Source organism: Podarcis pityusensis (assembly GCF_964106645.2).
Source record: "Podarcis pityusensis genome assembly, chromosome: 8".
Lineage (NCBI taxonomy): Eukaryota > Metazoa > Chordata > Lepidosauria > Squamata > Lacertidae > Podarcis > Podarcis pityusensis.
The window spans coordinates 80,457,625-80,518,572 of NC_138033.1; the positions used below are offsets into that span (position 1 = coordinate 80,457,625).

A 60,948-nucleotide genomic window follows, 5' to 3' on the forward strand; every position below is an offset into this window, starting at 1 on the left:
GGGTTCTAACAATTCTGTTTCTAATTTTGACTTTTCCACTTGGAAGCCTATTTTCTTATCCAAATTATATGCCTCCATTATCTGATAGTAGTGGAGCCAATCTCTCACTTTATTTTTTAATTTTTCAAAACTCTGCAATCTCAATTTATCTCCTTCTTGCTCCAAAATTTCCCAATATGTCGGCCATTTGGCCTCCATGATGTTGATGTAATTAGGCAGTTGAATGCGCATGCATACTCCATCCATTTCCGTCCTTCCCTTCCATCCTCTCTGCGCTGCCCCGGGCTCTGACAACCCACGCTAAGCCACTGCACATACTGCAGCTGGCAGTCCCCCTTTTTGACCCCAAGTGTGGGACAAAGGATTGGATAACATAAATCCTTTAACGGTAAAGGGACCCCTAACCATTAGGTCCAGTCGTGTCCGACTCTGGGGTTGCAGCGCTCATCTCGCTTTATTGGCCGAGGGAGCCGGCATACAGCTTCCGGGTCATGTGGCCAGCATGACTAAGCCGCTTCTGGCGAACCAGAGCAGTGCACGGAAACGCCGTTTACCTTACCACCAGAGTGGTACCTATTTATCTACTTGCATTTTGACGTGCTTTCGAACTGCTAGGTTGGCAGGAGCAGGGACTGAGCAATGGGAACTTACCCCGTTGCGGGGATACGAACTGCCGACCTTCTGATCAGCAAGCCCTAGGCTCTGTGGTTTAACCCACAGCGCCACCTGCGTCCCTTAGGATGCTTTTAAAAGGGGGGAACTGGAAACTCTGTAAAGGCACCTGGAGTCACACATCCCCAGAAGCTCCCCAACTTCTGATCCCATTTCTGGAGCTGGGGTGCTTACTGCTAACTTCCAACCTCGAAACCAGTGACAGCCAGACGCGGCAGGCAGAAGAGGCAGAGTCCCACCTCACAGGAGCCTCCTGAGGCCTCTCTGGGTTCCCAGCACCCCGACTCTTCACCAGCACGTGCAGGAGTTGGTCAGGATGCTCTGCATGTGATGGAGAGCCCTTCCCGCTGACTCATCAAGCCCTGTCTGGCTCCCTCACCCCACAACCCACCAGGAGTTTCCCTTCCATAGCAACCGGCTGCCTGTGGCAAACAAAACCGGGGAAGAAGCAGCAGGCGGGAGAGTCCACCTCACTGAGCCCTCTGTACCTGACACGCCTCAGAAAGGAATGTGCGCCGCATTCTTGGCCTGTGTGTACGGGAGGAGGAGGAAGTCAAGCAGGGAGAGAATAACAGCCTCCGCCTTGCCACTTCAGGGTTCTCGCTCCCCCCAGTGCTGGTTTTCTCCACATCAGACACCGGCATAATTTCACAGGGCAATGCAATAATTATCGAAAAGCAAACAGCATTCTTTTTCCTCCTTTTTAGGAAGGAAAAGGGAAAGCTGAAAATACACCAGGGAGGGCAAAAAGGCCAATTTTTTGAGTTTGGAATAGCTTGCAAAAAAATTAAAATTTGCAGCTTTTTTAAGAAACAATAAAAACCTGACCCTAACCTCCAATAGGGTTGCTAACTCTTCCAGTCATGTCTTTAAGAGCCGAAATGCTTTTCACTTTTTATCTCCATGTTCCAGGAGGATAACTTTATTTCAGAGCTTGGAACATCCAAATTGCAAAGCGGGTTAAGGATTGCCTTCCTTGAAAATGGAAAGGAAACTTCAGCCACATTATTATTATTATTATTATTATTATTATTATTATTATTATTATTATTATTATTATTTTATTATTATTATTATTATTATTATTATTATTATTATTATTATTCCACCACTTACCCAAAGGTCACAGGGTGGTTTACAATACAAAACAAAAAATATATACCATAATAACAAGCAAAAATGATAAACTCTCCTTGCTTCCCTGCTCCCACAGAGTTTAAAAGGCCATACAGTGGTACCTCAGGATGCAAACGGGATCCGTTCCGAAGGCCTGTTCGCATCCTGAAGCGAACGTAACAAGCGACAACGCATCTGTGCGTGCGCGTGTTTTGCCGCTTCTGCGCATGCGTGTGACGTCATTTTGAGCGTCTGTGTGTGGGTGAGCGGCGAAACCCGGAAGTAATGCGCTCTGTTACTTCCGGGTTGCCGCAGAGCACAACTCGAACGCGCTCAACCCGAAGCACATTCAACCCGAGGTATGACTGTAGATTGTTTACTTAGCCAAAGGCCTGGGAGAAGAGGAACGTTTTCACTTGGCGCTTAAAGATATGCAATGAAGGCTCCAGGAGAGCCTTCCTGGGGAGAGCATTCCACAAGCAGGGAGCCACCACAGAAAAGGCCCCGTTCTTGTGTTGCCACCCTCTGGACCTCTCGTGGAAGAGACACCCGAAGAAAGACCTCAGATGGTGATTACAGAGTCTGGGTTGGTTTATGGAGAGAGGCAGTCCTTGAGGTATTGTGGTCCCTAGTTGTTTTAGGACTTTGTAGGGCAAAACCAGCACTTTGAATTTGGCCTGGAAACTAATTGGCAGCCCATGCAGTTGGACCACAATTGGTCTGGCAGTTGTGGGAGGTGCAGGGGCAGCCAGACTGGGGGAAGAGAAAGTGGCCAAGCCTTTGCCAGACACCTGCTTCTACTGGTGAAGCTTTCCTGCCAGCCCGTGTGATTTCCCACATTGGCGACACAGGAGCGCCCCTTGGAAGATCAAATGGCAACCCTAAAAGCCCAGCTTGAGTTAGCAACTGCCAGGGACTCTGTTACTGCACTGGGGCTGCCTTCCCAAACCTGTTGTCCTCCCAATGCATTGGCCTCCAAGTTCTACCAGCTAGTTTCCTGCTAGCTCTGCGGGCCTCACCCTGCCCAGCTTGCATTCTTCTCTCTTGAGGTGTTTTGGGGCCACCTCTGGCAAGTCCGCAAGATGTTTTCTGTAGAGCCACGAAACAGAGTCTAGAAAGCAGAACCAGCCATGCCAGTTAAAATATCTATATTTCAATGCAAAAGTGTTCGATGTTTGTCCCCAGCAAGAAGAAGAAGAAGAAGAAGTTGCAAACACTTTATTTTTGTTTGGTTTAAACGTTCACAAGTGCACTCAGTTGTTGCAGTTGCCAACAAAAGCATGACACTCTTGAGCTAAGGTGAAGCCACATGGTCTCTTTTGCTGGTTTAGCAAAAGCAGAATGAACAACAATTAGGTGTCTTGCCGCACCCAGCCCTGGCAAGAGCTTCTTCCTCCATCGTTCACAGAGCTCACTCTTGGGCAATAAAACCAGCTGCAGACTAGGAAGGCGATGAGACTAGGCAGCCGGTTCTTGCAGGAGCACAACCTCCCCGGCACTGATTTTAGTGCTGAGGCCCAGCTCTGGAATAATAATGCACAGAGACCACTTGGCTGAATGTACAAGGACCAGCCCCATCGCTGGGCAGGCAGGGGCAGCTGCCTCAGGCCGCGGCTGCTATCAGATGGGCAGAAGCCTGCTCAGATATTCCTTCTGAATGGCAGAGTTGTGTGTGCCTTTGCTGCCCTCCCAAGCCAGGTTTAAGGTTCTTGCATTGCTATAGGTAATATACTGACCATTAGGTCCAGTCGTGGCCGACTCTGGGGTTGCGGTGCTCATCTCGCTTTACTGGCCGAGGGAGCCGGCGTACAGCTTCCGGGTCATGTGGCCAGCAGGACTAAGCCGCTTCTGGCAAACCAGAGCAGTGCACGGAAACGCTGTTTACCTTCCTGCCGGAGCGGTTCCTATTTATCTACTTGCACTTTGACGTGCTTTTGAACTGCTAGGTTGGCAGGAGCAGGGACTGAGCAACGGGAGCTCACCCCGTCGCGGGGATTCGAACCGCCGACCTTCTGATCGGCAAGTCCTAGGCTCTCTGGTTTAACCCACAGTGCCACCCGCGTCCAATTTGGGCCCTCCAGGATACCTTAAGGACCCAAACTGAACCCTCAGAACTCAGCCTGACCACTGAGAACATCCAGAGGAACGCTGCTAATTGCACACGCATCCCCTCTACCCCAGCTTTGTTCTTGGGGTCGGGTGCTGACGTCTGCCAGCCGGTCTCAGGCCGTAGAGCCCCCTCCCAGGAGATTCAGCATACCTTCTCCCAACCGACTTCTGGGAGTCTCTGTAGGACTCTGACAAGGCTTTGTAGCTGCTTAATTTTCTAATTTTCTGATCAGTCACACTCGTGATTTTTGCATGTTTCGATGCTGCATGTTGCCCTGATACCTTATAATATAGATGGGGGGGGCGGTACAGAAATACTTCTATAAACAAATAAATGTCTTGCCCAGTCATCTTCTGAGAATGCAGCAGGCCGGGAGCGCCGCCTGGTCCTTCAGACTGCAAAATATCCTGGGTTGACCTTGCCTGGGCTGCACTGTCCACGGAAGTAAACAAAGGCACAGCACACACTCCAGGGACTGGAGTCAAAGGTTCCGACTCCAGTCTGGCTACTCCTATTCCGAGGGAGCAATAGAGGCTGAAGGGAGCCCTTCCCCACCCACTCACTCGACCTTACCTCTTAAATTCATTCCTGGCTGAATTCCGGAGTGACTCCTGATTTAAAGACCAGGAGGCCAGTTCGGCTAGAAATCCCTCCAAAGTCGAAATCTGCGGGACCAGAGATTTATAGAAGATTATATATATATATATATATATATATATATATATAAGAAATCCCTCCAAAGTCCCTATTCTCATAAGCCCCTTATTTACATAAGCCGTCCCAGGTTCTGATTCGATCCTGGAATGTCCCGTTTTTTCCTTAGGATGTCCCTATTTTCATCAAATAAATGTTGGAGGCTTTGGAGTTATGCGACCCCCGAGCCAAGGAGATATGTAACTAGACAACCTTTAGAAGACATCTGAAGGCAGCCCTGTATAGGGAAGTGTTTTTTTTAATGTTTTTATATATGTTAGAAGCTGCCCAGAGTGGTTGGGGAAACCCAGTCAGATGGATGGGGTATTATTATTATTATTATTAGATAATAATATCCCTATTTTCATCACTGAGATGTTGGAGGATATGGAATTGTGGCTCTAAGGAGCCAGCTACGGTTCTGGGGGACGCCACGCATTCTTCTTTAAATGTACGGAGCCCATCTCCGAAGCCTGAGGATCCAGACCTGGGTTTAGAGGCCTTTCGCATGCCGTCCAGGGGCTCGCGCTAGGGGCTCCGGCTGCGAGGCTGATCTCCAACGCCTCCCGTCACCACCGATTAAGCCAGCCGGGCAAGACGCGGGCAAGCAGAGGCCTCCGCACCTGCCCCAGCCAGCCAGCTGCTCTCTTCCCCTTGCCCAAAGCTCTGGCTGAGCAGCCCTTAAAGAAGCAGAGCAGCTCTAGTCCACAGCAGGCTTCCCACCACCACCACCACCCCGCCCTGCTTTCTATCCCTTTTGTCGGGGAAGGAAACTAAGGCAGCCAGAGCAGGAAGGGCTGGCGGGAGCCCACAGGCAGAGCGCAGGCATCTCCCAGTTAGTCGCCACCCAACTGCTCCAACCTTGAGGATGTTTCTACTGCCCTAATAATAATAATATTTTATTTATACCCTGCCCCGCCCCCTGGCCAGAGCCGGGCTCAGGGCGGCTAACACCAGTAAAATTACAATAAAAACATAATTGGGGGGGGGGGAGAAAAGAAAAAAAAAAACAATTTAAAATACGGGTTAAAGTACAATTTAAAATGCAGCCTCATTTTAATAGTAGCCCATTCTGTGTGTGGAGGGCAGTGCCGGATTTACATATAAAATAAACAAGCTATAGCTTAGGGCCCCACTCTCTTGGGGGGGGGGCCCCAAAAAAAATTAAAGGAGGAAAAAACTTTATGCACATTTCCAAAATATAAGATAAACAACAAATCAAATAAAACCTACATACAGCAACAGTGTTTTGTGTTGTGTAGGCTCCTATGATGTAAGTAATGGGCCCCGCCTGCTGGCCTACTCCCTAAAACAGGGGTGACCAAACTTTTTTCAAAGAGGGCCAGATTTGATGAAGTGAACATGCATGAGGGCCAACCAGAGTTGTTAACCTTTTATTTGGAATGAAAGCCTTTTTTTACAATTTTACCCCAAAGTTGTTGAGCTTTTTTTTTACGATTGAAGGAGATAAACTGCCACAGGAGCCAGATTAAACCGACCGGCAGACCAGATTAGGCCCCCTAATCGGACATTAGACATGCCTGCCCTAAAATATCACTGGTCTGTTCATTTCTATATACAGTGGTACATCAGGTTAAGAACTTAATTCACTCTGGAGGTCCGTTCTTAACATGAAACTGTTCTTAACCTGAGGAAACACTTTAGCTAATGGGGCCTCCCGCTGCCGCCATGCAATTTCTGTTCTCATCCTGAAGCAAAGTTCTTAACCCGAGGTACTATTTCTGAGTTAGCGGAGTCTGTAACCTGAAGCGTCTGTGACCTGAAGAGTCTGTAGCCCGAGGTACCACTGTATAGGGTGCCTACATTCTGCATGGACTGGCTGCATGGCAACATGTGCAAATGGCTTTACAGTGGTACCTCTGGATACGAACGGGATCCGTTCCGGAGCCCCGTTCGCATCTAGAAGCAAACATAACCAGTGACAGCATGTCTGGGCACACACGCGTCGCTTTTCGCCGCTTCTGCGCATGCGCGTGACGTCGTTTTGAGCGTCTGCGCATGCGCATGCGGCAAAACCCGGAAATAACACGCTCCGTTACTTCCAGGTTGCCGCGGAGCACAACCCGAAAGCACTCAACCTGAAGCGTATTCAACCCGAGGTATGACTGTAGATACCTATTAGGTCCATAAATTACCACATAGCATATAGTCAACACAAAAACAGCGACCATTTGTTGTTGAGAAAGGACAGCTGGACATATAAAGGGCCCCTTTACCTTCAGTAGCTTAGGGCCACATCAGACCTAAATCCGGCCCTGGAGCGGGGTGTCCATATAAGTCCCCAAAGTGACCGCCCGGCTATAGCATTAGCATCAATTAAAACACACACACACACACACACGTGTGTGTGTAAAGACAGAAGCCGCTGGAACAGTTGTAGACTTGGAAGGGACCCAAGGGTCATCTAGTCCAACCCCCTGCAATGCAGGAATCTCAACTACAGCATCCACAACAGATGGCCATCCAACCCTCTGCTTAAAAACCTCCAAGGAAGGAGAGTCCACTGTTCCCCTGCAAAACAGTTCCACTGCAAAACAAAACTCTTCCTCTCTAAAAGTTCTTCCTGATGTTTAGCTGGCTCCAAAGGAACCCAGGGAACGCTCCCCTCCCGGTGGGGCCTTCTCTTTCAGCATTTCATCTCTGCCCCCCAGCCCACCCCCTCCCTCCTGGCACGCCAAGGCTCTTCCTTGGGATGGGGGGTGGCCTCGGCAGTAAAAAGCTGAGCTTTGAAATTCCTCTGCAGGATGGCGAGCCTGGGTGGTGAAGAGTTTTACAAGCCCAACATCTTTCAAAAAAAGAAGACGGCCGCGCCCCCCGCCCCCTTGTATAACCATTAAGGGCCCCCCTTTGACGGGAGGGAGGCCAGGAAGCAGCCTTGCTAATGGCTGGGGGAACAAACAGGCCTTGGTTGGGGAGGTGGGCTGGCGTGTTGCAAACTGAGGGCTATTTCCTTGCTCATTAAACAACCACAAAGACGCAGCTCAGCTGGTGGGGGGGGAGGTGTGATGGGGAGGGGGGCAGGGGGCTGGGGGAGGTGGTGTTCCCCCCCCCCCCGCTTTTCACATGCAGAAAGCCCCCTCCCACTGCTCCCTCCCCTGGCCAAAGAGATGGTGCTTGAATTGACATCTGGCTGCTACACCCCCCCCCATATGATATTTAGCATTTTCAGGTTAACTGGCCGCCCAATTTTTCCCCTGTGTTAATCTTTGTGCTTATAAAGCCAGGGCTGATGCAAATGTGTTACTTCCAACTTGAAAGGGTTCAGGTGGGTGTCCCCCAGCTTACTGAAGGCTGTATGTATAACAGGGACTCCTTTTGGGCATGTGAAGAGCTGCTCTTCCATGTCTCCCTATTATTGTATAGAGCTCTTTTTATCATAAGGGGAAACTGCTGGGACCCAGGCACAAGTGGAAGTCTGCCCATGCTTTCTTTTGCTTAGTTGTGGGCTCATTGCAGAAGGAATTTGGCACCTCTTAGAGCAATGTTTAAGTGAGCTCCTTTTCACACAAGAAGTACCCCCAAACTGCAGGAGGTGGGAATGTGTTAAAAATTCCTTGTGAAATGACAGACAGGATGGTGAGGGCCTTATGTTTTCCCTTCTATATGCCTTTCTCACCAATCTACTCCAGTCCACCTGCATTTTGGTAAACATTGCTTGGCCAGGGAAACTGCATGGCCAACTTTGAAGGATGGCTGCATTTCAGATTGTGATAAGAATTTTAAAGTCTTGTTCTTGTCGTTTAGTCGTGTTCGACTCTTCGTGACCCCCTGGACCAGAGCACGCCAGGCACTCCTGTCTTCCACTGCCTCCCGCAGCTTGGTCAGACTCATGTTTGTAGCTTCGAGAACACTGTCCAACCATCTCGTCCTCTTTCATCCCCTTCTCCTTGTGCCCTCCATCTTTCCCAACATCAGGGTCTTTTCCAGGGAGTCTTCTCTTCTCATGAGGTGGCCAAAGTATTGGAGCCTCAGCTTCAGGATTTAAAGTCTTAGATATATAATAAATGTTCATAAATGTACCAACCAAGCACATACATAGATCAGCACAGGAAGACCGACCTGAAACCATTTTTGATTCCCAAACTGACCAAATGTTTTCTCTGCAACGTAAAAGGAAAATGGAAAAGCCTCCCCATTGTCTTTTCGCACAAACCGGACAAGTACTCCATTAAACGTGGATCTGAGTTCTGCCGCCTCCTTTCTTGGGAAAGCTCACCAGCTCTGGCCCCAAACTGATGCAAGCTCCCAGCAGCTCACGGCATCTACCCAGCACCCTTCCTGCTGGAGAGGGGAAAGGGGTGTAAAGGTTAACAAGCCCCTTAATTGCTAATTGCTGTGAAATGGGCAGGCCGGGATGGCGGCTGCCTCTCCTGCTCTACACTGCCAGCCGTGAGCCCAGAGGGGAGCTTGCTGGCCTGCCAGGGCCTTGAGGGAGTGGTGGTCTCTAGCGTGTTGCCAGGTCTCTTGTTGGCACCTCGTTTTGGAAGCTGGCCCTGGGGTTTGAGGGATGCCAACTGTTGCACAGGCTACAACAGCTGGATCTGGGAATTCATCCCCTCAGGGCTGCTTTCCACAGGAGTATGCTTTTATTGTTTGTTTGTTTGTTTGTTTGTTTGTTTGTTTGTTTGTTTGTTTCTATTTATTATTACATTTATATTCCATCTTCCTTCCAAGGAGCTCAAGGTGGCAGTCACTATTCTCCCCTCCCCCATTTTATGCCCACAACAGCCCTGCAAGGTAGGTCAGGCGCCAGCGCTGCAGTTCCCAGCACCACCATTGTCCACTCTCCAGCTAGAGCTCCTCTGCCTCTAACAATAATTTTAGTAGTAACAAGTGGTGCTTTCCCCAACGTGAAAATGTAGAGCAGGTGCTTCTCTCCCTTGTCCCAGGCACAGAGTGGGCTGCGGAAGGATCAGGTCCAAAGGGTCAGAAACTATCCGACAGAAGTGAGCCTGTTTTTATTCTACAGGCCTCTCTGGATTCAATCAACCTCCCCCAAGCTGGTGTCCCCCAGATGTTTTGGACCTACAACTCTCACCAGCCTCCAGTAACATAGTCCACTCGGAACCACAGCTTGGGGAAAGCTGGCCTTGAAGTCTGGCACATAGCTGTCAACTTACAGATTTGAAAATAAGGGACCAGCAGCCAAAATAAGGGACCTGCAGCCTCCCCTGTTCCAGGCACTCCAGTCTTCATGTCCTCCTGCAGTCTGGTCAAACTCATGCTGGTAGCTTCGAGAACACTGTCCAACCAACTTTGTAACCAGAGGCTCAACTGAATAGAATCTGAATCACATGCACCACAAGGCCTATGCAGCCTCAACTTAAGATGGCTCCCCGGCCTGGCTTTGCACTGCAAAGTTTGCAGCAGCACGTGCAACAAAATGGCTTCCAGCATTCAAAACCCCCCTCAGCTTGCATTAACTAGCCACACACAAGGCATGCAAACTCCACCCCCCAGTCGTTCTTAGACTTCTTATTGGGTGAGCAACACAGCCAGGCAACACAGTTGGAGCCTCCCTCCGCCCTGGCCGGCAGGGAGGGAGGGAGAGGAGCTGCTTCCTTTGAAATTTAAGGGACATCATTTAAGGGACATTTAAGGGACATCTATCAATAAGGGACAGCAGCAGGACATGGCACTGAAATAAGGGACTGTCCCTTCAAATAAGGGACACTTGACAGCTATGGTCTGGCAGGGTTCATTCAAATTATAGGAACTAATTTGGAGAGCATTTGGGTTTGCTTTTTCGACTGTTGTTCGCCCTGCAAGATTTCTTTCCCCCTCCATAAAGCTTCTTCTGCCTGCTTCTCCCCAACTTCTTTCTCTGGGTGAGAGATCCATTTTCATCCGGGCAGAAATCGTCTTCCTTGGCCCACCTCCAAGGAGGAGAAGGGGGGGAGAAGAGACAAAGCAACGGATTAAATTTGAGGGTTTGAGGCAGATGTGCAAGGAGTGTGATCTGCCCCTGACAAGTCCAGGTGTGGGGAGCAAGGAGGGGGTGGAACAAAAGGCGGAAAGAAGGGTTGAATGGGATTTTTAATCTTGGCAAAGATCCGGGGTGGGGTGGGGTAGGCAGGGGTGGGGTAGAGATTTGACTGCTAGAGGCAATCACATAAACGTGTTGGGCTCAAACCGTTAAGGGTCAAAATTATTCTGCCTGGGAAGCTAAACAGATCCACCACAGACCCTGCGGCAACCGAGAGATTCTGTGCACAAGTAGCCAGCTGGAAATGCAACCAGGTCATTATTTTCCTCCGTGTGGGTCAAAGCTGGTTTTGGAGAGGGAAACACATCAAAATACATTATTTCCTTAAAAAAACAACAGGATACGGGTTGTGGGCCATTGCTTTTTTTCAAGAAAAATAGGTGCCTGAACTCACCACGAAGTTGTTACAGTAAGTCGCTGTGTGACTCGGGGCAGCCCTGAACAGATGCTGATTTGACAGCAGCTGTGTTCATCAGCCGTGGAGGTGCTAAAAACTATGGCAAGCTGCCTCCCTGGCTGGTTTAGGGGTTGCCCCTGGTTCTGGTGCAGGTCAAATAAATACGTCCCCGCCTCCCTTCAATGGCTAGGGAAGCTCGGAAGGGCCCTCGTGCAAACACGCCCACGTGCGAACGGTAGAGGCCTGACTGGAAAGCTTAAAGCCCGCTGCCGCTACATGGGAGACGGATTGAAGAAAAGGAAATATGAATTGGCCCCATCCCATAGCTTGACCAAGGAGCTAGGTGGAGTCATAGATCTAAAAAAGCTGTAGACTTGCAGCTTCCGTTTTGACTCAAAATGTTCGTTTTGGGCTTCTCAGAAGTACATGAAGGGAAGAAGTGGGTGGAGGGGACACCAGCCCGCAATGGCACCCACCTGAGAGGTGCCAGAACTATGCTCCGGCACACTCCAGCTGAAAAAAAAGCATTGGTTGTGGCTAAGACAAGCGGTGTGCAGCACATTGGATGCACAGCAACAGGTTTGTGAATGCAGCTGGAGGCTTCATTTATGTGCTCAACTGGCTAGGGCAGCCCTTGTTTCTGGACCCTAAGACGCTGTCCCTGTCCTTGCCTGTTGGAGAGGCCTTTTAAAAACATTGCCAGAGTTCACCAGGGAATGTTAACATAGTTCCCTGCTATGTGCCAGCCCTTGAGAGTGAGACAAAGGTCACACAGCCAGTCACAAGAGACAGGCAAGCCAGGGGAGTGTGGGGTTCGAGGAAGGAAGGAAGAAACCTCTCATCCCAAACAGGAGAAGGATCACATTTTTGTTACTGGGGTGACCAACATTGCAAGGAATGCTCTGGAGGGTGAAGTTCCCCTGCATGGAGAACTTCCTTGCCTGGAGGGTAAATTCCACAGGATGACACCACCAGCCTGAACCCAGGAAGAGATGCCCCCCTCCCTCTCCTCCTCCCCCCCCCCCCCAGGGCTAGAAGCTGGGAGGTGACTGTGCAAGGGAAGGCAGGCAAAGGGAAGCTGCAAGCCATGGGTGGGTCAAAAGAAGACCCCTCCGAGTTCCTATCCCAGCTTTCTCACAAGGATGCCGAAAGTCCTGAGCCTTTGACTTTCCAACCTAGCCCATCTCCAAAGCCTTTTCTTGGTGGTGCCTCCTGTGAGACCCCCATGGCGTTCCCAGTATTAGCAGGCACAGGGATGGAACAAGACTTGGATCTCTGGCAACTGAGGGCAGGCAAGGAGGGGAGGAAATTCTAATTGGCCAAAAAGCCCAGCCATCTCTCGGATCTGCCAAGAATGGTGGTCACAGAGAGAGGCAGTCTTTGTGGAGGCAGTGCATGGCCTCAGATTGTCTTTGGGTGGAAACACTGAGGGTTTTTTTTTAATATGCCTGTTGTCTTTGTCCATGGAGTTTTCTTGGCAGGGATACAGGAGTGGCTTGCCGGTTCCTGCTCCAGGTGGGTCACATTTGGTCGAAACTCTCCACTATGACCTGTCCATCTTGGGTGGCTCTGCACAGCATGGCTCATAGCTTCTCTGAGTTATTCAAGCCCCTTCGCCACAGCGTCTTAAAAAGCAGAGACATCACCTTGCCGACAAAGGTCCGTATAGTTAAAGCTATGGTTTTCCCAGTAGTGATGTATGGAAGTGAGAGCTGGACCATTAAGAAGGCTGATCGCCAAAGAATTTATGCTTTTGAATTATGGTGCTGGAGGAGACTCTTGAGAGTCCCATGGACTGTGAGAAGATCAAACCTCTCCATTCTGAAGGAAATCAGCCCTGAGTGCTCACTGGAAGGACAGATTGTGAAGCTGAGGCTCCAGTACTTTGGCCACCTCATGAGAAGAGAAGACTCCCTGGAAAAGACCCTGCTGCTGGGAAAGATGGAGGGCACAAGGAGAAGGGGACGACAGAGGACGAGATGGTGGGACAGTGTTCTCGAAGCTACCAGCATGAGTTCGACCAAACTGCGGGAGGCAGTGGAAGACAGGAGTGCCTGGCATGCTCTGGTCCATGGGGTCACGAAGAGTCAGACATGACTAAACGACTAAACAACAACAACTGAGGGGTTTGGGACACCGTTGGTGAGGTGCAAGGAGCAGGTCAGTAATAATTCACTCAGTGTTAGGGGACACCGTTGGTGAGGTGGTAATAACTCACTCGGTGTCAGGGAAGTTAACTCTTTATTCAAAGAAACAAACAGCTGAGGCCTAGTGAGCACGGCAACTCTTCCCAGAAGCGTACCCTCCAAGTATCCTGATATTCCAGGGACAGTCCCAGAATTACAAAAGGCACCCCAGCTTCTAATTTGATCCCAGACTGTCCCTTTCCCCCTTGCCAGCACTGCCACCGAGCTTGGGGAGGAGGAGGAGGCAGCGCTTGTCCCAAGCAACACCAACGGTGGCTGCAGCTCTTTGCTGTAGGAAACTGCCCCAATCCCTGAACACAGAGGATCGCATGCATTAAAACCAAGGATGGAGGCTTCCCAGGGCCGGTAATTCTCCCTCAAGCCGCAAACTGCCTTAGGCAGACCTCTCTGGCCTTGCTGTGAGAGAGGATGAAAACACTGGGAATTGTAAAGCACTCTGTGCGCTGAGGAAAGCAGAAGGAGGAACACAAATGACACGTTTCTCCAAAGTCACCCCGGGGACCCAGAAACAAGATCTTTGTTCGACAGAAGACGCACGTGTGACCTCTTGGCCCGACCACAGAACTGACGTAGAGCATGGCGCTCTCTTTGCGTGACAGGATCGGCCCCGGGGCACTTTTTCAAAACAGGCCAGGAAGATGCCCACATCTAAAAAGGAAACGCAGGTGTCTGATGACAGCAGGAACTAAATGGCCAGTCTACATACCGCAAGACTGACTCCAGAGAGAGGGAACAGAGAGAGGGGGACAGAAGCCTGACCAATTGGTTTACAACCCCCGCCCCCAGCAGTATTTATTGAGATTGTACACCCAAGTCACTGCATTTTAAATGACAACGTTTTAAAGCCCATTTGTCCGTCTGGCTATAGTTGGCTAAACCCTGCAGAAACTGAAGGTGTCCATTTATTAATGCTAATAAATAGCATAAACGTCATGTAACTGAAACCGCGGCCTCTTTCCTGCTTGGATCCCTCTTCCTCCTCTTCCAGTCTACTGTCTCCTCTGTACTGATGTCTAGACTGCAAGCGCCTCAGGGCGGGGACCTCTCCCCGTATAATTTGTAAAGTGCCACACACAAACACACACACGGATTATTCCTGTCTCATTTTCTTTTGCACAAACTTAAATAGCTTTCTTGTTGGTTTTTGCCCATTCCCACGCTGTACCCAGCCATTCTTTAGCAGTTGGAATTGCCGTTTGCTTCCAATGTCTGACATATGTATCTGCACATAGCAATGTTTAGCTTTGGGGATAAAAAACGAAAACGGAGCTAGCTTTGCCTCTGAATACCAGTTGCTGGCAATCCCAAGTTACTGTGCTCTTTATGACCTGGGTGCCTGAGCACGATTCTACCCAGCCACAGCTCAAGCCTCAACGGAGTCTACTTGTCATTTGTGACGGCCAGTTTGGCCAGTTCACCTGGGCAAAGCAGGACAGTGCTGGGCACTCCCCTAGCTTAAAGCAAAACACATGTCCCTTTCTGTCCACTCAGGATCCACATCTGAATTGTAGCTGCTAAAAAAATGTTTACGGGTACTCTCATTTTCCTATTCATATTGAAATACTGCCCCTCAATGAAGCCAAACTTAGATTCACAAAATGTTTAGGAGTATGCGTACCCCTGCATCCCCCAGAAAAAAAGGACCGTTATAATTATAATTTTATTAAATTTTCTGTTTTACAATTTAAAATACTCATTTAAGCATCTTTAAAATATCAATGACTTCCCTTCTTCTCTCTCCATGTTTCATTTTGCATATCATAAATCCCTGCATACTTTACAAAAACTAAACCATTCAGTATTCCATTATTGCATCCATCAAGACTTATTTACACTGTTGAATTTATCTTAATGCTGCCCACGTTTTCAGGTTTATGCATATATTCAATAAATGTTTTCCAATCTTCTCTAAACCTATATTCTTCTTGTTCTCTTATTTTATATGTTAAGTCTGCAAGCTGGGTATATTCTGTTGGCATAAGTTGCCATTCTTCTTTAGTTAGGACCTCGCTCGTTTTCCATTTTTGGGCTAACAAAACATAGGTCTGCTGTAGCAGCATACATAAATAACCTTTTTTGACACCTGGGAATTTCAAGAAGGGATTTCTAACAGCTTTTGCGAGGCTTGTTTGGGTGAAGGATAGGGCTGCCGTATATCCAGGGGGGGGGATTTCTGAAATGTGGCACTTTGTCTTGGATCAACAATTTTGGGGTCTTCTTTTAAAAAGCTCAATAACTTTCGGGGTGTCCTGGTTTTTACTTTTTGAAATATGGCAACCCTATGCAGGAGCCCCCGGGACGCGGGTGGCGCTGTGGGTAAAACCTCAGCGCCTAGGACTTGCCGATCGTCAGGTCGGCGGTTCGAATCCCCGCAGTGGGGTGCGCTCCCGTTGCTCGGTCCCAGCGCCTGCCAACCTAGCAGTTCGAAAGCACCCTCGGGTGCAAGTAGATAAATAGGGACAGCTTACTAGCGGGAAGGTAAACGGCGTTTCCGTGTGCTGCGCTGGCTCGTCAGATGCAGCTTGTCACGCTGGCCACATGACCCGGAAGTGTCTTCGGACAGCGCTGGCCCCCGGCCTCTTAAGCGAGATGGGCGCGCAACCCCAGAGTCGGACACGACTGGCCCGTACAGGCAGGGGTACCTTTACCTTTACCTTTTTATGCAGGAGCCCCCAGTGAATCTTCCAAGCCTCTAAGGCAGAGGTAGGCAACCTAAGGCCCGTGGGCCAGGTGCGGCCCAATCGCCTTCTCAATCCGGCCCACGGATGGTCCGGGAATCAGCATGTTTTTACATGAGTAGAATGTGTGCTTTTATTTAAAATGCATCTCTGGGTTATTTGTGAGGCATAGGAATTTGTTCATTTCCCACCCTCCCAAAATATAGTCCGGCCCCCCACAAGGTCTGAGAGACAGGGGCCCACGGCTGAAAAAGTTTACTAACCCCTGACCTAAGGCTTAAGGTAAAGGTAAAGGGGCCCCTGACTGTTAGGTCCAATCGTGGCTGACTCTGGGGTTGCGGCGCTCATCTCACTTTATTGGCCGAGGGAGTCGGCGTACAGCTTCTGGGTCATGTGGCCAGCATGACTAAGCCGCTTCTGGCAAACCAGAGCAGCGCACGGAAATGCCATTTACCTTCCCGTCGGAGCGGTACCTATTTATCTACTTGCACTTTGACGTGCTTTCGAACTGCTAGGTTGGCAGGGGCAGGGACCGAGCAACGGGAGCTCACCCCGTTGCAGGGATTCCAACCGCCAGCCTTCTGATCAGCAAGTCCTAGGCTCTTTGGTTTAACCCACAGCGCCACCCGTGCCCTTCTAAAGCTTAAAGGTAAAGGTACCCCTGCCCGTACGGGCCAGTCGTGTCCGACTCTAGGGTTGTGCGCTCATCTCACTTATGAGGCCGGGAGCCAGCGCTGTCCAGAGACACTTCCGGGTCATGTGGCCAGCGTGACGAAGCTGCTCTGGCGAGCCAGCACCAGCGCAGCACACGGAAACACCGTTTACCTTCCCGCTATAAAGCGGTACCTATTTATCTACTTGCACTTTAGGGGTGCTTTCGAACTGCTAGGTGGGCAGGAGCTGGGACCGAAAGACGGGAGCTCACCCCGCCGCGGGGATTCGATCGGCAAGTCCTAGGCACTGAGGTTTTACCCACAGCGCCACCCGTGTCCTTCTAAGGCTTAGAAGGCAGCAAATCCAGGTTGTCACAGGCGAAACTGAAAATGAACAGCAAGGACAGGAGGCAAAGGAGAGGGCTGGGGAAATGGGGCTGCCCAGGAGGCAAGGCAGGGAGCAGAAGGCAAAGAGTCAGCAGCACTCCTGTCTCTCGGCTGACGCCCAGCCAGGCCGTTCTCAGGCTTGGGAGCCATTTCTGTGCAGCCCAAGTGATTTATCACCCACTGCCAGGGCACCCTCCTCTACAGAGGCCTACTTGTGACCAGTTAGACCTAAGCCGTCCCTGTTAGCTTTGCCTGTTTCAAACTGGGGAGACTCCACCCTCTCCTGGGAACAAACTGGTTCCATCCCCTGGCAGTGGCTGTTTCTTCTTCTGGTTACAAAATCTCACCATCTCTGCCTCCTGACCTACTTTCATGGGTCACGGTAAGAGGGCAACATCTTCCCAGCTGCCAGTTACCTCTTGCCAATGCAGCAGCCTCCTTTGTACAAATATCCCTGGGGCAGCAGGAACCTCTGAGGGCTTAAAGGCAACAGTTCCACTACCAGAACATTCGACATTCATCAATGAGTTTGTGCAAAAGTCTACATGTTTGGATTCAGGGCCACACTCGGCCCATTTAGAGGGCTTGATGTGAGTTGCTGTTGTTGTTGTTGTTGTTCTATATGCCACCCATCTGACTGGGTTGCCCAACCCAGCCACACTGGGCAGCTTCCAACAAAATATTTAGAAGGTCATGCAACGTTGATCGGCCACTATAAAAGAAGCTAATGAATAAGAAAACAGCAACCTGGAAATATGAAGATCTTAAACCACAGCAATCATGCCCTCTGCCCTGGTGTTTCGGTCCCCTACGCTGGCGGAGGGCACACTGTCAGTGGCAACAGAGAGGGCACTCTGTATGTGCTCAGAGGCACCCTCTCTTTATACCCAGGGTTGAGTCCTCCTGACATTTTAAACAGGTTCTGGGACTGAGACCTGCCTCCAGTTAAGCCCTAAGAAACACACTTAACTGGCTTCTGATGTAAATTTCAGGAAATGCTTCTGTTCGGAAGGAAGAGGGACCTTAAAAACATAAGCAGAGAGGTCACTAAGGGTGCCTGTATGTGTGTGTGTGTGTGTGTGTGTGTGTGTGTAGTTTTTGTTGTTTACATTTGCAAATACGACCTTTCTGAATTATGTCACTCCTTAGAATCTCATGTGCATAGTGGATAATGTAACACTCTGACAGTTTTGGGCTGATTCAAATCCCGGACAAGACGTATTTTATTCAGTCTCCAATGAGTAGAAAAAGCACAACACCCGCCCCCCCAAACCCTGCACAGCTGAGGCACCAGGGAGCCACTGAGGTCAGGCTCAAAGCGCACTAGTCATGAGTCAGCTCCTTCCAATCCTTCACAAGTGCTGGGTTTCACTGTGCGAGCATCAACTCGCTCTAGCTCCTTCCAGGGAAGAATGTTCCACAACATCCCTGGGTAACTTGTTCTGAGGTTGCCCAACCATTCTGACTAGGAAGTACCTTGAGACAGGCGTACCTGGCTGGGTTGCACCACACGTCTCTCCCTTGGAATTCTTTTCTAACGAGAGAGAAACCTTTTGCCAAAAATGTCCTGCCCTACATCAATCCTCCCATCTGTCACCCTGGAGGTACGAGGCCGATGACCCGCCTTTCAGCTGGGACATTTGGGACCAGAGGCGGCATCATCCTGGTCACCCTTCAAAGGCTGGTAGATCTGATCTGTGAGGCTCGGTTAAACCATAGCGAACTGTGCATCACCTGCACGTTTTCAAGCATCTCGAACAAGACAGTTTGCCAGCCACTGGAGCTGCAGGTTACCTTCTGCAGATTGCCAGCCGCACATTCCACCGTAAGGCACCGAAATGCTTTCGAAATGGCCTTGCTTGGGGATTAACCCACAACCGCTCAAGATGCATTTAGTGCAGTTTTAACCTCCCCGCCTGCACACACAAGGCCTTGCCTGCGGACCCTGAGGCTGGCAGCTGCTGCTTTTTGCGGCAAAAGCCAACAGCTGGAAGGAAGGGGCTGCAGTGGCTTCCTGGCATCTGCACCTTGCGTGCCGGCTGCTCTCTTCAAAACAAATTGCTGTTACGGCTCTGGCTGAACCTTTACGATCCGTTTTCCTGCTTTCTTCTGCCTGGGATGGCGTTTGGCCTGCGGGCCTCACCTGAACTTTACAGGCTCGCTTTTCCGCCTCCGTTAATATTTATAGTGGCAGAATAAATGCCACACTGGTTTATATTTTTAGAAGGGTCACCTAGAACTGGAGGGGAGGGGTACAGAGGACAGAAGGGAAACAATAATTCCTCCAAAGGGATGCACGAAAAGCAGGCAAAGTGGTCCTTGGGGAAGAGGGTGGCAACTAGGCTTGCTGTTAAATGCCTCTTTGCATATAATGTGCACTTAAAAAAAATATGCAAATAGCAGCTGTTGTGGAGCGAGCAGAGGGGCTGTTAATTAAAGGCAAACTGTAAGAAGCCAAATGGTGAAATGAGAAAGGAAAAACGATCTATATCAAGAAGGAATTAAACAGAATGCCAGAGCATTGCAAGCAAGATGACCAGGGGTTTGGAGCATGGAAAAGCCAATGTATTTGGGGGTTTTTTAGTTTTAGAAAAATAATAATACCTCCCAACTGGAACACTGAAGTTGCAAGGATATAATTTTATGTCTCATAAATGCATCAATTTATTTCTATAGATAATTAAATGATGTGCATTGCCGGATCTTTAAACTGTTTTATGATGCAATGTTAAATGTAGTTTGATATTTTGTTTTTAAGGAGAGAAAATGGTGACTGGCGGGGCGGGAAGGTTTAGTAAAATTATGCTTGGCAAGGAGTAAGTGAGCTTCCCACTCGCATCCTATTAGACTAGATTGCAGTAAGTTTGGCAGCAGATTCAGGGCAGGCAACAGGAAGTAGTGCTTCTTCACATAACCCACAGTTCCATGTTTGCACCCTGCCCCCAAGCAGCAGCAGCAGCAGCAGCACTTACTGGCTGGGCTAGATTTCAGAGGTGACTGTTCTCATTTCCAGCATTTATGCCTCCACCTTTCTAACAAATATTCAACGCAACTCAACTGCACGGAAGTGGAGAGGCCTGCACGTGGGTATCGGGCAGGATGGCGAAACAGAGCCTGCATGTTCGGAGGCAGTCTACCTTTGAAAAAACAACTGCTGGGGCCAAGTGATGGCAGAGTGCTGTTGTCTTCATGCCCTGACCCAGACTTCCTGGGAGCATTTGGCTGGCCACTGCGAAAAGTTAGGTGGGCAAAATGAACCACGCCCTCAATCTAACCCAGCAGTGCTCTTAATGTGTTTTTAAATCAGCCCATGCACTTCCACAGTATACGTTCTACCTCAGAAAGGGGGAAGCAAAACAGGTCTTCATTTGAGCTCGTTGAATTTTTTTGAAAAGTGTTTTGAATGCCAGGGGTCCATGGCCGCCTCTGAGCATGTGCAGAGTTTATTTAGTGAAAGCAGGTGTAGTACAAACTTGGGAATATAACCAATATATATTTTAAGTTTGGCCATGAACTGAGGGGCTGCAAGCCTCATATCTGCAATGTCAGAGTTATCTCTCACTTGAACTACTGCAATGCACTCTATGTGGGGCTACCTTTGAAGGTGACCTGGAAACTACAACTAATCCAGAATGCGGCAGCTAGACTGGTGACTAGGAGCGGCCACCAAGACCATATAACACCGGTCCTGAAAGACTCCCAGTATGTTTCCGAGCACAATTCAAAGTGTTGGTGCTGACCTTTAAAGCCCTAAACAGCCTCGGTCCAGTATAACTGAAGGAGTGTCTCCACCTCCATCGTTCTGCCCGGACACTGAGGTCCAGCGCCGAGGGCCTTCTGGCGGTTCCCTCGCTGCGAGAAGCCAAGTTACAGGGAACCAGGCAGAGGGCCTTCTCGGTAGTGGCACCCGCCCTGTGGAACGCCCTCCCACCAGATGTCAAAGAGAAAAACAACTACCAGACTTTTAGAAGACATCTGAAGGCAGCCCTGTTTAGAAAAGCTTTTAATGTTTAATAGGTTATTGTATTTTAGCCGTTATTGTATTTTAGCCATATTTTTAGCCGCACAGACTGGCTGGAGAAACCCAGCCAGATGGGCGGGGTATAAATAATAAATTATAATGTTATTGTTGCTGTTGTTATGAACAGTGGTCTGTCCTACAGAGCTCTTGAAATGATAGCCAAGGATTAAATGATGAGGCTCTTTAAAACAGAAGGTCGCAGTAGGCGATCTGAGCAGGCACCCTAGCATTTGATCAAACCACCAGCTTTCCCACCTCACTCCCCGTTGGCAGTGCTCAAAAAAGTCTGTCCTCCAGAAGTGAGCTGACTTTTTACCTTGATAAAAGTGTAGAGTTGGGATGCCAAACTTCAGACGAAAATTGTGAAAAATTCTTCCCATACCTCCCTTTGGCAAAATTCTCTGGGGAAATGATTTCTGCATTAGGTCACCCAAGAGGAAGGCGAACAAAAGAGGTTCTTTTAGAGGTGAATTGACTGATGTCATCCTGCCCACGTGTGCCTGTTCGTGAATGAGAGAGACAGGGAGAAAAGCTATTTCTGCAGAATCCACTTGCAAAGGTGGCTGCGTGGAGAGACTCATCACAATCTCTTAAAACAGCCATTACTTGCCTCGTGTGCTCCATAAATTTCAGCCTGCAACGCCCCTCAGGTACCAGCAAGTATGTCTTTCAAAACATCCAGAGAGCACCAGGTTGGGAATGCCTGTCTGAGATCCACCAAAGAGGCCTCTTTCGATTCTTGCCTCCTGAGTGCCAAGTCTGGATACCAGAGGCATGGAGGGAACCTGTCCCATGGCTATGGAAGGCTGGCAACACGCCCAACTCAGGGCCCAAGCACCTGTCCTTTTGGTGGCCTTTTCAGAAGTGATGCTAAGATCACGCTCACTGACTCTTCGAGAGGGTTTTGTAAGAAAGATGATTTTGAACCAACCCTAAACTCTATCCAATCAATAGTACAAGGCCCACCTTGGGGGTCTGCATTCCTCTGATAGGTGGGGCAGAGCAACGGACATGACTCTTACCTTTGTACAGGTAAGAGTCAGGGCAGCTACGCTAAAGCAGAGGCTTTCACCATCACAGCACAAGGCAAGCGTTTTTCTCTATCCTCTTTCCAGGCAAAGCAAAGGGGCATCGTCTCAGTTCAAGGACCCATCGCAGCCAGGCAAAAGCACTTGAGGAGGGCCATGGACATAGCCAGGATTCTTGTTAGGAGGGGCAGGCTTTTGGTGAGGGAGCCAGAACCTCAGATTTCTATTGATTTGAATAGTGTTACCTCGGGTTAGGAACGCAGGTGGGGCTGTGGCCTATAGAGCGAGATGAACGCCGCAACCCCAGAGTCGGCCATGACTGGACCTAATGGTCAGGGGTCCCTTTACCTTTACCTTGGGTTAAGAACTTAATTCATTCCGGAGGTCCATTCTTAACCTGAAACTGTTCTTAACCTGAGGTACCACTTTAGCTAATGGGGGCCTCCTGCTGCCGCCGCATGATTTCTGTTCTCATCCTGAAGCAAAGTTCTTAACCAGAGGTACTATTTCTGGGTTAGCGGAGTCTGTAACCTGAAGCGTCTGTAACCCGAGGTACCACTGTATTGGTTTTGACTGATTTAAGGGGGGGCAGCTGCCCCCCTTGGCTATGCCGATGAGGAGGGCACAGAGCAGGCTCTGGGAGGGGTGTGGTCTCAGAGATGTCCTGAGGGCCAGGCAGAGAGTTCTGGAGGGCACATTTGGCGCCCAGGCTGGAAGTTCCCAAATCCTGACAGCAAGAGAATCGAAAGATTAGCTACAAAATAGGTTCAAATACATTGTACCCAGGCCCAATTCAAGGTATTAGTACTAGTGCGCCTGATTATCAAAGCATTTGTTGTTGTTTTTATATTTATTTATACCCTTCCTTTTACCCTGATGCGACTCAAGGTGGCTTACAGATAAAAACAAAAATTGCTAAAAACATAGAAAAACAAACATAAAAAATAGAACACACACACACAGAGAGATCTATCTATCTATCTATCTCTCTCTCTCTCTCTCTCTCTATCTATCTATGCTATTTTTCTGGAAAAAGCGGTGCCAGAACTCACCATGGACCCTGAGAGCTGCTGGAACTAAGCTCTGGTGAGTTCCAGCTCAAAAAAAGTCATATATATAAATAGAGAGAGAGAGTTTCTATATCCCCTTTCATCCAAGAATCACAGGGAGGTTTACAATATAAAAACACCGTAACAAACATAAGCAATACCCCCACTTATTTTATACACATATAAAAGATCTATTAAAACCATACAGATAATTACAGCACATCATCAGCCTTCTCATTAAAAGCAGTCAGTTCCCCAAAGCCTGTTGGAATAAGGTCTTCACCTGCTGGCAGAACAGCAGGGAGGGAACCAGTCTGGGTTCCCTAGGCAGGGAGTTCCAGAGTTGTGTCTCTGGGAGCAGCTGGCGATCATCTCAAGGCGATCTTCCTACCTACCTTGGTTTTAAGTTCTTCTTGAGGTGCCCTTGGTGAGCGTGGTCTGCAGATCAACCGCACATAGCAGGGCCTTCTTGGTGGCCGCACCCCAGTTATGGAACTGCCTCTTTGTGGAGATCTGGCTGCCCTCCACGTTGCTTTCGTTAAATGCACACTTTTTCAATGCAGACCTTTGAACAGAAAAGGAAAGTCTGCTGTATCTGTTTACTGCGCTAGTAATACAGTACAGCATATTTCAAATACTGAGATTGACCTTGGGCCAGTCAGCACCTGTCTGCCTAAGCTACCTCACAAGGTTGCTATTGCGGGGGTTGGGGGCGGGGAGAAGCAGGAATGCCACCTTAATCTCCTTATAGAAAAAAGCGCACTTCTTGATGAAGATGCGCAAATAAAGAAACAATATCTTTAAGGAGGCGTTGCAAGGCTCAAACTCAATGCTGATGGCCGCAAACAATGGGCTGAGGTGCTGCGCTGTCACGGAACATCAACAAATATTCCAACCATTCAGGCTGCATGGTGGGAACCGAAGAATCAATATAATTGGAGAAAACCTCATAGGCTGAGGAACAGAAGGGCCTGTGTGTCATTCTGAAAAAGGGCCTCAACTGGCCAGGAAACTTTGGAATCTGGGTCAGAGGGGCTACAAAAATTGGGGAGGGGGCCCCTACAGTCCACATACCACTTTGCAGTAACCAGGCAAATGCTTGCATGCTGATCTTTACAGGGCTAGCAATACCGCAGGCCTCAGAACGATTTGCTACATTATTTTGGCCATCCTTGTGGCACGATCCTGTAAATTAGGTCCCAGTTATCATACAGCATGGGACGCGGGTGGCGCTGTGGGTTAAACCACAGAACCTAGAACTTGCCGATCAGAAGGTCGGTGGTTCGAATCCCCGCGATGGGGTGAGCTCCCGTTGCTCGGTCCCTGCTCCTGCCAACCTAGCAGTTCGAAAGCACGCCAGTGCGAGTAGATAAATAGGTACCGCTCCGGCGGGAAGGTAAACGGTGTTTCCGTGCGCTGCTCTGCTTCGCCAGAAGCGGCTTCGTCATGCTGGTAGCATGACCCGGAAGCTGTACGTCGGCTCCCTCAGCCAGTAAAGCAAGATGAGCACCGCAGCCCCAGAGTCGGCCATGACTGGACCTAATGGTCAGGGGTCCCTTTACCTTTATCCTACAGCATGCAGGATTCTTTAAACAAATATATCATATGGATTTTGATGTGGCTGTTCAGTGTGTATCCAGGGAGCACTTGAGCATCGCCATCCATAAGGAGGCTCTGCCTTTGCCTACTACCTCCTGGGAGCAGAGGAGCCTGGCATGGAGGGGAGAGCCAACTTTCCAGGGGACCCCCGGGGTCGAGGGTGAGTCCCGGGCCGGGGTGCGCAGGGGCCATGGAGTGCGCCCGCCCCCGCCAGGGAATGCGATCAGAGCCGAGTGGGGCGCAAGGCACCCCAGGGACCCTTTGCGCCGCGCCCCGTCGGGCAGGATTCCAGATCTTGCCTGCGCCTGCGCCTCCTGCATCCCTCTGTCCCGGGCCGGAGGGCAGCGCGGGAGCGAGGCGAGAGGCGCGCGGCCGGCTGGGGGGCGTGGCTCGCGTGACGTCAGCATGGGCATGAATGAACAGGGCGAGAACTTTCCCACCGGCTCCCATTGAGCTTTCCGGAGCTGCGGAGGCGACACGGCTTCTGCCCAGGCGCTTCCTCGACGGCGGCAGCGAAGCGAGCAGCCAGCCAGCCAGGCAGGAAGGCGCTGCTCCGGGCACAGCATGGGCAGCCTCCGTGGGGCCGGCGCCCCTCTCCTCGTCCCCTTCTTCCTCCTGCTCCAGGCGGCGCTCCAGGGCGCCCAGACCCGCGAAGGTGAGAAGCTTCCCCTTCCCGGCCCGGGACTCTCCTTCTCTCGCTCCCCCGACGCCGCGCTCCGACCCGCCGGCTTGAGCGCCGACGGAGAGCCGCGCCGGGGAAGGGGAAACGCGCGCGGCTGCCTGCCCTTCCCGGACCCCGAGACGGAGCGGGACAGACTGCCTCTTGGGGGCTGGCGGGCTGGGGGTCGCTTCTGCTCACCGGCATGGCAAAAAAAGGAAAAGTTTTTTCTCGCTTTGGCGAACTCCGGTGCCCCCTGCCCTTCCCAAAGTCGGTGCGTAGACGGTGCGGGTCCTTCTGTGCGCGTATTTTAAACTCCAGGTGCGGATTGAAATCTCCAGCGAGGGACGGGCAAGAAGAAGAGGGGCGCGTCCGTAGGGGGGGGCGAAGCGAGGGGGCTGCCGGCTGGTTTGGAGAGACGACGAGGCCGCCGCTGGGTTTCAGAGCAGCGGAGGGGAAAAGAAACGTTTCGCACAGCACAAAGCTAATGGATGGATTTCCTCACCAAAGGGGCTGTGTGGACCCGGCACCTTGTGGTAATGGAGGAGCGTAGGTCTAGCGATGCCTAAGCAGAACCTCCCGGTTCGAAGGCAGTCTACCTGCAAGTTCTCCGTGCTGGGAAACTAGCAGTGGGAAAGGGTCTGTTGTGCCTTTATGCCCTCTTTGGGGGCTTCTACCTGGCTGTCCTGCTCGGGAACAGGATACTGGGTGAGGTGGGCCTTGGATCGGTCTTTTTCCTGCGGTCCGTTGTTCGGCCTCCTGGGATGCGCCCCGCGTTTGAGGAATGGGGCGCTGGCAACCTCTTTCCTCCACGGGTTCGAGCGCCTTAAGCAGAATGCGGCCTTTGGAGTCTTGAATAGCTCATTAAACAGGCGCAAATTGTTGCAGGACATTTTAAAAATTCCTGCGTTGGATCAATAGATAGATCTTCATTTTTTCTAAAGAGTTCCAACTTATTCCTTGGAGTGTTAGGTATTGGCTTTGGGCAGGCGCTTATTTCTGCCTTGGGAGATCAAGTAAGCGCACATGGATGGACAGGGAAGAGGCTTGTGTCTGAAGAAGAGTTCTGTGGAACGCAGAAGTTTGCATACGCCTCTGCTCCCGGCCTTTGGGACTAAGCACTTGATTTCTCCCAAATAGGAAATAGTACTTCCCACTGGCTACGAGGCAGGAGAGCAAGGTTCCGATCCTGGGCCCTGCTGGTAACATTCTGGGAAATGCGGTGATTCACACGCCTTGCTTACACAACTGGGCCTCCGCTGCTGTGGCAGGGATGGTTCATGCCAGGTTGGGCAAGGGAGGCAAATACTCTGGTTGCCACAAGAGAAGGGTGGGTCAGGGAGGGGCGCTGAATCAACACCAGGAGATTGATCACCCACAGTCTCCACTTTTTTCAGGGTGGTGTGGGAAGCAGGGGCAGATTTCCTCTTAGAGAGAGATTTGGGGTTGCGTGTATGGGAAGCCATTTCCATTTCCTTTACTCTGATTTCTGCCACACTGGAAATTAGGCGAATGCTTGGTGTCTTCACGGTCGTTGCTCCAACTCTCTTATGCAGTTGGTAGCTCTGAACTCTGCACCCTTTTGAGCAGAATCTGGGAATTCAGGAATATTTGAGCCTGGGACTATACATTTGACATTTGGAACTTCAGGTTTCAAGGGGCTAATCTGGAACCTGGTGCTGGTGTGTTCTTGAAGGTCCTTGAAATGTGTTGGACCAGTCTTTGGGCCTATCCTGCGCTTGACCCAGCACCACAGTGGGGGGCAAGCCAGCAGCAAAATTCCTTCCAGGTTAAGCCCTTCCGTGGAACAAGCCCAGACTTGCCCACAGGTGTGTACTTTTTCTGCCTGAAAGCCAGGATTTAAATATTTGGCCCCAGGGGATCACCCCAGAGCATATTTTCAGTGGTACGTCTTGTCTCTGGAATGTGTGGAGCCCTGTTAGTCCTTGGAGCATGTACAGAGGGCTTTTCCTAATCTCTTTAGTCACTACAACCTGATCTGGTATTATGGGGCTGAGCTCCGGGGAAGCCATGGGGTTAACTGCCCCTGATCTGGTGCTCTCCTGCTGGCATGCACTACAACTCCCAGCAGAGCTGATGGGAGCCGTAGTCCAAAACATCTGGAGGGCACCAGATGAGGGAAGGCTGCCCTGAGAAGCAAGAAGGGCTTCTGGGACAGGGCTGGGGATGAACCTGTGGCTGTCTGGATACTGGGGGCCAGTGGTGAGGGATTGTGGGAGTTGTAGTCTAGGTACATGTGGCAGGGCACAGGACCCCCAGCCTTGGCTTATATGACCAACCATTCCAGTCCTGGTCTCTGGATATATGTCACCCCTTTTCATGAAGGGACCACACGATTTTTGCTCTTCTTCCTAAATTGTTCTTCCCAGGGAAGGGTCGTAGCTCAGTGGCAGAGCATATGTTTGGCATGCAGAAGGCGCTGGGTTCCTGGCAGCATCTCCAGCTAGGGCTGAGCAAGAGTCCCAGCCTGAAACCCTAGGGGGCCATTGTCAGTGTAGACAACACTGAGCAAGATGGTCCCGAATTCCAACCTCCTTTAAGGTAGCTTCCTGTGTTTTCTACAAACTCTTGTGTTTATCACCCGCTCCCCTTTTAAAAGACCTGGCAGCATGCACTACCTTTCTTCACACCTGGGCAGAGCGAAGTGGGAGGAAGCAGCAACAGTGATATTTAGAGCAGAACTCTGGAGAATGTAGCGCAGGGTACTTTAAGTCCCCAAAATGCAAAGTTCAGAACCGGGGTGGGTGGGAGCCGTGAAGAAGAAGAGGAGTTTGGATTTGATATCCTGCTTTATCAATCAATCAATCAATCTTTATTACGGTCCAGAGACCCAACAAATCATTACAAATCAATACACAATTCATACAGCCTACCTCCAGGTTACTTTATCACTACCCTAAGGAATCTCAATAGGGACGCGGGTGGCACTGTGGGTTAAACCACAGAGCCTAGGACTTGCCGATCAGAAGGTTGGTGGTTCAAATCCCTGCGACGGGGTGAGCTCCCGTTGCTCGGTCCCTGCTCCTGCCCACCTAGCAGTTCGAAAGCACATCAAAGTGCAAGTAGATAAATAGGTACCGCTCCAGTGGGAAGGTAAACGGCGTTTCCGTGCACTGCTCTGGTTCGCTGAAAGCGGCTTAGTCATGCTGGCCACATGACCGGAGCTGTACGCCGGCTCCCTCAGCCAATAAAGTGAGATGAGCGCTGCAACCTAATGGTCAGGGGTCCCTTTACCTTTAAGGAGTCTCAAAGTGGCTCATGTCTTGGAGGAGTCCCTGTTTACTGGACAGATCCCTCCTAGGCTCCCTCCCTGGAGTTATTAGAGCCCAGCTGGCCATCATTGGGGAACCCAGGGAGAATCCCTGGGAAGATGGAGAAGGGGAAGCAGTTCCTTTTGGCTTGGGCAGGGAGCACTTTGGAGTTTCTGCACAAGGTATTTTCCATGCTCCCTGGTGGACCTGCTCTTTAGTAAATAGTAATAAGCCCCCCACCCAGCTGGAACATCTAAAAAGGAAGTACAGCATAACATGGCATGGGGTTGATGGGTGTGTGTGCAGGGGGGGCAGGAATTGAATGGCATATGGCTTCAAAACCCAGCAGCATGTTTGGTCAACTACCTGGAGCCACATTTTTCCCATTTGGGCCCTGCTGGTTGGTACAGTGGAACCTTGGTTTTTGAACTTACCAGTAATCTGTTCCAGAAGACCGTTTGGCTTCCAAAAAGTTTGAAAATCGAGGATCCATGGGCTGGCTGCAAAGTCAATGGGGGAAAATGAAAAACACAGCTCAGAAGCCATTTGGCTTCCGAAAATCATTCAAAAACCGGAACGGTTACGTCAGGGTTTTTGTCGTTCAGGAGCCGAAGCGTTCCAAAACAGAGGCGTTTGGGAACCAACTGTTTGACTGTACTTGCAAAAGCAGCTTGGGAGGCTCACTTGAAGTGTCCCCAGAAAAGAAGGCCTGCTGTGTCCACTCCCAAACTCAGCTGCTGACAAGGAAGAAGAGGAGAAGCCAGAGTTGGCATAACCAGCCCCCATCCAGCCACTTTGAGACGGAAGCTTTGCTGACCAGAGAAATGTGGATTATGGGTTTTGAGACACAGCCGCTCCAAGCCTTTAGCCTCAAAGGCGGCAGCAGCGCTGGCTTCGCACTCTTTTTCTTTCTTTTTTTCGCACATTCATCAGCTTCTTTTGAAAAAGCCACTGGAGTGGGGGGGGGGGGCCTCTGGTGGCGCGGAGAGGCGCTGGTGCCGCTGGAGTGAGTCAGGTTCCCCATGGGAAAGGGGGGGGTGGTCCTGCCTCTTCCAAACCTGAAGAGCCCACTGGCTTGCAGGAGAAGACAGGAATGTTAATGAAGAGACTGGATGGCCGCCTGGGCTCTCTAATTACACCAGGGAGGGAGCCTAGCAGGGATATGTCCAGTAAACAGTTCCTCTCCAGCCCTGGGCTGCTGTGTAGCAGTCTCTTGTCAGTCTCTGGAACTGGGGGGGGGGGGGAGCCAACCCTTGTGAGTTCAGGCTTCCAAAGCAGCGCCTTGAGACACACTCTCTGATGCGTTCTTTTTCTCCCAAGATGCCTAAAAGTAATTGGCCTTGAATGCAAATGGTTAATTAAATCTGGTTGCAGCTCCCAGCTTGGAACTGATGGGGCGGGGATGTGTAAATTTTCGCTTCTCTTTTTTGTGCTGCTAAACTGAAACAGCAAAATTTCACCCTTATCCAGAACATTTTCTTCATTACCGCACTAGGACCACGGGAAGCTGCTTTAGACAGAGTCAGACCCTTGATCCGTCTCGCTTGGTATTGTCTGCACTGACTGGCAGAGGTTTCCTTCCTTCCTGCGACTCAGTAGGGTAGCCTTACCTCTGCCACTAAGCTCTGTCCTTTCCAAAACATTTGGTTTGGGCCTGCAGCAACCCCCTGACTTACTGTTACTGCAGGAAATTCAGCACCTCCTCTCTGCTCCATCAGCACTTTCTCAAAAGCAAGAGGTGCCGGAGCTGATGTCCACCTGGGGCACCTTCTGCCCTTAAACCTTCCTTGCAGAGCCCCAATGTGCAGGTGCGGTTTGTGGCTCAGGGGAGTCTGGCAGATGCACTTTGTGCATGCCCAGAGAAACGGTGGCATTCTCGACTTGAATCCTGGCAGCCCCAGAGTCGCCCCCCCCCCGCAGTCTTAGTGGTACCATGTAGTTGGCGCTGGGTACTTAAAGGATGGGGTAAAGAAGGCGATTGAGGTGTAAAAGTTTTAAATGCTTGCTGTGTTAAGGCCAATGGGAACCATGGGCCAAAACAGCAGGAGGACTTGGGCAAGGCTGTTCTTGCAGATCACGTTGTAAAGCCCAGCTCTTTGGCTTTGGGCTCTGTGTGGATCCTGTTGCGCTCCTGACTAGCAGATTCCTGTGTACCACTTGGTCATGGATCCTCTGTCATGTATAGAATTGTGGGGCGGTTTCTCTCTCTCTCTCTCTCTCTCTCTCTCTCTCTCTCTCTCTCTCCCTCCCTCCCTCCCTCCCTCCCTCCCCATTTCCATGTGGCTAAAATACAGGCAGTCAAAAAAAAAAAATCAAATCCACATACTGGGAAGGGAGGGGAGAGCAAAGTTTAAAATTAACTCTGGAAGTTGGTGGGAAAGAAAAGCTGTTCCAGATGCTGCTTGCCTATTTATTTATTTTTATTTTAAGTGAAGGGAAACCATGCAGGATGACAGGCAGGCAGTTGGGGTGGCGGTTGGTTGGGGGGGGGGGAGGGAAGAGAGCATTGCTTGCCCCTTTCTTTAGCAATAAATCAAAATAGCTGAATAGGTTGCGATTAGGGAAGGGAAGGGTTGCCGTTTTTTCCTGCTTTAAGGGGGCTGGGAAAGGAGAGGCAGTGCGGTATAGCGGTTGGAGGGCTGGATCAGGGCTGGGACCCCAAGTTACCCTGCAAGGTGGTTGTGAGGATAAATTGGGTGGAGGGTCTGTGTACATCACTTTGAGCTGGTTGGAGAAAGGGATAGCTATAAATGTCCTAAATAAATACGTTGTATGTGGTTATTAGTCCTTGGGGCTTTTAAATAAATAAAGTAAGTAAATTTCAGTCTGATTTGAAGGCAGCGTACACTGAATGTCAGTTCCTGGGGGACAAAGAGGGAAGGGAGAGTCGCTTTCATGCCTCGGTTGTGGGTTTCCCAGAAGTGTCTCTTTGGCCACAGGATGCTGGACTAAATGGGTCCAGCAAAGCTGGTTGTGGGTAGACAAGTATTAAAAGCCTCCATTTTCCAAAGGCCTGGGATAGCTTGGAAAAACATGAGACTCTTAATTTCAGGGTCATGAGTTTGAGGGTCATGAGTTCGAGCTGGGCCGAAGTTTCCTGCATTGCAGGGGGTTGGACTAGATGACCCTCGTGGTCCCTCCCAACTCTGTGGTTCTATGACCTGGTGCCTAAGGCAAGAGAGGGCTGTGGTGCTCCGTGTTTGCTGGGTGCAGGGGCAGGACGGACCTTTTGACCCTGCAGGGTTGCATTCTGGTGGAGCGGCAGAAGGGCCTTCAGAAGCAAAAAAACAACAACAAACCCTTTAGCCTGCCATGCAATGTGAGGGATACCCTGCAACCCACAGCCCAGCTCCTTGGCTTGAGGGCAGCGCAAAGGAGGCAAATCCCCACCCTATCAGCTCTGCAGTCAGTGCAGCGGTGCCAGTCCAGCACATTTTAAAATGTGCTCTGCCTGGATAGCTCGGCTGGTTAGAGCATGGTGCTGATAACGCCAAGGTTGCAGGTTTGATCCCTCTGCATATTCCTGCATTGCAGGGGATTGGACTAGCTGGTCCTTGAGGTCCCTTCTGTGCTGTGGTTGCTCAAGTCGGGGAGGGCCGGGAACTGCAGTTTTGGGTGCTTCCTGGGAGACTCAGAAGGCACCTCTGATCAGCTCCAGCTCTTTGCTGCCGCAGATTCCTGGGGATTGACGCTTAGACTGGTTGCTCCTCCCTTTACGGCTGGTCCAAAGTCCGAGAATCAAACTGAGTGTCCGTGAGAGCAGGGAAGGGCAAGAGTCCAGGGCAAAAAGAGGCAGGCAACTCCACCCGTCTCTCCCTCTCTGAGATGCACCAGGCTAGTTTTCCATGCTGGGATATGACATTAATGAGAGGTTTAGAGCTCTGGCAACCAAACCTAAACAGCCCATCCAAAGACTGCATCTGGAAGAGATTTGTGGGGGGAAAGAATCTCTGGAGAGCGGCAGGCGCAAGAAACCCCGAAAGGCTGGCAGGGTTTCTGTCTGCGGAGAGACAAGCGAAGGGCCCTTGCAGAGAGGAGGGCCAGGTAGAGCCGATTGGGGGGGGCATAATTCAGTAGATACAGCACCTGCTTTGTATGCGGAAATTCCCAGGCTGAGTCCTAGTTAGAAGGATTGCAGGCTGGCTGGAAAGGACCCTAGAGAGCTGCTGCCAGCCCGAGTAGACAGCACTGGGCCAGAGTTCGTGAAAAAGGCAACTTAGGAAGGACGGGACACATCTGCTTTGCTTGCAGAAGGTTCCTTGGTCCAGTCCCTGTGAAAGGGTTTTGGACAACAGGAGCCAGGAAAGCTGCCAGTCAGAGCAGACCATCCTGAGCTATGTACAGCGGCAATCTGACTTGTGATTGCAAAAGCTTCCTGAGTGCATGTTTGTTGCTTCAGCAGAATCCCCCCCCCCCAAAAAAAAAAACCCCACCAGGCCCTATTTTGGCCTCTGCAGGCCCCTTCCTCCAGCTGAACATATTTGTGAAGACTTGGGGCATTTGTTCAGTTGCAGGTGAAATACGGTTTCTGGACTGTGCCCAGGGATCGCTCTCTAGAGATGCCTTTTCCGCCTGGCCTTGGCCAGACGGGCCTTCCAATCTCTGGGGGCCACCCACCTCCCTCCCTTTCTTTTGGGAGCCCTTTGCCCTTCTGTCACGGGGCCCCCACCCTGTTCCCAAACAACCAGCCTCTGCTTTACAACCTGAGCAGGTTACTCACCACCTTTCTCCCCGTCAACGGGGAAAATATAGAAGTAAACCAAGGAAGGAGCTTGACTACGAGATAAGAGTGAGATAATGGGGCTTCCGGATGTCGGATGTTCGAGGGCAGCTTCCTGCCAGCAGACTTGGCTCACAAAACTCTTGCCCAAGGAGGCACGACCGGTGGCTGTCAGGGTTTAAGAGAGCATCGTCTCCATCTTTCTGCCCTGCAAAGGAGGCAGGAGCAGAGCAAGAGGCAGGGACACAGGCAGGCAGCTGAGCCACTCTGTTGTGCTTCTTCTGCTGAATCAGAGAAGTCAACAAGATTTCCCATCCACGGAGAAGGCAGAACCGTGAAGCATGCAGAGAGATAACAGGCACCCTCCTCTGAGCAGCACTTTTGGACTTGCAGGAGACTTTGGGGTTACTTCCCCCTGCCCAGTGCTCTCCAAAGCACTCAGTTGGAGAATTACAAATCTATGAAGAGTAGGCATATCTTTGTCTAATCAAAGAGTTAAGGTGATACTGCTTGGGAGGGCCGGCTTCTGTTGATCTAGGGAGATGGCAGGATTTTATTTTTTTTAAAGCGTTGCACAATGGTGGATTTAGACTGGACACAAAAGCATTTATCTGAATGCTCAGCCAACTGCCGTGAAAAACATGCTAGTATTAAAGACAATTAACCGGGGGAGTGGGGAGCTGTTTTGCAACCCAAAACCAAAGGAAAGAGAAATAATAAATATATTATGTGTCTGCTGCAGGTGGAGGAGAATTAAGTGGCATTTATGGCCTGTTTTCTCACAGGCGCAATAATTTGATTAGTGTAACAAGCATGGCTGCAATAAAAACATGCTTTAAAACTAAATGGATGTAAGCCCACCAAACTGAGGGCAGCAGAGAGACCAGCTGGAGAAGGAGGACCCACGTGTATCTGCTTTAGCAATGTGTGTAGTTTTCTGAACTGAAACTGAAGGAAAGCACCTGCCTTGTACCAGAAGGACACATGACGTATCTTCTCAATCAGCTCCCCAAAGGAAGAGGTTGGCTCTCTCCTTGCAGCCACAGGGCAGGGCAGCGAAACTCACTTCCCTCCTTCCCCTTAGTCAGGAACAAGGTGCTGTTTTCTGGCCAACGGGGCTGCATGAGCACATCAGATGTAACCCCAGTGCCAGATTTACATATAAGCTAAACAAACTATAGCTTAGGGCCCCACTTTCTTGGGGGCCCAAAAAAATTTAAACAGAAAAAACCCTGGATGTACATTTCCAAAATATAAGATAAAAAACAAAATAAAACCTACGTACAGCAACAGTGTTTTGTGTTGTGTAGGCTCCTATGATGTAAGTAATGGGCCCTGCCTGCTAGCCTGCTCCCTAAAACATCACTGGTTTGCTCATTTCTGTATATAGGGTGCCTACGTTCTGCAAGGACTGGTTACATGGCAACATGGCTTTAGATACCTATTAGGTCCGTAAATGACCACATAGCATATATTCAACACAAAAAACAGTGACAATTTGTTGTTGACAAAGGACAGCTGGACATAGAAAGGGCCCCATTACCTTCAGTAGCTTAGGGCCTCATCGAACCTAAATCCGGCCCTGTGTAGCACGAGTGGCGAAATGGCTGTGTGAACAACGGCTCTGATCTTATTTTGGGGGCTGGGAGTGTGAAAGCTGCAGGGCCCTTCCCACAAGAGCAGTAGGTGCATCCAACAGGATAGCTCAGTGTTGTCCAAAGGCATGCTTTCAGCATCCATCCCTGCTGGACCATCCCTTGCCCACTTCCCAGCCCGCTTAAACTCAGGCTAGGAGCCCTGTTGGGTGGGTGGCTTAGCTGTTCAAGTTGGGACACCACAGCCACAACCAGGAGATTAAGAAACCCCTTTGTGTTACTCAACGTGACTCAGGCTCCTTAAGCGCCCCGCGGCAAAGCTGGCCTGCTGACACTGCAGAGAGTTATGTGCACCTGGGCCTGATCTGGGTAACGAGGCAGGGCAAAATTGCTCCTCCTGCAGCCTGACACCCACTTTGTGGGGATGTTAATATCAAACCACCACCCCACCCCCCCGCAAAGAAGGGCAGGGACTCCCAAGCTGGCTGCGAGAAAGGAGCTCTTTGCTGTTCCAGATTCACCAAGTGCCTGGGGTTCCACACCATGGTCTCCTAAGCATTACAGTGGTACCTCGGGTTAAGAACTTAATTCGTTCTGGAGGTCCGTTCTTAACCTGAAACTGTTCTTAACCTGAAGCACCACTTTAGCTAATGGGGCCTCCCACTGCCGCCACACCGCCGCTGCACGATTTCTGTTCTCATCCTAAAGCAAAGTTCTTAACCCGAGGTAATATTTCTGGGTTAGCGGAGTCTGTAACCTGAAGCATATATAACCTGAGGTACCACTGTATTGGGAAAGGGTTTTTTTGTGGGCTTAGACTTTAAAGACATGGCCAGTGGTATTAAATAACAGCTACCCTGAGCATGGGCAGAGTTGCTCCCTGTCACCACTGAACAGCCACAGCTAGGATTTGGAGGCAGGGTTTTCTGGTCTGAAAGTGTTTCACCAGTGTAAGTTGGGAGCAGCTTGGTTCTCTGAGCCCTGGAGGGGGAAAGCTACCTGCCCGTCTCCTTCCATCTCTCTTCCTTCTACTTCTTCATAGCTTAATGTGGCAGGGCGTGCTCTCTGGGACATGCTGGGACTTCATAAACCTCACAAGAGGTTTATGTGTCCAAATCAAAATCACCCCACTCTGGCATTGGAAAGCTCCAGCTGTTCATTGCGTAGTTTGGGATGCCACAACCAGGGATGTTTATTCCCCTCCCAAACTCTAATTTTATAGGATCCAACAACAAAAATTGGGGGGGGGGGGGAGTTGGTCCTGTCTCCTTTGCAGAGTATGAAGCTCTCTGTGAGGTTAAGAGTCCTCCATGCGATAACCGTCTTTTTCTTCCTATCCCTTTTCTCCTTAGTTGTCGTACTGGACTTCGCCAAGGCACAAGGGGATCTGGGCTGGCTCACCAATCCCTACGGCGCGGGGGTAAGTCTTGTTGTCAGGTTTCTCCTGCTTTAAGGAAACGGCTTTGTGCAAGCAATTTCCCTGCAAAACACAAGAGTACGCTGCCCTTTGAATGGTACCCACCCCTGTCCTTAAGAAGCCTGATGGTGAGACCATCCCCATGTCCAATGGATTTGTTCACAGGGCAGTGGGTTGCTAGTGGAACTGAAGTTTGGGCGTTGCTGATTACCTCACATTATAAAAGGAGGAGGAAACGGGGGTAGGCGTCTTGGGAGAAATAAACCGCAGGTATAATGACTTGGGAAATGTAGATTGAATTCTTACATCTGCTTCAGATGCTCCTTTCAAAGCAGAGGCAATAAGAGCATGGAAGGAAGAGAAGAATTCCTAAGCAAACTTTGCGTTAAAAAAACACACACACCCCAAGAATATTTACTTGGGATTAACATGAGTGGCTTTTAAAGATTTACTTTTATTTAGTTATTCATTAAATTTCTATCTCTCCTTTCCATAGGAGCCCAGGACAGCAAACAGGATTTTAAAAATAAATAAATGAATGAATGAATAAAAGCCATCTAATATCCTCATAGCTAAACAATTTCAAGGTTGCCAGAAACAGTATATATTTGAGCCATTGAACACTTGGGTGAATCAAAACATTTCAAATGCCTATCTTGATGTTAGTGAGAGAGGCAGGGGCACCTCACTAGAGAGGGCCTTTCATAAATGAGGAGCTGCTACCAAGAAGGCCCTGTAAAGGCTCCTTGATGGTGGGCAAAGGCCATCTCTGAGTATCTGATGCTTGGAACAGTCAGTAGGGGAAATCTGTGGCCTTTGTGTCTGACTTAGCAGCTTCCCAGGACAGCAGATTAGCCATAGTTGAAAATGAAGGCGTTACATTTGCATGGCACTTGAACCACAAATAGTCTCTGCTTGAACCTATTGTTTCAAAATCGGTTTTTTGTGGTGTGCTGCTGTTTCCAGTGGCTGTCACTTCCACAGATTATTACTTGAGCAAGAAGAAACATTTCCTCTAACGGCAGCCATTTTCTCTTCCCACCCCCAGTGGGATCTTCTCCAGAACGTCATGAACGAGTCCCTCATCTACATCTACTCGGTCTGCAACGTGATGGAAGGGGAGCAGGACAACTGGCTGAGGACCAACTGGATCTACCGCGGCGAAGCTCAGCGCATCTTCATTGAGCTCAAGTTCACCGTCCGAGACTGCAACAGCTTCCCCAGCGCCACCGGCACGTGCAAGGAGACCTTCAACCTCTTCTACGCGGAGTCAGACGTGGATTACGGCATCAACTTCCAGAAGCGCCAGTTTCGCAAGATTGACACCATTGCCCCGGACGAGATCACGGTGCGGGAGGACTTTGAGACGCGCAACGTCAAGATCAACATGGAAGTGCGCTCGGTGGGCCCCCTCACCCGAAAGGGCTTCTACTTGGCCTTCCAGGACATTGGGGCTTGCGTGGCCCTCCTGTCTGTCCGGATCTATTACAAGAAATGCCCCAAAGTCTTCCGCAACATGGCGAGCTTCCCCGAGACCATTGCTGGCGCTGACTCGCAGGCCTTGGCGAAGGTGTCGGGCGAGTGCGTCAAGGATGCCTTGGCCAACGAGGACCTGTTCATGCATTGCAACTCGGATGGGGAGTGGCTGGTGCCCATTGGCGAATGCCGCTGCCGCGAGGGCTACGAAAAGGACGGGGACAGCTGCAGAGGTAACTAGGCTTTGCTTCATGTTTTACTCCTGCGTCGCTGAACTTCCCAGTCGGCATTAGGACAAAGCAATACTTGTAAGAGCCCAGTGAAGGGAATGGAGGGTGCAATTGATGTCACAATGTCCCTACTTCACCCTAGTCACCCAAAGCCCACCTGAACAAAAATGGCGCTTCCATAAAGTGTCCAGGGCATGCTCTGTGACTTCTACAGATGTGAGGCAGCTGTTGCTGCTGTTCCTCGTTGCCCTCAAGTTGCTGTTTCTCTTTGCCCTCAAGTTGGGAACTTGACTTCCAGGGGGCATAGTCAGCATAGCACCCACAGGGACTCTGCCCCTCACGCTCCCAGTCTTTCCAGCTATCTGACACTGGTCAGGTGCAAACAGGCCTGTTCCACTCTGAGAAGTGCTGGATCTGTCAGGTACCAGCAGTCTCTCTCTACTGGGGCCCATGGAAATGTCAGACTTCTAATCCTTTGTCAACTCACATGAGAGCCCCAGGAAATGTGTCTTCAAGTTTCTTATGGGATGGGCTGGCTGTTCTCTTCTTCTTTCATGCCCCCACTTCAAATCTGCCTTAGCAAGCCACAGGAGTGGGGAGACGACTAACAGGAAGCCAACCCATAATGTTTCTTTTTCTCTGCAGTTCTGTCTTGTCCTGCTGCATGGTCCCAGCAGATTATTACTATTTCTCAGCCAAAGTGTTAATGTTGCTTGTTAAGTATTTCACTGCTGCTACCCCTTGGTCCATTTGTTTGGTGAAGTTTGATATTGACAAAGGCTGAAGATAAGTATTCTACACTTCTCCAGTCTCCAGTCTGGCCAGAAGTGTTATGCATTCAGCATTTCTTGCCGTGTGTATGTGAGAGTGAAAGAGACCCCCCTTCCCCACCCCCTCAGCCCCTGATCCTAAAAGAGCTCTCAATTCCAAGTTCTGGAATAGTGGCCTTTGTGCATCAGGACTTTCTCTGTTAGACAAAGAACCCAGGAAGCTACCTAATGGCAAGTCAGATCCTTGGACCATCCATCTCTCTCAGTACTGCTGTAGCCCCTGCACTGCCTTTCTGTTTCGGGGGATTCAAAATGTGGAGAGAATCGGTTAACAGGGGAGAGTGGATCAGTAGAGAATCAAATGGCCTCGCAAGTCAGCTCATGTCAAAGCTCATGGGCATCTTGTATATAGAAGTTTCCAGGGTTGATTCCATTTTACCAAACTCCTTTTTTATACTGCCATATAGAGGAAGTGAGAGCAGCAGCCAAGTCCCCTCCACTCACACCTGTCTTGCTCTTCTGTTCCCCACCAATCCAACTGAGTGAACCCCCTTCTTGGAAGGTGGGGAGTTGTGGGGGGCGGCAGGAGGAGGCAGCCGCCAAGAGGCTTTGCTTCAGGAATGTGCCTGGGTTTTGCAAAGAGAGAGGGAGAAGGAGATAAGGAACCTTGAAGGTTATGAAGTAATACAGGCATCTTGAGCAAGCATTCTCTCTCCCCCATATACACTATCAGGCTCACCTGATAGAGGCTGTTATCTCACTTCCCTCCTGCATGATATCGGAGGCCAAAGGGGGGACCAAAACATGGGGAAGGGAGCTGCTGGCTGCTCAGTTTCTTCAGATGGCCTCTCTCCAACGTCAACGAGAAGGAATTCAATTTTTCGATGGAGTGGACAAACTCCATGACTGGAGAGAGCAATGTACCCCTCAGGGGAGACATGGCTGAACAAGCCTGCATTTAAAGGGGGTGCGATTTTACCTTCTTACTCATTTTTAGCCACACATGGGGTGCAGTGGGGCTCAGAGAGGTGCTAAGGAGCAACTAATCTCCATTGAGAGTGATGCTGCTGGGCCTCTGGAGACCCAGAGATAGTTTTCTTGCTGCGGGGGACTGGACGGAGGAGCTGGGGTGGACGACTGGACATTGTGTCCACTCCCTCTGTGGTTAATAACCACCTCTTGCCGGAGTTTCAGTGCCTCTGAGCTTATGCAGAACACATTTATCTTGCTGCCGCTCGCCCTCCTGCAACCATGTGCGGGATTTCATCAAAAGCCAAATTCTTTCTTTTTCTTTCTTTCTTTTAAAGAAAGGTGAGAGTGTTGCCTAGAAACACTTGTTTGATTTCCCATCTAGTCTGGCAGGGCGGGGAGTAGGATGTGTTGGTTTGGATTTGGAGCAGAATAGAGGATTTCTCTCCTTTCCTGCCTGCCATTCTACAACGGCCCCCAGCACCTGCCCCGCACCCCCACACCACCAACAGTGCTGGTTTGCAGACCCAGCCTGGTTTCCACAGTGACAGCCAATGCCTTTGTCCCACCCTCTGCATTTGTCTGGTGCTAGGGGAGAGGCCGTGGGGGGGGGCTGCTTCTGGGAATCAAAAAGAAGAAAGGGTGGCCTTGGCTCCAAGAGTGATGGCGGTGGGTGGAGAGGAATAACTGCTGTTGTTTTTCCCCCCTAACTCCTTTCTGCCTTGATCTTCCTTGTTACATCCCTGCCTCTCAGCCGCACACCTAGGAGAAGTTCCCTCCATCAGTTGTCTCTTGGGGGGGGAGGAACGTAGAGCCATTTCCCCCCTTCGAGAGCCAGTGTGGTGTAGTGGTTAAGAACGGTAGTCTTGTAATCTGGTGAACCGGGTTCATGTCTCTGCTCCTCCACATGCAGCTGCTGGGTGACCTTGGGCTAGTCACACTTCTCTGAAGTCTCTCAGCCCCACTCACCTCACAGAGTGTTTGTTGTGGGGGAGGAAGGGAAAGGAGATTGTTAGCCGCTTTGAGACTCCTTCGGGTAGCAATAAAGTGGGATATCAAATCCAAACTCCTCTCCTTCTAAGCCATTTATTCATTGAGCGTTTTGCAGAAGCCTACCTGCCTAACCCCAGCTCCTTGGGACTTTCTCTCTCATGATGGGATAAGCTGCTCCTCTGTGGGCCCCTCTCCCTCTTTTCCAGGCTGCCCTCCCCTGTTAGCTGCCCCAGCCATGGCACAGCCCCCCTCCAGATCTCCTAATCCGGGCCTCCTTTCTGAAAGGGGGAGCACCTTCCCACCTCCCCCCCCCATTCCCTTCTCCAATGGCATCTCCACTTCCAGTGAGCCTCCAGCCTGGCTCAAAGGCATCCTTAGCAGCAGCAGCAGAAGAAGAAGCTTCCCATTTTCTCTCCAATCCATCTGGGGAGATGTGGCAATCATACGCAGACCAAGCACCCAGCCATCTTCCACCCCCAACTAAGCCCCAAGCCTTGGACCCTTAGTAGGGGTGTCTCCAAAGACACTGGTCCTCTGTCCTATGTGAATGGGGGCATTGTTTTCCCCTGAGAGAGAGAGAGTATGTGTGCATCTGTATATGAGGCTTGGGTAGGGACCCCGCTGGCTTATAAACTCGCCCTCATTAAACCAGACTGGCTGTTGGTGCTGTGAATGGCAAGGGCTGACATGTCCCTTTGTCCCACTCCGCCTCGCTCTCCTGGCTGTCTCCTTGCTCCTCCAGCCTTGATTCATGGCTGCTTAAATGGCTTGCCGCGCTCTCCAGATTTATCTGGCTATCTCTTGGCATCAGCGTCTGCACGATTTCAGGCAACACCCACACGCGACTCTCAGATTTCACCTGCTAAGGAATCCTGTGTAACCCCCCCAAAAAACCTTAGTGCCATAGGAAGGCCTTGGGAATCCCCTAAATGATGGCCTGCTTGGCATTCCCTCTTAACTGGGTCAAGTCACACAAATGAATTAGTGATTGGGTGGCAAGCTTCCCTTCTCCTCCAATAAAGGTAAAGGGTAAAGGGACCCCCGACCATTAGGTCCAGTCGTGGGCGGCTCTGGGCTTGTGGCACTCATCTCGCTTTATTGGCCGAGGGAGCCGGCGTTCAGCTTCTGGGTCATGTGGCCAGCATGACTAAGCCGCTTCTGGCGAACCAGAGCAGCGCACGGAAACACCGTTTACCTTCCCGCAAGAGCGGTACCTATTTATCTACTTGCACTTTGATGTGCTTTCGAACTGCTAGGTTGGCAGGAGCAGGGACCGAGCAACGGGAGCTCACCCCGTCGCAGGGAATTGAACTGCTGACCTTCTGATCAGCAAGTCCTAGGCTCTGTGGTTTAACCCACAGCGCCACCCGCATCCCTCTCCTCCAATAGTGGTGTTTATTTTTCTCGCCCTGGCTTTTTAAACATGGAATTTCTGGGAGGAAATAGCTCCAGCGTGCTAGGTGTTGCAAAGAGTACAGAGTAAGGCAAGCGGGTGTCGCTGCATTTGAGTTTTCTGGCACCAACGGGTATTGGGCAAGGAGGAGACTTCAGAGTCTCTGCTTGGCGGAGACCATGGGGGTTGCAGCAAACTGCACTGGGTGTGGGGGGGGGCATTGACTTCTGCTGGCCTGGCCACCCCCCACCTGCACCCTGCCCACACGTTCCACCATTGGGCTGTAGCTGTCTCCCTCCCAAGGCCAGTCGCATTCTGCAGCCGCCGCTTCCTCCAGCGGGAGGGGGGCGGGATTGGAAAAAGGAATTTGCCCTTTTGTGTAAAGATACTCTGACCTCCCATCCCTCTGGCCTCTGTGAAAAGGGAGGCCCATGGGCAGGAAACAAAGGCAGTTTATCTTCGGGAATAAACACAGATATTCTTGGCTTCCTGCACACATTCCCGCCCCCCCTCCAGTCCCCCGCCCATCACTCCTTTTTAGCTCCTGCTGGCAAGTTCTGTGCTGCCACCAGCCATCACCATCTCTCTGTGTGTGTTTTGCCTCTCTCCCTGCTCTGGCCTTCAAGTAAGAGAGATTGCCAAGGAGGGTTCTATTCGCTTGGCAACTCGGGGGCTGGCTGACAATATCTCAAAAGGCCAACTGCCCACCCGCCAGAGCCTTGGCATGGCATTGTGTGCTATTGCGCTCTTGCCTACGGCACGGGGCCAGCCGAGTGGCGTCATGTTCAGAAGGTGAATTATTGAAAAAGCACCAGGGCACCTGCCAGCAAACATTCCGCTTCTTATGTTTGTATGCAATGGTCCAGCTCTCAGGACGTACCCTTTGTATTGATGGTATTAGTCAGGCTGCGACGTTGAATGGGTTTAAAAGGTGTCCCCCTGATTGGTCAGGCAGTAGGGCTTGATTGCTTGTTTTTTAAAAAATGGGTGCCTTAATACAAGTGTTTATTTAAAACTGCCCATGGCAAGAGCCCTCTTCGGAGTTGTCCTCTCTCGCCTGCAGGAGGGGATGCCTCTTCTGAGACAGTGCATTCATGCATCCTTCCCCAACAGTGCATGCTTTTTGCTCCAGGACAATTGTGTTTTACCCATATGCAAACTTAACTGCCTAATTCCTGCCATTGATTGACATGCTCTTTTAAATGGGTTGCAAGCCTAGTTTTTGCAGAAACGTTGTAGAGTGGTACTTCGGGTTAAGTACTTCATTCGTTCTGGAGGTCCGTTCTTAACCTGAAACTGTTCTTAACCTGAAGCACCACTTTAGCTAATGGGGCCTCCCGCTGCGCTGCCGGAGCATGATTTCTGTTCTCATCCTGAAGCAAAGTTCTTAACCCGAGGTACTATTTCTGGGTTAGCGGAGTCTGTAACCTGAAGCGTATGTAACCTGAGGTACCACTGTATTTTTTATAGAGTTGGAAGGGGACCCTGAGGATTGTCTAGTCCAACCCCTTGCAATGCAAGAAGATGCAGCTGTCCCATTCAGGGATTGAACCTGCAACACCACGCTCTGACCAACTGAGCTATCCATAATCTAGCTAAGATTTTAAAACTGTAATGTGAAATCACGGTGCAAATGATCACGAGTCATGCTGAGCTGGCCGCTGTCCCATTAAGGCCCCCTCTGGGCTATAGTTTAAAGGTAAAGGGACCCCTGACCATTAGGTCCAGTCGTGGCCAACTCTGGGGTTGCGGCGCTCATCTCGCTTTATTGGCCAAGGGAGCCAGCGTACAGCTTCCAGGTCATGTGGCCAGCATGACTAAGCCGCTTCTGGCGAACCAGAGCAGTGCATGAAAATGCCGTTTACCTTCCCGCTGGAGCGGTACCTATTTATCTACTTGCACTTTGACGTACTTTCAAACTGCTAGGTTGGCAGGAGCAGGGACCGAGCAACAGGAGCTCACCCCATCGCGGGGATTCGAACTGCCGACCTTCTGATCAGCAAGTCCTAGGCTCTGGTTTAACCCACAGTGCCACCCGCGCTACAGTTTAGGGGACTCCAAACTGATCAAGAAGGTGTTGCCATCTTATCCAAGTTTATTAAACAGCCATCTTCTGCGGGGAGTGGTTTTGGGCTTCTGTGGATTCTGAACTGCTGTGAGGTATCAACAGACCAGGTGGGGGGACAGCAGCAGACACCTGGTGGGCAACATCCTCTTCCACCCCCCTCACAGCCACCACTCCCTGTTAATACTTTGTACTGGGGAAGCAGCTGCCAGCACACCTGCCTGTGGAAGTCCCAGGGAGAGCCTCGACTTGCCCAATAATTGCACACGGAAGCGAGTCTCGGCCAAGGGTGGCTGCGCTTATCTTTTGTGGGCATTTAACCACTCAAACTAGAAATGTGTTCTAGACTCCTTCAGATGGCACCTGTGGGGTGGCGGTGGGGGAGGGGGAGGGGAGCATTCTCGGTCCCTTCCAGCCCAGACATTTACTGCCTCCTGGCACACTCCGCAAGTCCAAGCCAGCTGGGCTTAACTGCACACCTTTTAAATATCGCTTAAGTAAATCTTCTCTCTTTCTCCTCTGCGAGAGGACCAAAAGCCCCAGCATTCAGGTTTAAAATGGTGCCAGCTGCCAAATTCAAAATGGAGGGAAAGGAACAACTTGCCTCCCTCCCCCCCCCCCTCTCTGCACCCCCAATTGCACCCTGGTGTGGCAAAGAGGAGTGTGGGAGGCTGTGTCAGGGCATCCTGTCTGTGGGTCATCTTGGACCCTGGTGGGTCTTTGATGGAAATATGCCTCTTACAGTTTGACTCCCCCCCCCCCAAATAAAGCTACTGTTTTGATCAAGGGAAGTCATAATCCCGCTCTATTCTGTCAAGGCAATAAACAATTATTTTACTTTTAAAAGGCAACTGAAGACAGCCCTGCTTAGGGAGGTTTTTAATGTCTGATGCTGTATTGTTTTTAATATTCAGTTGGAAGCTGCCCAGAGTGGCTGAGGAAACCCAGCCAGATGGGCGGGGTACAAATAATAAATTATTATTATTATTATTAAAATAAAATGTTATTTATATCCCGCTCTCCCCAGCCGAAGCCGGGCTCAGAGCGGCTAACAACAATAAAAGTAACACAGTTTACATAAAATCACAATCAGTTTATTGAAATGCATTCTAAAATCAATTCATTCTAAAATCAATTCAAAATCAAATGAATGGCAACCATTAGGTTACAGTTCTATGCATTGGTCAGGCCACACCTGGAGTTTTGTGTCCAGTTTTGAGCCCCACAATTTACGGATCATAATTGACAAGCTGGAACGTGCTCAGAGGAGGGCAACCAAGGATGATCAAGGTTCTGGAAACCAAGCCTTATGAGGAACGATTGAAGGCGCTTTTTCTCCTGTAAAAGAGGAGACTGGGAAGAGATAGGAGAGCCATCTTCAAATATCTAAGGGGCTGTCACATGGAAGGTGGAGCAAGCTTGTTTTCTTCTGCTCTGGAGGGTAGGACTCGAACCCAGGGCTTCAAGTTACAAGAGAGGAGATTCTGACTAAACACCAGGAAGAACTTTCTGGCAGTTAAGAGCTGTTTGGTAGTGGAACAGACTCCCCCGAGAGGTGGTGGCCTCTCCTTCCTTGGAGACTTAAGCAGAGGTTGGATAGCCATCTGTCATTGATGCTTTAGTTGAGATTCCTTGCATTGCAGGGGGTTGGACTAGATGACCCTTAGGGTCCCTTCCAACTGCAGTTCTATGAAATACAATTCAATGTAAGCATTGAGGCAAAAGAGATCCCCGTTTCACGCACGCACTAATAGGGTCTCAACTAGGAGTGAATGGTCAGGAAAGAGGTAGTGAAAAAAGTGACTTTCATGTTGGGATTCATTAGGAAAACGATCGAAAATAAAAGTGCCAACATCATAATACCGTTATTCAAATCGGTGGTGTGATAGCACTTGCAGTTCTGATAATCATACCTGAAAAAGAATATTGTAGAGCTGGTAAAGGCTTAGGAAAGATCAGCCAAAATTATAAGAGGGCTGAACAGCTCCTCTATGAGGAAAGAAGAGGCCGTATGCAGATTTATGGTGTTTGACACTGTCTTATTGGAAATCGATACGATACGATAATCTTTATTGTCGTACCATACAGAACAACGAAATTGAAAAAGGAAAAAAATCTACATAAGACATTCAAAACCAACAAGCCAGCTATCCCAGCCTGGTTAGCCCCCTAAAAACTCTGATACCCCATTTTTAAAATACAATACACTCCCCTAGAGACTCCTTACACTGTGTTTAAAACCAAAATCGCATTTGGATAGAAATGGTTTCTCAGACAGCTAGTCCTAGTCTTGATAACACTGTACCTTCTTCCAGAAGGGACGCGGGTGGCGCTGTGGGTAAAACCTCAGCGCCTAGGACTTGCCGATCGCATGGTCGGCGGTTCGAATCCCTGCAGCGGGGTGCGCTCCCGTCGTTCGGTCCCAGCGCCTGCCAACCTAGCAGTTCGAAAGCACCTTCGGGTGCAAGTAGATAAATAGGGACCGCTTACCAGCGGGAAGGTAAACGGCGTTCCGTGTGCTGCGCTGGCTCGCCAGATGCAGCTTGTCACGCTGGCCACATGACCCGGAAGTGTCTGCGGACAGCGCTGGCCCCCGGCCTATAGAGTGAGATGAGCGCACAACCCTAGAGTCTGGCAAGACTGGCCTGTACGGGCAGGGGTACCTTTACCTTACCTTTACCTTCTTCCAGAAGGCAGAAGCCGAAAGAGATCCTTTTTCTGGAGGGGGCAGAATTCCCCACCATAATCACCTAAGTACCCTTTTCTACACACACACACCGCCTGACTTTGGTAGCATGACAGTTTTACAGCCAGCACTTTTGTTTCTAAGCAAACGGAGAGATCGCAGACCACACACACAAGATATTGAAAGAGGTTAAGACTGGGGATTCTGTTTCTGGGCAGGCAGCTTTCAAGAACCAGACCCTCTTTTCCATTTAACAACCTGGGGGTGTGTGTTTCTTTTTTTAAAAAAACAGCAATCTCTTGAGTGTAAGTAAAGTTCCACCTGGGGCAGAAGTTTGAAAATGCGGGAAACCATTTCAAATAGCTAAGATTTGCTATGTTCAGGGGGGACTGTTAACGAAATGGTATTTTGTGGCTTCTATTCTGTAGCCTCAGTTATGGCCCATCGGATTCGGGAAAGGATATTCCCCCTCTCCAGCCCAGCCTGGGACATTATCTCTTGGCATCAGGGGCTGCTGTGACCAGACAGGATGGTACAGAGTTCCATTGGGAAGACCATGGCATTTTCTCCAGGCACCAAGATGCTTCTACCACTGTCTGGTTCACAGGAAGGTTTTTGAGCAGGCGGTGTTTTGAAAAATTGTTTCTCTGCATTGAATGGAATGGAGTCTCTGCCTGAGGGCCACTGCATTGGTGCGATCCTGGTAGCAGTGCCCATAGGGGGCTGTTGCTTGCAAGAAAGGAGTCCTCATGCCAGCTACTGACTTAAGGCAAAGCTGTAAGTCGGGCCACATGGAGTGCTTTCCAAACGGGAACCGGAGGCTTCCAAAGAGCTCTTCCTTTGTAGATCCCTCAAGGAAGTGACGCGATTCCAGGGGGATTTTGAGGAGCAAACTGAGTTCCTATGGAAGAGTTTACTCATGCAGGAAATAAGTAAGAGTTGCTCGTCTCAGGCATTGGCATAGGTAGGCTGGGGCTTTCCTCTGCACGTCCTTCCACCCTCCCCTGTAATGTGCGTTCACCATGATGCATGCACAGTCACGAGGCACACTGGAAACCTGAAGAAGCAGCAGCAGCAGTAGAGGTGTCCCAATTGATGCTCACGTCAGCTTGGAGTGTGTTTTCATTTCCACTGAACAGATTAAAAGGACCTGAGTGTGTCTCTCCTCCCTTGCCAAGTATTCTTTGAAAACTAAAGTGCTTAATGATCTTTGGATTTACCTTTTTCTTAAGTTCCAGTGGAACTATCATTCCCATTGAACACATGGGGAACTAAGATCGAACAATGACTTTGTGGTTTGATTTGAACTCGGGTCTTTCCGATAAAAGTCATCTCTCCATACACCGGTCTGTGTTGTCGGCCATGGTTAGGAACCCCAGGAGGACTAACCCAACCCTTCTTTTCTCTTCTTTGCAGCTTGCTCACCTGGGTTCTTCAAAGAGGACATCTCCAACAACGCCTGCTCAAAATGTCCCTTGCACACTCTGCCGTCTTCCGAAGGTTCCACCTCGTGCCCTTGCGAGGAAGGCTATTTTCGGGCTTTGACTGATCCTGTTTCCCTGCCATGCACAAGTAAGTGGGAGATCTAAGCGGTACGATTGCCCAGGAAATGATAAAGGCTTGCTGTGTTGACGGCTATCCGCTTGGAGATTCATCAATGTCCAGAGGCAGTTTGCAAGTATTTAATGAAACCAAGCAACATCGGATAAGCTACTGCTGTTTTATTCAGTTTGTGTCAGTCACAGGAGGGAAGGCAGGAAGCAACAAAAGCAGCAGGCTCGCTCCTGGGGCAATGCGAGAGTCCTTGTGGACAATATTTGGTGAGGGGTGGGATAGATAGCTGAGATGGAGAGAAGGCCAGAGCGAGGAGAGAGGGATGGAGGACAGTTCCAGAGAAAGAGTCAAAAGTTGGAAGTGAAGGCTCAGGATTGCTGAGTTGCTGGGCTAACTGGGGAGTGGTCTTCTGCCTTGCATCAAAGAGACCTGTTCATTTTTTTCATTAGGCCCTTTTTTCCCTCCATTCACAGGACCCCCTACTGCTCCCCATGCTGTCACAGCCATAGGCTTGGGCGCCAAGGTTCAACTGCGCTGGTCCTCACCCCGGGACACGGGTGGCCGCAAGGACATCACCTACAGCGTGTCATGTGAGCAGTGCTGGCCGGAGTCGGGAGAGTGCCGGCCCTGCGACGCCACACTCCGGTATTCGGAAAACCCTCACAACGTGGCCGGCACTTCCCTGACCGTCAGCGATTTGGAGCCACACGTTAACTACACCTTCACGGTAGAGGCCCAGAATGGAGTGTCCTCCTTCAGCCCACGGCGCAGCTATGGCGTCGCCAGCATCAGCGTCAACCAGACGGGTAAGGGGACCCAGCGTCGCAGACGAGTGAAAACGATGCAGATGTGCACTTTATGGTATGAGGTGCCATTGGCCCGCATATGTATCGTCCTGAGAGCTGTTGCCTTCTGGCGCTGCTTTCCGGAAGCATAGGGCGAGTGCTGTTGGGGCAAAATGTGGTCTGATCCAAGATGGCCGCTCTTGCAATCGATGCCACTGCGCAAGGGGGATTCCCTGGTTCTTGGTTGGAGGATGGATGGCGGCTAACAGATTGAGTTTGAATCCTGACAAGACAGAAGTACTGTTTTTGGGGGATGGAGGCGGGTAGGTGTGGAGGACTCCCTGGTCCTGAATGGGGTAACTGTGCCCCTGAAGGACCAGGTGCGCAGCCTGGGAGTCATTCTGGACTCACAGCTGTCCATGGAAGCGCAGGTCAATTCTGTGTCCAGGGCAGCTGTTTATCAGCTCCATCTGGTACGCAGGCTGAGACCCTACCTGCCCACAGACTGTCTCGCCAGAGTAGTGCATGCTCTAGTTATCTCCTGCTTAGACTACTGCAATGCGCTCTATGTGGGGCTACCTTTGAAGGTGACCCGGAAACTACAACTACTCCAGAATGTGGCAGCTAGACTGGTGACTGGGAGCGGCCATGGAGACCATATAACACCAGTCTTGAAAGACCTACACTGGCTCCCAGTATGTTTCCGAGCACAATTCAAAGTGTTGGTGCTGACCTTTAAAGCCCTAAACGGCCTCTGTCCAGTATACCTGAAGGAGCATCTCCACCTCCATCATTTTGCCTGGACACTGAGGTCCAGCTCTGAGGGCCTTCTGGCGGTTCCCTTGATGCGAGAAGCCAAGCTACAGGGAACCAGGCAGAGGGCCTTCTTGGTAGTGGCACCCGCCCTGTGGAAGGCCCTCCCACCAGATGTCAAAGAGAACAACAGCTACCAAACTTTTAGAAGACATCTAAAGGCAGCCCTGTTTAGGGAAGCTTTTAATGTTTAATAGCTTACTGTATTTTAGTGTTTGTTGGAAGCCGCCCAGAGTGGCTGGGGAAACCCAGCCAGATGGGTGGGGTATAAATAATAAATTATTATTATTATTATTATTATTATTATTATTATTATTATAGAACATGTTGGCCTTTTTTTCATGCGGCAGCCACAGCAAACAAACTTCTTGGCTGCTAAGGATGGGACTAGGGATTGCCTGGAAGAGCTGAGCCCTGGGTGTTTTGTGCTAGGTTTCCCAACCACCACTGCCTTTTAAAGCTTTGTTTTACCAAAAAAAACCCCACACACCTCCTTACAGGATCCTGCAGAGCCCAATGCACCATCCAAATTTGCCCAGAGGCTCTTCGGATAGCTGGATGGGACAGAGGAGGAGACAGCTGTGTGTGTTTTAGATAAAGGTAGCAGTGTTCAGTTGTTGAGCAAGTTTAGTTTTAGTTTTCATATGCGCATAAAGCAGCCAAGAGGTTGCAAGCAGTGCAGAGGGCCCAGTGTATAGAGTGTACTGCATCCAGAAAATAGTTTTAGCTCAGAGCTTAAGCCCTGTTAGAAAAAGCTAAACACACACACACACCTGTCTAAATTTGAAACTATCTGTATAGATTAGCATATGCTAATCTCATGCTAATCTGTGTCGTTTGCCTTAAGCACTTGGCCACACCCTTGTTATGAAGGCAGCTGTGCAAAGTGAGGTCTTGTGATTTGTCTGTTGGACTTTATTTTGGACCTGGGTACTCATCAGTTCTGCGAATGTAATTTGAATAAACTCTGGAAGTTGTAAGATGCCTCATTACAGATGAGGCTTTAAGAGTTTGCAAATTCTATATGGAACATTGGGCTACTGGCTGGCTGGTGACTGGGCAAAAGGTTTTGTCTGGGGAGGGTGCAATCCACTGCAGCATGCCAGACTCACTCTCCTCCTTCTCCATGCTCAGAACCTCCCCGAGTGACCTCAGTGACCATGGATGGCCGCACCACAACCAGCCTAAGTCTATCCTGGACTGTCCCACCTCGGCAGCAAAGCCATGTCTGGAAGTACCAGGTCACTTACAAGAAGAAGGTATCTGTCTCTCCTTGGTACTTCTCTGCTCTTAACCTTGAGCAACGCTCCCCCTCCCCCAATTCCCCAGCCCATTTCATGGGGAGAAACTGAGGCATGCAAGTTTTTGTGTGTTCCTTTCCTTGCAGAAGGATGAGAACAGCTACTCCGTCCTGCGCTGCGAAGGGAGCTCTGTGACCCTCCCGAAGCTCACCCCTGGGACCAAGTACTTGGTGAGCGTCCAAGCACTGACCCAGGAGGGTCAGGGAACCAACAGCATGGAGCACGAGTTCGAGACGCTTGATGAACGTGAGTTTTGGGGAGGCAAAGCTTCTCTAGTTCATGCCGAAGCAGGGAAAGTAAATTTGGGGGCGGGGGGGGGCAGGACTGGAGCAAAGTCACCAGAAGAGAACACACACACACACACTGGCAATCTGTTTTCGGATAGCAATGTTTTCCTAACCGCCACCTTTTTCTTCTTCACCCCACAGGCTCTGACGGCACAAACACCGCTGCAGTTATTGGGGGTTCCATTGCTGGCTTTGTTGTCACGGTCGCGGTGGTGGCGCTGATTGTCCTGCTCATTCGCCGAAGGCATGTGCTTTATTATTATTATTATTATTATTATTATTATTATTATTATTCTGTTTGTTTAAGGCAGCGGGGCAACAATGGCATTTAGGAGAACTGGATGCCGGCTGTTCCTTTGTTTCCCACAGTGCGCAAACAGGCAACTTACGGCAACCTGTTACCTCCAGTCTAGCAGGCTTTGCAGGGTTGGTTTTGTTGTTGTTTTTAAAATGATACCATAATCTATTTTTCCAGAGGCAAAAAGTGGAATGAGTGTACACTTCTACCAAGTGCCTTCAGTTTTCAGAGAAACGGTTTGCAGCAAGTGAGCCTTTTTGGCCAGATGGCAAACTGTCTGGCCTTTTCCTTTTTGGGGGGTCTCCTTTTTCAGAAGCAGATTAAAAAAGCTGGAGCAGGGGGTTCCAATGGCTCTTCCATTAGTACATGCAAATACAGCACTCCATGTCTAGCAACATCAGCATCCATCTGATGTCACAGTCAACCCAGGCTGAACATGCTAGGCTTTGGAGATTCCCTTCCTGGTTTATTCCTTTTTGTGTTTTTAAACTCTTTAAGATAAACCATCAAAAGTGAAAGAGGGAGGGAAACATGCTGCTGAGTCATGGTGTTCTTACACCAGCCCCATGTGCTCTCTCCTCTGGGATTTGTATTTTTAAGCCATGAATTTGCACTTTTGCATTTGTAGGCCTGCTTGCACGTCCATTACATTGGTGCAACGTGCCAAAATTTGGGAGGGCAGAACCTTAGGGGGTGAGGCTTGATCAAAGAACCTGACTTGAGAAAGCATATTTCCCAGAAATCATTGGAAAGAACTGGCAAAGGTGCATTGGTGTCTTGACACAAAAATACTTTTAATAAGTTAAAAGGCCTTTGAGAAGGAATGGGGCAGAGGTTACAGAGTTTGATGCAAGGAGGTTTGTGTCTAGTGCAGTGTTTCCCAACCTTGGGCCTCCAGCTGTTTTCGAACTACAATTCCCATCATCCCTGACCACTGGTCTTGCTAGCTGAGGATTATGGGAGTTGTAGTCCAAAAACAGCTGGAGGCCCAAGGTTGGGAAATGCTGGTCTAGTGGATAAGGTGTTCTGTGGGAGAAGGTGCAGATAGGATTGCCTCACAGGATCACTCAAGAAAACCCTTATTGTTGTCGTTTAGGAAAAAGAACTCAAGGGCCCGACAGACACCAGAGGATGTTTACTTCTCCAAGTCTGGTGAGTAATGATCACTGGCCACATCAGTGCATGAGGTGGGATTTGCTGGATCTGAAACATCATACAGTACAGAAAAGGGCAAAAAAACTGCAAGCTGTTTAGACCTCGAGAGTGAGCATTTATTGTTAAAGGGGTGCATTTACTGTGTCTGAACCCACATGCATGTCCAGCACTCACATGTATTCGCACACACACAAACCAACAAGAGGTTTGGGGTCTTTTGCTAGAGTTATAACATGCGTACATTTAGGAATACATGTTTGCCTCTATTCCTGCCTAAATAAAACTCCTGGCACCCGATACTGAATTTTATTCTTGGCTGGCAATCCTAAAAGACCTCTTAAATGCCAGACAGGCAACCCAGTAATTTTTAGAGGCAAATAAACGATTTTTACATTAAGATTCTTGAGAAGCACATCAGCAAACGCAGCTTACTTTATTACACACAGTGTAATAAAGTTTTTCTGTTTTAGGCAGAAAAATTTAAATATTTAAGTAGGGAGCAAATCCTACCATACACCTTAATCTAAAGAGTGGAAGAATCCCTGCCTATTTGCAAAAGCGGACTCAAACTGATAGTAAGTTAAGAAATGGAGGGAGGGGAAAGAAGACTATTGGTGGCGGGGTTTGAGATGTTTCATTGTGCTTTTGAATTTAACCCAGAATTTCCTGTCTGCTTCTCACCTCGCCCATCTTGCAAATTAAGTGTTCGGCTGAAAATCATCCTAGCAGGCTGTGACTGAACTGGCCGTCTTTTGTCCGCTCTCTGCTCCATTGCCGGATCATAGACTAACTTGGCAGTGGGCGATGCTTGAAAAGCAGAGAGCTTAGGCATGGAACTGCTTTATAACAGCCTCTGCCAAGAGCTCCCCTTAACTGTGTTGTTCCTCTTCGTCCCACAGACCAGCTCAAGCCCCTGAAGACGTATGTGGATCCCCACACCTATGAAGACCCCAATCAGGCAGTCCTGAAGTTCACGACTGAGATTCATCCTTCATGCATCTCCCGGCAGAAAGTCATAGGGGCAGGTAGGGTGCCTTCCATCCACCTTGCACAATGCAGTTGGCTGATGGAGGTGGAGAGCATGTCTCTTCTCCCATGTAGTCAAAGCTAGTTTCAGAAGGAGCTTTCGTAAAGGAAAATAGTAATGCTGACTTTATTTGAAAATAGTATTAAACACTTCTACTTTTTTCTTTTTTGCCAGGTGAGTTTGGGGAAGTCTACAAGGGAACGCTGAAGAACAGCAAGAAGGAGATCCCGGTGGCCATCAAGACGTTGAAATCTGGCTACACAGAGAAGCAACGCATCGACTTTCTGAGCGAGGCCAGCATCATGGGCCAGTTTAACCACCACAACATCATCCGCCTAGAGGGAGTTGTCTCCAAATGTAAGAACCCCTAGATAGGATTTAAGGACCTTGGTGGCTGTTACTGGTTTCCTGTTCCAAGCTACCTCTTTCTGCTGGGCCAGTTCCAAGATACCAAACTCCTGGGCAACTGCATCAGAGTTTGGAATCTACTTGGATCTCATAGGCCAATCCTCTCTCTGTTTCTCTTTCCAGATAAGCCGTTCATGATCATCACAGAATACATGGAGAATGGTGCCCTTGATAAATTCCTGCGGGTAAGTAGTATTCTGTTCATTGCTGGCCTCCTTCTCATGTATACTGTGAGTAAGAAGAGCCTGTTGGATCAGGCCAGTGGTCCATCTAGTCAGCATCCTGTTTGCAATGTGGCCAGCCATATTATGGCCATCATTGGAAGCACTAAAGCAGAGCCTGAGAGCAATAGCGCTCGCCCCTCCTGCAGTTTCTGACGCTCTGAAGCATGCTGCCTCCAACATAATGGGTTTTTATGGACTGAAAGAGCCTTTATTCTTAAAGGCAACATGTACATATTTTAAGTCAATAGGAATAAAGCTTTTGTTTAAGAAGCTAGCATTTAGCTTGCATTGTTGTTGTTGTTTAGTCGTGTCCAACTCTTCATGACCCCATGGACCAGAGCACGCCAGGCACTCCTGTCTTCCACTGCCTCCCGCATTTTGGTCAAACTCATGCTGGTAGCTTCGAGAACACTGTCCAACCATCTCGTCCTCTGTTGTTCCCTTCTCCTTGTGCCCTCCATCTTTCCCAACATCAGGGTCTTTTCCAGGGAGTCTTCTCTTCTCATGAGGTGGCCAAAGTATTGGAGCCTCAGCTTCAGGATCTGTCCTTCCAGGGCTGATTTCCTTCAGAATGGATCGGTTTGATCTTCTTGCAGTCCATGGGACTCTCAAGAGTCCTCCAGCACCATATTTCAAAAGCATCAATTCTTTGGCGATCAGCCTTCTTTATGGTCCAGCTCTCACTTCCATACATCACTACTGGGAAAACCATAGCTTTAACTATATGGACCTTTGTTGGCAAGGTGATGTCTCTGCTTTTTAAGATGCTGTCTAGGTTTGTCATTGCTTTTCTCCCAAGAAGCAGGCATCTTAGCTTGCATAGTAGGTCCTAAATCCTTCCCTTTTTGTCTCAACAGGAAAAAGATGGGGAATTCTGTGTTATTCAGCTGGTGGGCATGTTGAGGGGTATTGCCTCTGGTATGAAGTACTTGGCCAGCATGAATTATGTCCACCGGGATTTGGCTGCCCGCAACATCCTTGTCGACAGCCAGCTCGTCTGCAAAGTCTCTGACTTTGGTCTCTCCCGCGTCCTGGAGGATGACCCTGACGCCACCTACACTACAAGTGTGAGTGATAATGGCTGCTGTCCCGTCATGTTAAGTTATGGTTCTGTCCCACCATGGCCAAGGAAGCTGCAACGGGTGGGAAAGGGGGGATGCATCTTCGCCAGCAATATGAGAGCCAGGGCTGGCATCTGGAGGAGCTGCCCATGGTATAGGAGGAAGAAATAGAGAAGCCAGAAAGGGGGTCGAAATGGGAGGAAGGAACTTCTAACTTGCTGGCAGCGGATGATCAATGGAATGCGTGTGACCAGTAGCAGGAAGTCTGCTTTACCGCTCAGTATAATAGGGAGCCAGTGGGAATTAATCCAGGATCTAGGAACACCTGAAGAAAGAAGAGGAAGGAAGGAAGGAATGCTTGTTTCCCATGACTCTTAAAATGGCTTCCGGCTAAGGTCTCTGCCCTTGTTCCGGAAGGATTTGACTTCTAGTCCTCAACATCTGCCACTTGGCTAAAACATGAGACCTTTCTTTTCTATCAGGAACTTCAGAAATTGCCTGAACGGAGGAAAGCACATATTTAGAGAGCCTGGGAATTTGAAAATGTTTTCTCCCCCAAATCAGTGAGTGCCTTGGGAGTCAGAGGTTCTGAGGGTTTTGGTGTGCTTGTCTCTTGCAGGGTGGGAAAATCCCGATCCGGTGGACGGCACCGGAGGCTATCTCTCATCGCAAGTTCACCTCGGCTAGTGATGTCTGGAGCTACGGAATAGTGATGTGGGAGGTGATGTCCTATGGTGAACGGCCTTACTGGGAGCTCTCTAACCACGAGGTAAGCGACTGGATGTCTTTGTGTGGGTGTGAACTATGGGGCAAGTGATGCCCCTGCTGGTGACCAGATTGCTGTTGGATCCCTTGTGTTTGGAGTTTTCTGGCTAATGGAGAAGAAAGCTAATTCTAGGAGATACAGTCGAAATATATATAAAAATAAAAAAATTGTCCAGTAGCACCTTGGAGACCAACTTAAGTTTGTTCTTGGTATAAGTTTTCGTGTGCATGCACACTTCTTCAGATACACTGAAACAGAAGTCACCAGGCCCTTATATATAGTGGGAGGGTGGGGTTTTTTGTTGACTACTGTTAACGACTACAATTAGTCCCACAGGAAAAAGCAAGGAATAGTATGCAGGTGATTAGCATATGTAATGAGACAGGAATCCAATATCTCTATTAAGACCAGGTCTCTCCATAGTTTTCAGTTTAGTGATAAGTTGTAATTCAGCAACTTCTCTTTCAAGTCTGTTTCTGAAATTCTTTTGTAATAAGGCAGCTGCTTTGAGATCCTGTATTGAATGTCCTGGGAGATTGAAGAGTTCTCCTACTGGCTTCTCTGTCTTGTGATTCCTGATGTCAGATTTATGTCTATTTATCCTTCGGCGTAGGGTTTGGCCTGTTTGTCCAATATAGAGAGCCGAAGGTCACTGCTGGCATTTGATGGCATACACAATGTTAGAAGATGAGTAATTAAATAGGCCCGAGATGCTATGTTTGATGTTGTTGGGTCCAGTTGTGGTGTTGTCTGGGTGTATGTGGCAGCAAAGTTGGCATCTGGGTTTATTGCAGGCTCTGGTACCAGTGTCCAGTTGGTCTCTAAGGTGCTACTGGACAATATTTTTATTTTTTTATATATTTTGACTGCATCAGACCAACATGGCTACCTACCTGAATCTAGGAGATACAGTCCCAGTTCCAGAATGCAAATGGAGTTTTGTCTTGAGGTCCATTTTTTAAAGGAAGCAATGTTATGTCCCCCATCCCACCCTAGCTGTGTGTGGAAATGTCTTTGTCCCCAGCATGGGCTCAGTCTTATGATGTAAATTGCATCATAAGTTTTGCCCAGTCACCTGTGAATCTATCCATCCGTTCTGACTGAAGTTACATAAAAAGGTGCTTATTGCTTGGGTTCCTCAAAGTTTATGTCTGCAAGGCTAGGGGTGGACTTGCAATCCTGCCTGCCTTGGATGCTGGTTTTTATGCTAGGATGGTAAGACAAAAGGGGTGGTCTTTCCAAGCTGAATCCCCTTCACTGTTGTTCGCTTTGCCTTCCCAAACAGGTGATGAAAGCAATTAATGAAGGCTTTCGGCTCCCAGCACCCATGGACTGTCCTTCTGCCATCTACCAGCTGATGATGAGGTGCTGGCAACAGGAGAGGAGCCACAGACCCAAATTCAATGATATCGTTAGCATCCTGGACAAGCTCATCCGTGCTCCTGAGTCACTCAAGACTTTGGCTGAGTTTGACCCTCGGTATGTGCCTCTCTTCTGGGCCTCCTGCTCTCAGAATCCCTAGATACGGTTTGGGAACTGTTGTCTCCGAACATCCCCTTCCCATCTCCAGTCCTCTGAGACGGAAGCATGTAAGAACAGTGCCAGGAAGGGGAAAAAATTCCCAGCCCATAAGCCTCCCAAGAATTCTCCCCATCCACTTGGGCTACCTTAGACAAGACCGAACTTTAAAGAGCCGGGGTCCCCTTTTTTTTGTCTTTGAAGGATCTCCATTCGCCTACCCAGCACCAGTGGCTCAGAAGGGATCCCTTTCCGAACTGTGGCCGAATGGCTGGAATCCATCAAAATGCACCAATATACAGAGCACTTCGTGGCCGCTGGGTACAATGTCATTGAGAAGGTGGTTCAGATGACCAATGAGTGAGTGTGGCAACTTCCACTCTTCCTCCATTTTTTCACCCCCATGCCTGCTGAGAATGCTTCTCCTGTTGTTGTTTTTTCCTCATGGTCTTTCTTCTGAAGCCTTTGTTCCCCTCCTGAGAGAGGAGGTAGCTGGAGTTTAGGGTCCTCCGTGAAAAGCCAACTCAGCTGGCTGTGAACATCATGGTCCATTTGACCCCTTCCCAGTTCACAGCGGAGAATGAGGCTGTTTTCTGCTTTGATTTCCAGAGAGGAGAGACCTCCCTTCTTTTGTCACATGACTTCACTGTTAGAATCCTGTAGGATTCGTAAATTCACCTTTCCACTGTGTCGGGGCGGGGGCTTACACATCTTGTTATTGCTGCCTCTTGTTGTTCTCCCCTCTCTCTTGGGAGAGGCTGATTCAACCGGCACCCTATAATTAAGCCACTTTATGAGGCCAGGAAAACGAGGAGTGGCTCGTTAAAAGCAGACGGGTGCCCAGCCTCCTTGGATCATGGCAAGGGGAGTCCACACCTTCTCAGCACGGGGATTGCCGGGAACCTTTGTGTGATATTGAAGCTGTGGCTTCAATATCAACCTCAGTTTCTTTTTTAATGATACCTCTGCAAGAATGATGGAGATACTGAGTGTCTCAAGTTATGCTGGTGGGAGTTAAAGGAATACACTCCGGATTTCACAATATTTCCCACTAACCTGGTCACATCTGTTTTCTTCCCGTTCCCAGGGATATCAAGAGAATTGGGGTACGTCTGCCAGGACACCAAAAGCGCATTGCCTACAGCCTCATGGGGCTGAAGGAGCAGGTCAGCACCATTGGCATTCCAATCTAAGGGGGACGGATCTTGCTCTCTATTGGTAGCTTCCTTGCCTAACTTCAGCTACCCAGTGGCCGGGCCAAGAACCAATGGGCCGTTGTACTTCCTGATACATACTTGAAGTGGAGAATTCAGGAGACCTCTCTCACCAAGGATGCCGGCTGCCAAAGAAGGAGTCGGGTGCCTGCTTTTCCACTGTGCTTCCTCAGCATAGCTCTGCGTTTTATTGCATGGCCTCGTGACTGCTCTTGTCTGCTGGAAATAGTAACGCTGCGGTGCTGGAAGTTTTCAGACGAGGCATTGGGCTGTGTGTCGCCAAGCAGATCTGCCAAAAGCCACATTTCATTCCTCTCCTGGCTTGGACAGATCCTGGGACTACTAGATGCCTGGTTCCATCCTTCCTGCCATCTGGCTCCCTTCCGTTTGCAGCCCTGCAACACAGAAGACCAAAGCATCCCTAGGGCTGTCCATCCCATTGCCAGCTCTGCCATCTTGTCTCTGAGAAACCTGCAGGCCCAATGCCGTATTTATTTATCTGTTTGGAAGCCAAACCTCAACTGGTTAAGACTCTGTGGATTTTGGGAGGTGGGAGAATTTTCTCATGCCACAGCAGCATTGTTGAACGTTTTTGGACGCTGAACAGTTGCTCTGTTCAGTCACAGATGGGCTATTCCTTTGTTCTTCCTTTTTAAGAAGCCAAACGTGGTTGGATCAAGAGTAATGCTTGTGCAGAGTCCCCTCTGGCATTTGTGAGTTTCAGCTTTGAAGTGGTTGTGCCAAGGATGACCGAAAATGACTCTCCACAGAGTCATCTCAGTGTTTCCTGCTCTCTATTTATTCATCTTTTCCAACTGCTGCCCCTTCTCCCCATTCCTATAATGCACTCTTGACTTATTGACAATTGTTCTCCTTCCATATTACTTCAATTTTTAATTTATTTTTTTATATTTATTGATTTTTTTTTTAAAAAAGCAAGACTTTGCTGTTAAGGGTAATCATGCACAACTTGAACAAAAATGTTTACCTTGTGTGCAGGAATATTTCTAGCTTTAATAAAATGTTTTTATTCTTGTTTTGTTGTGTAAACTGCACTGTATGGAATGAAATGTGAGCACATAACTACCTTGAAGGAGCTGGCTGTTGGCCACCGTTACTAACAGGCTTCCCAAAGGCATCTAGTTGGCCATTGTGAGAATAAGATGCTTGACTAGATGGGATTTCGGCCTGATGTAAGAGCCAGTTTCACAGTTAGGGCTCACGATCAGCTTCTAGAATGTTATAGGTCCACCTCTTGTGTTGAGGTTCTTTCTCAAGTCCATTTAAGTGATGTGGAAATTTAATAAACCTTTCTTGCAGAAGAAGATGGTCACACATGGTTAACCCCATAATCTGCCACCAGCTGGTCACCCCAGCGTTCGAAACTCCCATTGTTCTAGGCGCATTTTGCGACAGGGAATTTCATTAGCGCGAGCAGTTTGAGCTCTGGGCACAGTATTGCACCTAAGATTTCAGATTAAAACAGCAGAGTGGAAGGAAAGGAGGACCTTGTTCTGCCTCCCCACTTCCAGCTACTCTCTGAAGACTGGAGAAGAGACCCTCTTAAGAATACAGTGGTACCTCGGGTTACATACACTTCAGGTTACATACGCTTCAGGTTACAGACTCCGCTAACCCAGAAATATTACCTCAGGTTAAGAACTTTGCTTCAGGAT

General features: G+C 49.6%; 1 protein-coding gene across 2 annotated transcripts; it reads left to right on the forward strand.

The window, feature by feature from the left end:
- Nucleotides 1-25,085: 25,085 nt before the first annotated feature.
- EPHA2 (EPH receptor A2) lies at nt 25,086-60,308 on the forward strand. Of its 2 annotated transcripts, XM_081017331.1 has the most exons (17): nt 25,086-25,272; nt 36,215-36,282; nt 37,328-37,988; nt 48,278-48,433; nt 48,889-49,221; nt 51,148-51,272; nt 51,401-51,560; nt 51,743-51,845; nt 52,996-53,051; nt 53,954-54,079; nt 54,256-54,438; nt 54,613-54,674; nt 55,571-55,780; nt 56,394-56,543; nt 57,826-58,019; nt 58,263-58,418; nt 59,146-60,308. In XM_081017331.1, the coding sequence occupies exons 1-17, from the start codon at nt 25,182-25,184 to the stop codon at nt 59,249-59,251; spliced, it is 2,940 nt and encodes a 979-aa protein (XP_080873457.1). In that variant the 5' UTR covers nt 25,086-25,181; the 3' UTR covers nt 59,252-60,308. The 2 variants fall into 2 exon arrangements, with proteins under 2 accessions (XP_080873457.1, XP_080873458.1); XM_081017332.1 differs by lacking the exon at nt 58,263-58,418.
- Nucleotides 60,309-60,948: the final 640 nt, after the last annotated feature.

Coding starts and splice junctions, on each gene's coding strand:
- EPHA2 (XM_081017331.1), top strand. CDS start 25,182: ATGGGCAGCCTCCGTGGGGCCGGCGCCCCTCTCCTCGTCCCCTTCTTC. Junction 25,273..36,214: donor GGGCGCCCAGACCCGCGAAG/GTGAGAAGCTTC, acceptor TTTTCTCCTTAG/TTGTCGTACTGGACTTCGCC. Junction 53,052..53,953: donor TGTTTACTTCTCCAAGTCTG/GTGAGTAATGAT, acceptor TTCGTCCCACAG/ACCAGCTCAAGCCCCTGAAG.